The sequence below is a fragment of the Nomascus leucogenys genome, chromosome 7b (genome assembly GCF_006542625.1).
Source record: "Nomascus leucogenys isolate Asia chromosome 7b, Asia_NLE_v1, whole genome shotgun sequence".
Lineage (NCBI taxonomy): Eukaryota > Metazoa > Chordata > Mammalia > Primates > Hylobatidae > Nomascus > Nomascus leucogenys.
Genome location: NC_044387.1, coordinates 11526011 through 11590128, shown reverse-complemented (window position 1 = coordinate 11590128; position 64118 = coordinate 11526011). Strand labels below are relative to the sequence as shown.

Sequence of the window (64118 nt, the reverse complement as noted above, 5' to 3'; positions counted from 1 at the left end):
AGCAGAGTGGAGAGTAGTGAACGTGGGTTGAGATATGGGTTAGTGGTTGAGTCAATGGGCGATGGATTGAACAGATGGGCAAGAGAAAGAGAGAAGTCAATGAGTAACTGGAATTGAGCCTATTTATTTGAGCCTATTTATTGAGAAGGGGGCGAGTGGGGTAGGGAGAGGAAGATCAAGTGCTTAGTTTTGGATGCCTACATTTTGAGACTCCATTTGAGACACCTGGATATGCAAATGTGGAGTTCAGGGAAAAATCTAAGAGGGAGTCAAAGCCATGGGCCTGGATGAGATTTCCTAGGGAGAGCGTCTAGGTAGAAAGAATAAAGAGACCCAGAACCGCGCCCTGGGGTACTGCAGCATTTAGGGACCAGGGAGATGAGGAGGCACCAGAAGGAACCCTAGAAGGAACTGCCAGTGAAATAGAGCAGTAGTTCTCAAAGTGCAGTCCCGGGACCAGCAGCCATAGCATCATCTGGTGCTTGTTAGAGACGCAGACTACTGGGCCCCGCCCCAGATCTACTGCCTCAGAACCTCCAGGGTGGGGCCCAGAGGTCAGCGACCAGTGCTTTAACTCGCTCCAGGCGATTGTAATGCAGGCTACAATTTGAGAACCACTGAGGGGAAAGACAAACCAGGAGAGGGTGTCTTTTGGAAGGCAAGAGGATACATTTTTCAAGAAGGAAGGAGTATGTTAGATGCAGCTGAGAGTGTGGCTAAGACAATGGCAGCGGCCTGGCCTTTGGATTTTGTGACATGGACGGTATTGTTGGCCTGGACAGGTAAGACTTCGGTGCGGTGGGGGTGTGGGGGTGTGGGGGGAACAGCAGCCTCTTGGGAACTGGACAAGGTGTGAATGAAAGTGGGATGAAGTGGCATCAAAACTGTAGACCTGGCTGACTGTGGTGGCTCACGCCTGTAATCCCAGTACTTTGGGAGGCCAAGGCAGGAGGATTATTTTGAGCTCAGGAGTTTGAGACCAGCCTGGCCAACATGGCGAAACCCCATCTCTACTAAAATTATAAAAATTAGCTGGGTGTGGGTGGCACATGCCTGTAATCCCAGCTACTCTGGAGACTGAGGCAGGAGAATCGCTTGAACCCGGGAGGCAGAGGTTGCAGTGAGCCGAGATGGTGCCACTGCACTCCAGCCTGGGTGACAAAGCGAGACTCCATCTCAAAAACAAAAACAAAAAACCCCCAAACCCCCAAAAAACTGTAGACCCACTGTCTAGCAAAGGGTTATCTCAGCAGGCTTGGGCTGATTGAACCCTGTGCATTCCAAAGAAAGGATTGGGCCTGGAGCAGCTCCCCAGCAGGTAACTTCTAAACCCTTGGAAGGTCCTGCCTGATGAGACTATCTTTGTTTACCTTGGGCCATGCCAGATAATTTATGCTGACAAAGTCTTTTATGCCAAATGCCCTTGGTCACACTGTATCAGTTTGACCTCTGGAGGGGGGTCCTGAGACTGGGTAGTTAAGGTCAGTCATACGGGTGCTCCATTACGTAACCATCCCCCAGTATAGACCCTGGACACCAAGACTGGGGTGAGCTTCCCTGATGGACAAGTCTCTCGTGCGTGTGTCACACATCGTTGCTGAGAGAATGAAGTGCTGTCTGTAGGACTTTGAGAAAGAACAACTGGAATCCTGCTCCTGGTCTGTCCTGGATTCCACCCTATATGCCTTTCTCCTTGGCTAATTTGCATCTATATCTTTTCAATGTAATAAGCCATACCATGAGTTTAGTGGCTTTTCTGAGTTCTGTGAGTCCTTCCAGTGAATCATCAAACCTGTGGGTGGTCTTGGGGACCCCTGATAACACCTGATTTTTCAAGAAGTTTTGCAGTGAAAGGAGAAAAGGAATGAGTGACAGCTGCAGGAGGTATTGGCCCAAGATGGGGATTCTATGTAAGAGAGGAGATACTGGGGCAGACTTGGAGGCCCATCAAAATGACAAAGTAGACAAGGATAGGTTGGTAATGCAGGAGAAATGTTCTTGAGAAGATAAAGTGGAAGGGGATCCATTACACAGTGCCTCTGATAGGAGCAGTGACAGTTTATTCAGAGTAACCAAGGGAAGCCAGAAAATCTGGGTACAGTGCGGGTTTGCAGGCAGACTTGGTGGTGGGGTGATGGGGGAAGACTGAACTAATGGTTTTCTCAATGAACTAGGAGGTGAGGCCACCCTTAAGTGTGCAGGACTGGGAGTGGAGGGCTGTAGATTTGAGGAGAGGGGGGATATGATACAGTCACTTTGGAGAGCAAGACCCCAAACAAGGAATGTGTACTAAGATTGCAGGGCAGGGTCGGAGATCTCTGGCCAAGGACTGAAAATGAGAGTCAGGCTGGGCGCGGTGGCTCACACCTGTAATCCCAGCACTTTAGGTGGCTGAGGCGGGTGGATCATTTGAAGTCAGGAGTTCGAGACCAGCCTGACTAACATGGTGAAACCCTATCTCTACTAAAAAAAAAATACAAAAAAATTAGCTGGGCATGGTGGCATGCACCTGTAGTCCCAGCTATTCAGGAGGCTGAGAAAGGAGAAACTTGAACCTGGGAGGTGGAAGTTGTAGTGAGCCGAGATTGAGTCACTGCACTCCAGCCTGGGAGACAGAGTAAGACTCCGTATCATAAATAAATAAATAAATAAATAAATAAATAGAAAAGAAAATGAGAGTCCAACGCACATCAAAATCCTTGCTTTTTCACACCCGCGTTCAATTGTGCAGGTGCTGGCACGAAGCAGGTGGACAGCAGGATTTCACCAGGGTTGGACCTTGCCAGCTGAGTGGGACAGAGGGAGACAGAGTGTTTGCAAGTAAACTGGTGCAAGAGAGGATAAACAAGGCATAGCTGCCTGTAATTTAATTTTGCTCAGTGGTAATTAAAATATTTTTATTTTAAAACAAATCTGGATTCATTCTGGAGTAGAATGAAAAAAGCACATGAATTTTTCAGATAACTTAACAGACTTCAAATGCAGTTTCTCTGTTTTGAAGTGCCACTTCCAGCCATACCTACCCCCTGGTCCTCATGTGGTGAATCTACTCTTGTTGGAAGTTTGGGAAGCTTTGGAAAAGTCTGGAAAGCCCTGTCCTGCCGATGTGATCCCCTGACCCCTGGCTAGCACCCTGACTTTTCACAGGGATCATCTGAGGATGACATCCAACCAAGAACGGTGGCAGTATTGAGAGAGTAGGAGGATGAAGCCTTTGTGCCTCTAAGATGTGTGCAGGGAGGGCTGGGGACTAATCAAGACCCTCTTAAGGATGGGGCAGGTGCTGCAGGGGTGGGGTGGGGTAGCCAACCCTGATGCTGGTCTTAGAGTCCAGTCTAGAGGCCAAACATATCAGAGGAGTCTGGGTAGTGTGGGGAAGGGAGCGGCTGAAATACAACAACCAGGGTCCCTCACCCCGGCACCCCTCCCTAGGACTCCAAGAGATGAAACACTCTGGGGGTCCAGGCAAGTGACTGGGACAGACTAGGTCCCAGGAAACAAGTCAGGGACCCGGATCCCAGAACTAGAGCACGAGATGTGGACGGGGTATTGGGAATGAGGCCGAAGCCCAGTTATCAGAACTGGGACACGTTCCATGTGGGACTTGGGTTCTTTACATCCTTCCTGCATAAATCCTGGGAAATGGGGTGTGTCTAAGCCTGGAACAGGGAGAACTTGTCAGCTGGGGGGCATATTTAGGGGCGTGTGTGGCCCTGGGGCAGTCCAGGATCAGGCGTCTCCTCTGTCCTTCCCTGTGGCCCTGTCCAAAGCAGCCCCCTCCTTCCTGCACAGCACCACCCAGGGCAGCCCCATCCCTGCAAAGAAGAGCCTCAGAGTAAACAGCATGTTTATTTTGAACATTCAAGTTTACAAAAACAAAAAGGTAACAAAACCATGACACAGATCACACACACATACACACACGCACGCACGCACACGCACACATGTTGCAGCTCATGTCAATTTATGTACAAAACAGGGAGAGGAGAAAGGGGCAAGGCTGGGGAGGGGTTGTCAGTAGGGTGCACTAATGTCACAGTGTCAGACAACTTGACATGCTCACTCACACTCAGCCTGGGCCCATGTGAGCCCCTTCCCCACCCAGGGGTCGGGGGTCAGGGTGGGAGGTGGGGGTCTGGGGTGGCAGGCAGCTGGAATAAAGGGGTGAAGAGAGTAATCCCTTCTCTGGGAGGGAGGCCCTTTCCAAGTTTACTCAGGCCAAGGGTGCTGGGACACACAGAGGGGGGACTCAGTGCTGGGGAGAGGCTGCTGTGTCCTAGAGAGGGCTGAACGCAGTCAGAAGGCTGGGCTCAAGTCTCCCGTGTCCAGCTGGGTGGCCTGGAGGGTTGCTCCCCTCCCCGGGCTTCAGCTTCCTCATCTGTAAAACGAGGACTTTGGCCTCCTCTCAGAGCCCTTCCTGCCCAAATCTGTGGTCCCAGGTGATGCAAAGTGGTGGCAAGGGGATCGGTCCCCTTGGGATGTTGGTGGGGGCACCACGTGCCACAAGATGGGAAGATCTGGCAGATAACAGCTGGGAAGCACCTGGTGCAGGGCTTGGCCCCAAGCAAGAGATGGAGGAGCAGCAATTTCCCTCCCCTTCCCTGCCCAGGACTCTTGGGAGATGCTCAGCTTCCTTTTCTTTTTCAGCTCTCCTGTGAACTCTAGCTGAGCTAGAGAAGGGCTGAAGCTCTGGCCCATGGTGGGAGGGACACATTCCCTGAAGCAGCTGAGCCCCCTGGCATGGCTTCACCAAGGGGACCCTGGCTCTGGGGCTGGCCCACCCCCTGCCTCTGTTCCTTCACTTCAAGCCCTGTGGGCTGGGGAAAGGGGTCGGAACACATCTGGAGCAATGGTGCCCAAATGGCACTCTACACAGGTGAGTGGGAACTCAGCCCCTGGACATAGCCCCCTTTGGTTTGAAATCTGGGCTCCACTTGCTAGCTGATTGACACCAGGCAGATGACAGCACCTCTCTGTGCCCCAGTTTCCTCACCTGTCTAACGGAGCCAAGAACGTCCTAACTTAGAACTGTGTTGTGAAGATCAACAGGACGGTGCCTGTGCCACACTCAGTGCAGCGCTGGATGGCACGACAAACACGGGCTCCATAGTGGTTATCAGCCAGGAGCAGCTCAGGATGTGACTGGGCCATGTCTGACTCCTCTTTCCCTGTCTCCTTGGATGTGCTCAGGGGCAGCAGAAGATAGGAAAAGTGGGACCCAAACAGTGGTGCTGGGGAAATTTGTTCCTGTTCCCTTTGGAAGGCTGAGTGGGTGATGCGGCACGGGAACAAGGCTTGGACGTCAGAGGTCTCATCTTCACTGTGACAAAGCATAAAGGACTTGGGGTTGTGCGTGGGGGTGGGCTCAAGTGACCATGCAAGTGCTGTCACCTCCTTCCTAAGACCCCATCCTTCTCCCAAGTCCTCCACAAGAGCTACCTTCTTCAAAACAATAACAGAAACACATCAAGCTTGGCTTCACTGAAATTGAAGTTCTGAATTCTGCCGTCACCCCAGCAACAGTGCCATTATGATGAGACACTTGACCCAGCACTTGGGTTGATGTCATTGGCTGTTACCGTGGCAACCTAGGTCTCAGCAGGTCTGGCTGAAGCCCGCCATCACCTTTTCTTCCAGTGGGATTGTACTGGAGGGGCTGGGCAATCTATTTATGTTCTCGAAATGGAAAGAAGGATCTGGGCGCTGGAGGCAATGCGTCTTGGAGGAGCTTCCATGAGACTGAGCCCCCCGGCCTGCAGCTCTTGCATCATATCTCAGGCTAAGGGGCCTCAGAGAGTGGAGATAGGGAACAAAAAGGCAGGCAAAAGGTACAGTGCCCACTTGAGCCAGGGAGCATGCAGCTGCTCAGACACCTGGTAGGTGACTAGCAGGGGAGGGATGCCTCAGCTCTCCGTTCTGCCGAAGCACCCAGAGATCATAACCTCCTCCCCGCACTTCCTGGGGTGGGGATGCCAAGATGTTTGGGTGTTGCATAAAGGGAGATGTTCAGGTGTCATGTTGGAAAGCATGTGACCTCTCGGATGTCTACCTGCTTAGGTGTAGACTGAACTCAAAGGCCTTCAGGGGCAGGCAACATGGAAGGGGAAGAACACTGAAGAGGGAGTCAGATGCCCTGAGCTCTAGTCCTGGCTCTGCCCCATCGTGTTCTGTGATCCGGTGCAGGTCACGTGTCCTCCCTGAACTCTTCCCCATTTCTCACAAACAAGATGCAGATGTGGTGCCAGATGGGGTGGCTTTTCTCATCTTTAAGATTATTATTATTTTTTTGAGACAGAGTCTTGCTCTGTTGCCCAGGCTGGAGTGCAATGGTGTGATCTCCACTCGCTGCAACCTCCACCTCCTCAGTTCAAGAGATTCTTCTGCCTCAGCCTCCGGAGTAGCTAGGACTACAGGCGTGCACCACCTAACTGGCTAAGTTTTGTATTTTTAGTGAAGATGGGGTTTCACCATGTTGGCCAGGCTGACCTCGAACTCCTGACCTCAAGTGATCTGCCTGTCTCAGCCTCCCAAAGTGTTGGGATTACAGGCGTGAGCCACCGTGCCCAGCCTCTCAGCTCTTAAGATTCTGACACTCTCTTGGGGAAGCTGGTGACGACTCAAGGGGACCAGGAAGCCATCAGCCCTTTGAGACACTCTCAGACAGGCAAGGGTGCCAGGCCGGGGTGATCCAGAGGGTTAGTCCATGCACGAGGTTAGTCTGCCTTGAACCTTGCCCTGGACTCTGAGTCTCTGCTGACCCTAACCCATGACTGGCTTCATCCCATCAACTGCCGAGTCCTGGGATCTACCCCTGCTAAGCCCAGGGTCACCAGGGCTTTCCCCACATATCCACCTGGAATCATAGAGAAGCTCACACCCAATCTGGAGAGCAAATGACCAAAGCGAGGGCCTCAGCTCACCAATGAGGAAGGCCAGGCCCAGAGAGGGCAGGGACTTATAGAAGGCCACACAGCACATTAGCAGGGCTGGCTAGGAACCACGGTCTCCTCCTTCTCACCCAGTGCTCTGCCCACTGCTTCATGCTTCTCCCCACCCTCTCAGCTTCTTCCTTCCTGCCCCAGGACCATGCACAGCGTAGGTAATGTGGCTCTGCCAGAGGCGGGGTCTCCTGGGCCATGAGGCCTCTACCTTAGGGCTGCTCCCAGCCCAGGCTGAAGTGGCCCAGGTCCTGTCCTTGGCATGGAGGGAGAGGGATGACTATACCAGTGGCTATCACTATGGGTGAGCACAAGGGGTGACTGCAGCCTTTTGGCCTCCTGGGGTCTTTGCCCCTTCCCTCCAGGCTGGAGCTGGGAAAGGAATGTCCTGGAGACTGAGGTGGGGCTGGGCCAGGCATGGAACCAACATTCAAACCACTACACACAAAGAGAGGAGGAAAGAGGAGGAAGAGGGAGGCATGGGCGGGGTGGGGGAGGCTCCATCGAGATCCCACTGCCCTTGACTGGCAGCTGGTGGAAAGAGGGAGGAGGGTAAGTCTAACCTCTGATGTCCTCGTCATCCTCTTCTACAGCCTGTTGTGGCCCTGAAGGGGAAGCCACTGGGCCTGTTGCATGGGGGACAAGGGGGCGGGTGGCCACCCCCACCACTGAGATAGTGGGGTCCCCCTCATACGCAACCCTACCCTACTGGGGGTGCTGTCAAAATTAGTGAAATCAGATGCAATTGATGGGCAGGGAGGGGTGGGGTAAGAGACAACTCCAGTGCAGTGCCAGGCGGGCAGGTTCCCACTGTTCACTTGAGATGGGTGGGGACAGGGGACACACTCGCAGGGCGGGGCATTCTGGAATTGTGGGTACAGGTGAGGGGAAATGGGAGGCACAGCCAGGAGTGGGGCAGGAGGGAAGGCCAGTGCGTGGGCAGGCTGAGGAGGGAATATGACCCACCTCAAGTCCCCAAAGTGGCAGGCAAGGGAGGGGCCCTGGATGAGGTGGCCCCTCATGCCTTGGCCCTCCCCTTGCAGACATCGAAGGCAGTCTTTGTTGCGCCCCCAAAGGTCTCCACCAACTTGTCTTCCCATGGAAGGACGTTGCCCAGCAGTGGCGCAGTGCAGTTGGCAATGCCCAGGACCTGGGCTGGTGTCAGGGCGTGGTCCCACAGGTTAAACTGGGCAATGTCACCGACAAAGGCCTGGGTGGCGTCAAACCGGCCGCCCAGGGTATCCTGGGCCAAGACAGCAGCAGAGAAAGGAGAGGCATGGAGTGAGGGAGCAGAAAAAACAGGCAGGCTGGCTCAGTCAGGCTCTTGTCCCCGAGGAAGCCCCACCTTCATCCCCACTGAAGCCCTGCCCCCAAGGCTCTAGCCCCACCTTCAAGATTCTAGTTCCTTGGGCAGGTCTCTGATCTCTCTGGCCCGCAGTCTGCCCATCTGCACAATGAGGAGGTCCAGCCCCAATACCAGCCTGAGCCTTACCTGCTCCTGGCCCAAGATAAGGATCCCATGAGGCTTGATGGGGTGCCAGGCAGCCAGGTTCTCACCGGAGCCCTGTAGCTCCCCGTCCTGATAGGCAGACCATAGGCCATCCCTTGTGGTCCAGGCGATGCAGATGTGGTGCCAGCCATTGTCCTTCAGGCTCAGAGGCAGCTGGGCCACCTGGACACAGGTCCCCCAACCCCAGGTCAGAGGTGCCCCAAGGCCCAAGGCCCATGGCTGAGGCAGTGGGGTGGGGCTGGGGAGACCCATGTCCATCCTTCCAGGGCCCGACCACAGAACTGACCCTCTCCATCCTCCTGCCCAGTGTCTTTCCCTGACTCCTCTCTCCTCTTTCCTCAAAGACCAAACCAGATCACAAGGGACTCTCTGGTTTTGGTTTTCAGTTGTCACAAGGTAGTTCACTCACTCTCCAACAGGCTTATTAAGGTCACTTGGGGAGAGAGGGATGTCTCATAATCCCATCTTCCCCTGAACACCTCACACAGCACTCAGTACACAGCTGGGGCTCAAAGAAGTACTGGCAGGGATAGAATGAGCCTTGGACTCAGAGGCCAGGCTCCAGCATCTGGCCCTGGCTCTGCCACCAACCCCTGTGTGATCTGGGGAGGTTGTTCCTTCCTCCCTGGGCCTCAGTTTCTTTATCTGTAAAGTGAGGTCAGACAAGGGATGGCAAATCTACAGCTGCTGCCTCTTCCTCCACCCAGGGCAGACATAGCCAATCAATCATGAGCCTTGATTTAGCTCAGATCCCTCAGCACAGTGCTCTGGGAAGCCACTGCTGATGGGTTAGAGCTGGCCTGTAAGATGAAAGGTGCTTGCTGTCTGTGGATTTGGTGCTCCCAAAGGGCTCCTTCGTCTGATGAGTTTTCTGAGATCACATTGTTTTTTTGAGATGGAATTTCACTCTGTTGCCCAGGATGGAGTGCAGTGGTGTGACCTCAGCTCACTGCAAACTCCATCTCCTGGTTCAAGCAATTCTCCCTCAGCCTCCCAAGTACCTGGGATTACAGGCATGCACCACCATGCCCAGCTAATTTTTTTTTTTGTATTTTTAGTAGAAACAGGATTTCACCATATTGGCCAGCCTGGTCTTGAACTCCTGACCTCAGGTGGTCCATCTGCCTCGGCCTCTCAGAGTGCTGGGATTACAGGCATGAGCCACCTCGCCTGGCCTGAGATCACAATTTAATGTAACACTCTCTGAGGCGGACGTGGTGCCTGGCCTTGTTGTGGACGCTGGGGATGTGGAGCTGGTCCTCGCCTTAAATGAGCTGAGTCTGCAGGAAGGGAAGGACTTCGGGGCAATGCTATAAGACAAAATAACGGAGGGCATATGGGAGGTACAGAGGCTGCGGGGCCCAGAGGTAGAGGGGATATGGGAACAGAAGCCACGTCGAAACCCGTCTGGAAGGACAATGGATCCACCATTCCATTGCAAGGCAAACCAAGTGGTGGGCACAGTAGGAGTAAAGGCTTAGAGGCTGGAATAAAAAGGGAACAGTGAGCAGTCTGTGAGGTTGGCTCTCAAAAGGACTCTAGAGCGCCCCCAGAAAAGGGCTGCCCGATGCCCTGTCCAGGGTGCTGAATTCCTTCTAATGCGAACTGAGTGCTGAACTTGGGCCAGGCCAAGGACAGCAGCCAGGGGGTGATGAAGGGCACAAGGCAGCAGGATCTAGATGTAGTCCAGCCACCCCGGTGGTCGTAGGGTTTATTGGGCCACAAGGGAAAGTCACTGGTCCCTGGACTCATCTCCTCCCTCCTCCTCCTCCTCCCCCCCCTACAGAATGCCATGAAATGCACCTTCTGCTAAGCTGGGTTCTGATGGGTGTCAATCACTCCTAGTGGCTTTATGTGTTGTGAGCTGGTCACAGGTGGGTACAATATGTGGTATCTGCATTTCCAGGGGGTTCTCAATAGACCACCATGCCTGCAAGGCCCAAAACAAAGTGCCAGGCGGGGGAAGAGCTTTAGGAGTGGATGACAGTGATGAGATGCTCCCCTTCCTCTCCCCTCCATCACCGTGCTCCTGCCACATCATTCTCCCTGCCTTGTCCTTGTCCTGCCTTCCAGCCAGGCTGAAGGAGGGGCATCAGGGAGGGAGGTCTGGGCATGAGGAAGATGGGTGGCCCAAGGGCAGAATAGGGGAGGGGTTAAGAGGTGGTTTCTGGAGCCCAAGACCCTGAATCACATCACACCCCAGCAGCTGTGTGGCCAGGGTGCATTATTTTCCCTCTCTGAGCCTCAGTTTCTCCATCTGCAAAATGGGGATAATGAGGGTACCTACTTCCCAGTGCTGTTGGGAAGGTCAAGGGTAATAATGTGAGTAAACTGCCTATTAGCACAGTGACCAGTATAATAAAAATAGCTCACAGTTATTGATGTCTGCTAAACGCTAGGCTCTGCTCAAAGCCCCCTACATGCATTTAAGCCACTTCTCACTATAACCGTAACAGGCAAGAGTTCTTATCATTCCTGCTTTAGAGATAAGGAAACTGAGGCACAGGGCAGGTAGATGACTAGTCTGAGGTCACACAGTGGTGAAGATGCAGAACCAAGACTCAAACCAGCATTTGGGTCCCAGAGCCTGAGAACAACACCTTTCTACTCTCCATAGTGGGGAGGGCCCGAGGGGATGGCTCCAGGGAAGTAGAAGGAACGAGGAGGCCACGAGCACTCCCTTCCTCTCTCCATCCCCAGGTAGGTCTGTGCACCTCCCTTCTCTCTCTCTCCCTCTCTTTTTTTTTTTTTTTTTTGAGACTGAGTCTTGCTCTGTCGCCCAGACTGGTGTGCAGTGGCGCGATCTTGGCTCACTGCAAGCTATGCCTCCTGGGTTCTGGCCATTCTCCTGCCTCAGCGTCCTGAGTAGCTGGGACTACAGGCACCCGCCACCATGCCCGGCTAATTTTTTTGTATTTTTAGTAGAGACGGGGTTTCACCGTGTTAGCCAGGATGGTCTCAATCTCCTGACCTCGTGATCCGCCCGCCTCAGCGGGATTAAGGCATGAGCCACTGCACCTGGCCACCTCTCTTCTCTTTAAGTCCAGGAAGATGAGCAGGCCCTGGGGCAGACACCTCAGCCCTGTCCCATAGCTGGGTCACTGGGGAAGTCACTGGATCTCTAAGAGCTTCACTTGCCTCCTCTGTAAAATGGAACAACACTTAGAGCCTCTATTAGACACAGCCTCTCTTCCGGCAGCCCCATGTCTGGCTTGTCTTTATATTCCCAGAGCCCAGCCTGGCACACAGTAGGTATTTAGTGTGTGCTGAATATGCAGAGCAGGAGAATGAGCAGGAGAATGAAAAAGCCCAGTGTGGAGTGGGCACTTCTGGAAGGGTGGCTGTCCCCCAGCCAGCCCTCCCCGCCAGCCCTGCCCACCTTGTCGTTGATCAGCAGCTCCATGGGTTCATGGCCCGCCTCTAGCAGTACAATCTCGTTGGCCTGCCCCGGCACCGAGTAGGAGAAGGGGGTGCCCTGGCCGGTGCCGCTGGACCTGGACCGCAGCCACATGCAGGCAGTGAATGCGTAGAGCTCGGGCAGCGCCTTCCGCACGCGGGCGTACATGTAGTTGTTACGGATGGGGATGCTGATCTTGAAGGCGTCTGGGGGACTGTAGGCTGAGGACCCTGAGGGTGGGCAAGGCAGACATGGTGGAGGTCGGTGGACACCGAAAAGGGTGGGGTGGACAGGGCACACTTCAGAAAGAAGGCTAACAGCTCCCAGGCACCTGCTGCATGCCCAGTGCCTTCAGGGCCCTCGCTGCTCTACCTCTGTGTTGAGAGGCATGACTAAGGTGCAGGGGGTCTGGACCTCAGATGTCCTGAGACCAAATCTCGCCTCCCCCACTTCCCAGCCACGTGACCTTCAACAAATTAAACTTGTTCCTGACCCCTTGGGAGACCTGGGGGTAGACGGGCCAGAGGCAGGGCTGAGGAGGGCTGGAGGTTGCTTCTGTCCCTGTGCTCCAGCCAGGATGCTGGCCCTGAGGCACCAGACCTGTCCCTCCCCTGCAGCTGTGCCCCTGCAATGGCCCCTCCATTCTGAAATTTGCTCCCCACCTCTGTTTTCAAGAAGTAGCTTGAGGCCTGCCTCCTCCAGGAAGCAGCTTGGGTTTTCTTTCTTTTCTTTTTCTTTTTTTTTTGTTTTTTTGAGACAGTTTCCCTCTGTTGCCCAGGCTGGAGTGCAGTGGTACAATCTCAGCTCACTGTGACCTCCACCTCCCAGGCTCAAGCAATTCTCCTGTCTCAGCCTCCTGAGTAGCTGGGATTACAGGCATGCACCACCACACCCAGCTAATTTTTGCATTTTTAGTAGAAAGGGGGTTTTGCCATGATGGCCAGGCTGGCCTTGAACTCCTGATCTCAGGTGATCCGCCCACCTCAACCTCCCAAAGTGTTGGGATAACAGGCATGAACCACCATGCCTGGCCCTGGATTTTCTTCTCCTGAAGCCCTGTTCCTCATGTAAGTTGGTCCCCGCTAACTGCTCATCATCTCCCCTGTTCTCCCCAACTTGTCTGTAAGCCTCTTAAGGGTGGTCTTCACAAGATTTCAAAGCTGAAAGGTCCTTGAGAGCTCATGAGTCCTAAATCCCCATTTCTCAGATGAGGAAAACTGAGGCCTGGGGAAGGAAGTGACCTTCTGAGGTCACAGAGCAAGCCAGAGACAGATATGCAACCAGGAGCCAGGTCTCCTTATGCTCATACCTGTACCCTGCCCATTATGTTCCTCTGACCCCTTGGCAGTGCCAGGCACAGGTGTTAAACAAAATCCTGACCAATTAATTGAAAATGCTATTTTGTGGGTGGCTAAATGTATAGCTGTGGAGTCAGACCTTGTCTGAGGTCTAGACCTACCACTTTTGTCTGTGTGACCTTGAGCATGTCACTTGACTTCTCTGACCTTCGGTTTTCTCATCTGTGAAAACTGTGAAGATTAAATCAGCTGATGTATCAAGTACTTAGCCCACTCCCAGGACACAGTAAGTGCCAGAAAATGAGACCCGTTAATAATGTTGATAATGATAATAATATCCCCCAATGATTCTCTCCACTGTGTGTTCCATAGCCTCCTCCCCACCCTCCTGTCTGTCCATGTTAGCCTCTGGGGAGCATGGATACATTTTTTGAGTGGCTCTGTCACCTGGAGGACCTCTCCAATGCCCTCTGCAGGACCCAGGACCCACCGTGCTCCAGCTCAGCCACACGACCCTGCAGGACGTCCAACTCCTTTTCCACTTCCTGCCTCTGCCGGCGGCTGCTGTGGCTGAGGGCCGCACGCTCCTTCTCCAGTGCCAGCACCTGGGCCAGCAGCTGCCCCTCCAGCTGGTCCATCTTGGAGTGCAGGCCGGTGGGCACAGCGGAGACTGGGGCTGGGGCAGCTGAGAGGTTCACACGGGCTGGAAGCTCCTGCTGTTCACAGGGCAGAGAAACAGAAATCAACTGAGGGGAGGAAGGAAAGGCTTGGAACACTCAGATGCCTACCGCCCCTGCTCAGTGACCCCAGGGGAGCCTCAGCTTCCCCAATATGCAAAATGGGAATGACAATGTCAACAGCAGGCAACAGATGCATCCTGGGTCCCTGGCAGGCTCTATTCCTGGTGCTGGCACATGACGGTGAGCAGCAGGCAGAGCTGGCCGCGGCCCTCAAGGACAGCTCAGCCCACGGAGGTGTGGGGCCTGACCATGAGTGCTGTGAAGGTCCCCCAGGTGGTTTCAGGGTGCAGTCGGGGCTGAGTGCCCCGCCCTAGTCCTTCGTAGCAGCAAGGCTAGACACTGATGGGCTGGTAAAGGGGCGAACCGTCTTAGTCTTCATTGCTTCACTCAGCAAGCTTCTCTAGAATGGTCCTTGGCAAAAGGCTCTGTATGGCCACTGGGCCCACCCAGGGCGTGAAACAGGGACTTCTGGAGCAGGACCCCGGTGGCTTGACCATACCAGGGTGACAGGTGGTTAAAATCACATACTTTGGAGTCAGACAGCTCAGGGTTCAAAACCAGCTCGGTAACCAATCTGCTATGTGACTCTGAGAAAACATTTTGACTTCTCTGAACTTGTTTACTCAAAAGAGAGCTGCACCTATTTGGAGAGTTGTGGGGAGGACTAAGGATTAAATATCAATAAACAGAGCCTGCTCATTGCAATTGCTGTTTAGGGCAGAGTGTTCCGGGGTAGGCTCTGACATCCCCCATCCAGCCCAGGATGAGGTCTAAGTGTTAGCGTTCCCCACCACATGCCTGTCTTATCTTAAGACCCCAAGGGCAGCAGAACTGGGGCAGGAGCTGGGAGGGTTTCCTTCCCCCTCTCCTGCTGGAAGAAGGCCCCTCTGGGGTGGAGGAAGGCAGGTGAGGCCGCAGGTCCAGACTCTTCGAGGGGACAGTCTGTGGCAGACATGTCACAGAAATGTCGGTAGGAGATTAATAATTAAATGAGCTGCTAGGAGCTAAATTAAACCTTCACCATCCTCCGCCATCCTCCTGGTTTCCCCCTCCTCCATGGTCCCCGCTACCAGGCCTGATGCTTGCGAACTCCCCAGGGGCCTGGGAAGCTTTTGCTCAGTCAGTTCCTTGCTCCCAGGCTTAGGCCCCAGACACGAACTCATTGCATTCTGTGATTCAGTCACTGAGCAAACATTCAGAGGGCACCCCCATTGTGCTAGGCACTGCCCCAGATGCTGAAGTTGTGGCTGGAGGTAAAACAGAAAACCAAGAACCCCACCTTTCCTCGGTTTCCTAAGCTTCGAGGGGATGGCCTTGCAGCTTGGGACAAGTGTAGAATCCCTTGCCCAGCCTCACTGGCCCAGCCAATGGCCTTGTCAGTCATTTGCTGGGTGACACTGGACACTGCTGGCGGCTGCTGTGACTGAGGGCCACATGTTCCTTCTGAGCTGTGCACTCCTCCTTAACTTCTCTGAGCCTGTTTTCTAGCCATGGGACAAGGGGAGAAGTGCGTCCCCTGTGTCAGAGTGTTGGGGGCAAAGGACCACTGCCATGCTCAGTGCCCAAGACTTGGGAGCTGCCAGTGTGGACAGCAATGTGACCTCATTTTGAGGAGTTGCAGGAACCAGCCTTCAGCTCTGCCACTGCCTGGTGAGAGCAGGGGCAGGTGGGCTAACACTCTGGGATCATTTTTCCCCTTCTATAAGACGGGGACTTGGAATGCTCAGCTTCCAGGGCTGGTCAGCATTAAATGATGGTGTGTAAGGGAAGTGCCCAGAGCCTGGCCCACAGTGGGTGCCGGGGGCATGGTTTTGGGTGCATGGGGTAGGTGGGAAGACTGAATGGGACTCTCTTGCTGCCGGCTAAGCCTTAGCAGACACCATGCAAACATTCCCTCTCTGAATCCACTTAACATGCCAGTGTCCCCATTTCAGGGGCAGGAAAACTGGGGTGAGTTAACCAAGATCACACCAGGAGCAGGAGCAGAGCTGGGATCTGAGCCTAGCAGTCTGGCTCACCCGCCCCCTCTGCATCACTTGCCATGCAGCCTCTCTTGGCATCTGCCAGGCAGCTTCTCCAGAAGCCCTATTCCCTCTCTGTCCCACCTGTCCCTTGACTCCCATGGGAAAGGTGAGGTTGCTTCACAGGGCTGGGGGTCTGATGCCACTCACACTCAGCAACCCCTCTCTTCTGCTGGCAGTGGGGAGGGGCTGAGGATCAACCTCTCCATTCCAGGCTGTAAGATGGGATAACAGACACAAGTCACTGAGGTCATCCAGGCTGGCTCTGGAAAGGGACCCATGAAAGCAGAGGGAGAAGGGGGACTCTGGCCACCATTATGCACCCCCCCACCACCTCTTGTGTAAGAGGTCACGGCCGCCCATCCACGCAGATGCCTACTTGGCCCACGAGGCTGAGGTGGAGGCCAGGTGAAGGCAGGCATGGGATGGGCGTAGGAGCCTTACAGTGCACTCCCTGCTTACATTCATCTTTGCTTTCCCGAGGGCTCCTTCTGCCAAGGTGCCTACAAACCCTGGCTCTGGTGCAGACTAACCACAAAGCCTTGGTTTCCCTTCCTCTAAAATGGGAACAGGCTGGGCATGGTGGCTCATGTGTGTAATCCCAGCACTTTGGGAGGCCAAGACGGGTGCTTGAGCCCTGGAGTTCGAGATCAGCCTGGGCAACATGGCGAAACCCCATCTCTACAAGAAATACAAAGATTAGCCAGGCATGGTGGTGCATGCCTGTAGCCCCAGCTACTTGGGTGGCTGAGGCAGGAGGATTGCTTAAGCCCGGGAGGTTGAGGCTGCGGTGAGTCATGATCATACCACTGCACTCCAGCCTGAGCAACAGAGCGAGACTCAAAAAAAAGTGTGTGTGGAGTGAAACAGGCTTCCTCTTGTCCATTCCCAGGACAGATGGAAGGATGGGAGGACAAGTGACAGGCCCTCATGGACTATAAAAGCATAATGCCAACTGTGGGGCTTGACTACATTAGCTGATGGGTCGCTCATTACCTCCAGAGCCTTCAAGTGACACTGGATGGCCCACAGGGTGACAGGTTCAGCCACCCACTGCATTTGAGATGGCTGGACTTCCAGGAAGCCTTGGACTGAGGCAATCAGCTCAAGGGGTGCATTTCATCTCAGGGCTGGAAGGGCTGGGGCAGGGTGTCCCTGGTCTCAGGCGCTATTCTGTCCTCAGTTCCCCACCTGCTCTGTGCCAAGCTTCAGGCCAGAGGGGCATGCGGGAGTGAGGCTGTGCACCAGGCCCATCATAGGCACCTGGCATGTGTTTACTCATGAATCCTTGCAGCCGCTCGCTGAGGCTGGCACTCTTCGTATCCCCATTTCACAGATGGGAAACCGAGGCAGGAGTCGTTTTGAATTGTCTATAAGCAATGGGGCTGGGCCAAGCTGATACCCCTGGAGCCAGCATCTCCTCTCTCCAGCAAAGGGAGAGAGGGAGGAAGACTTGCCAGGAAGAACAGAGGGAGGAAGGCCTGCCAGCAAGAACAGGGAGTCGAGGCTATTTAAACAGACGCTGTTTGGAGGAGAAAACGTGCGGGCTGAGGGGGTGCGCGCTCAAGCTGTTCTTTTGTCAGAGCCACCGGCTCTGCAGCGGCCAGGAAGGCCACGGAGGAGGTGGGCTCGCCGGATCGTGTGTGAGTCCCTCCCGTCCCAGTGTCTGAATCAGAAGAACACGACTCCCGCACCCCCACTTCCCATCTGCTGTGGGCGCAGGCTGTGCCGCGTGGGCTCCCGGCCTGATGCCAACTGGGCCCCTCACCTAAGATGATGGGGGTAATGATGACGCCAGCACCCCCACTCAGCTCCGGCTGGGGCAGGAAGGTGGAGGCTAGGAACCCATGGCCTGTCCCGCTGGGAGTCCGGGGTGGGGTTTGGCCTAAGTGTGCTGGGCCTAGAGCCAGAGCCCCTTGTTCTAGGCCCAGCTCAGCCATAATGTGCTGGGCTCATTAGCACTCAATCAGAATGCTAACGGCAGCAGCTGTCTCCATCGAGCACTTGCTGCATGCCAGGCCCCGCACTAGGGAAGCTCTGTGCAAACAGTTCTAGGCCGCTCTCAGCAGCCTGGGGAAATAGGGAGGCCCACCTAGAGATGAGGGAACTGAGGCTCAGTGCCTGCCTAAGGTCACAGCAGAACCAGCACTCCAGCCTGGCCTTCCTGATCCTGAAATCTGTGCTCATTCCTCAGGCTCACTCTGACGGTCTGGGTCTGTTGGTTGATCTGCCAAGTGGGCACAGTTCTGGTTGCCCTGCTTAACTCGAAGGCAAGCAGGTGAGGTACTAATGGCCACGGGAAGTCTAGAAGGTCCAGAAGGTTGTGTGAGACTATGGCGCAGGGCAGCTTCACAAAGGGAGACTGATAGGAGGGTCCTGCCAGCGTGGGGTGGCTGAGGCTGGGAGGATTCAGGGAAGCCCCACTACCTTAGTCCCACCCGGGGTCTATTCTCTTGCTGCAGGGAGCAGAAGGCAGGTGCAGGACTCCAGGGCCAGGGTCCCATCCTCTGCACGGCCCACAGACTGTGCTCATTCCTCAGGCCTACACTGCTGGTCTGGGTCTGTTGAGGGTCAGGGTCCCACCCTCTGCACAGCTGCCCCTGCCCAGGATCACCCAGGTAGTGGTACTCTCAGCTGGCGGTGAGGTAGAGGCTGTTCTGGGATGGCCAGACCACCAGGTTTTGCCACGGTGGGAGTTTGGGGTCAGGAAGCTTTCTCAGAGAAACCCCATTCTGCCACCCCACCTCCCTCTCCAGGGGAAGATCGCAAGGGCAGCAGGACCAGGTGGAAAGTGAGCAGCCTTCAGGGGGAGCAGTGTGGACCATGGCCCCTCACCTCCCTCATCCAACCATCCCCTGAGTTCTGAGTCCTGCTGGGGCTCACACCTGGGCTCCACAGTCGAGTGCCTTGTTATGTCAGGGTGTCGTGCCTCAGTTTCCCCATTGGCCCCAAAGGGTAAAATAGTAAATATCATAGCATTGTGGTGGGGATTGACTGAGTTCATAGATAGAAAGCTCTTAGCGTGCAGTAGGCATAAGAAGCATCACAGGCGTGTCTACTATCAATGTCGTGACTAACAATTTATTTATTTATTTATTTATTTATTTATTTATTTATTTATTCATTTTTTTGCGATGGAGTTTCTTTTGCCCAGGCTGGAGTGAAATGGTGTGATCTCGGCTCACTGCAACCTCCACCCCCCCGGTTCAAGTGATTCTCCTGCCTCAGCCTCCAGAATAGCAGGGATTATAGGTGCCTGCCACCATGCCCAGCTAATTTTTGTATTTTTAGTAGAGACAGGATTTCGCCATGTTTGCCAGGCTGGTCTCGAACTCCTGACCTCAGGTAATCTGCCTGTCTTGGCCTTCCAAAGTGCTGAGATTACAGGCGTGAGCCACCACACCTGGCAGTGACTAACATTCTTTAAAGAGTTCTTGAAGGGCTTCACCCTTCTCCATCTCCAGCCCGAAACCTTTTTGTTGAATAATTATATTGGGAGAAAAGCCAAGTTACAGAGCAGCTGGATATCACTGATACAAAGTTGTAAAACATTCAACTCGATGTGTTATGTGGTTAAAAGGCACATGACTAGGTGCTAAATGCATGAGAAATGCGTGGGAGGGATCAACACTGATTCGGGACCGTGGTGGCCATTTAGGGGTGTGTGGTTGTGGCTGGCATTGGGGAGGCTCTGGATGGGGATCAGCTAATTGGAAATGTTTGTTTGGTTCTTGAGCCTGGGCAGGGACCTGGGTAGTAGTATTTATGCCTTTTTGCCCATCTGAAACACTTGACAATGATTTTCTTTTAAAAACAAGAAAACAATCCTAAAGTGGCATCACTAATGGTTGAATCTAACCCTGCATCTTACCCAGAGCTTCATAAAGTGGTGTCTCTAATGGTTGAATCTAACCCTGCATCTCGCCCAGAGCTTCACTCAGCTCCTAGGCTTCTCCCTAGTCCTGGCTACTGTCCGCTGGACTGTGCCACAGCTTCCACTCCCACCCTCCACACAGCCGCCAGAGGCAAATCCAGCCACGTTGCTCTCCTGCTTAAAATCCTTCCACAGCCCCCTCTCCCTGCCAATAAAGTCCCTGTCCTCCTGGCTTCAGCCCTCACCCCGACAGGACATAGGGCACGCCCACTGAAAGTCCTCTGCTGCTCAACTGCCCCAAACTCCTTCTCACCCTAAGGCCTCCACACATGCTGTTCCTTCTCCAAGAACATTCTTCCCACCCCCACCCCTCCTCTGCCCATTGCCTGCTCACCCTCCAGATGGCAGCTTCCCTGATGCCTGAACTGAGATGCTCTATACAGAGAGAAGAGGGCCCTGAGAGCTTCTCTGGTAGGGCTGCAGAGCACTCATCCATCCATCCAGCATCCATCCATCCATCCATCCATCCATCCATCCATCCATCCATGTGTGCCGCAGCAACATGGCGTCGTGGTTGCAGACACGAACTCTCACGTTAGACAGGCCAGCGTCATTTTCAGCTCCTTGCTTACTGGATCCATGGCCTTGGACAAGCTGCTTAACTTCTCTGGCCCTCAGTTACCTTATCTGGAAAATGGGTGTAATAATAGTACCTACATTTGGGGATATAAATAATGATAAAATGAAAGAACAGATATGAAGTGTGGTCAACCATGAGAGGCAGTACGTGGTTGTCACCATTACTATTATTCTTCGCTGTTATTGAGAGGCAGGAGAGCATAGTGCGTCATGGAAATGCCAGCTGAGTGAGCTGGACAAGCTTCTTAACCTTTCTGAGCCTCAGTTTCCTCATCTGTAAAACAGAGATAGTAATAGTCCCATAGTTCTTTGGGATTCAATTGTAAGGCCCTTGACGGGCCTGGTGCAGAGGGTGAGCTCACCCCTGCTGCCTCTTGCCAAGTTCCAGGTGCTGTGGCCCCAAAGGCAAATAGGGCCCCATGGTTCCGCAGGTGGCGGTACTCCCAGCTGGCGGTGAGGCAGAGGCCGTTCTGGGATGGCCAGGTCACCAGGTCTTGCCAAGGTGGAAGTTTGGGGTCAGGAAGCCTTCTCAGAGAAACCCCATGCTGCCACCCCGCCTTCCTCTCCAGGGACAGGCCCAGCAGGTGGCTCTGCCTCCTCCCACCCAGGCTGGGAGCAGGTGAGTGGTGGGCAAAGGACAGGGTGGTTTTGATCCTCCTGGTCTCCTAATGCCACTTTGGAGCTGAAGGAAAGAAGATGAACGGGGAGGAGGGTGAGGAAAAGGGAGCAGGGATGGGGTTGGCCGTGTACCTCCCGGGTCCGAGACCCCAGACCATGTCTAAAGACCCCTCTGGCCCCAGGCCCCTTGCTCCTCCCTTCAAAAGTCCCTCCTGTCAGGCTGCTGCTTCCAGAAGCCCAGCTGGGAGTTTTGCTGAGGTCCTGCCTGCCCACACGCCTTCTGGGCCCCAGCCAAAATCCTCAGCAGATGGAGGTCCGCCACCCCTAGCCCACTTCAGTGAGAAATCCCGGCGTGGTCTTGACTCAGCCTGTGTGGCTGTGGGCAGGTCCCTCAGCCTCTCTGAGCCTCAGCTTCCCCTGGAGTGAAACAAGGGCTGTGGAAGCACATAAGTGCTCCCACCTTGGGTTGGTTGCTTCTATCCCTGTCTCCAGAGTTCCACGGGGATGATGTGCCCAAGACTGTCCTGGGGAGATGCCCCCCCGCCCCAGCACCCCACATTCTTCACTCTGTGAGGAGCACCGACCTCTGAGTTCATTCCACCTCCTACAGGTAAAGATTTACAAAATGGCCAATAAACATAAGAAAAGGTGCTCAACATCATGAATCATCGGAGCAATACAAATTAAAACCACAGTGAGTGCACTACACGCCCACCGAAACGGAATGTTTTTTAAATGACCATACTGAGTTTGGCGAGGTTTACACGCGGGCGGGCTTGTAAACCCTCTCAGCTACTGTGGGGAAATGTTTGGCTGTACCTTCCGACACTAAATATATGCCCCTCTTGCAACCCACTCCTGTGGCTCGATCCAGGGAGAAATGAGGGCTGACAGCCGCCAACAGATATCCCAAGAATGTTTACAGCAGCCTTATTTGTCAATCAGAAACAACCCACAGATCCATCCACAGAAGAACGGGTAAATGAATTAAGGCTCGTCCCCGCAACGGAACACCACACGGCAATGAAAACGGCAATCCTCCGTGGGTACACACAACAAGCCAGGATGCCACAGACGTGACACTGAGTGAAAAATCACCAGACGCAAGGGTGCACAGCTGTCTGTGTCCATTTGTACGAAGTCCAAACACAGGCAAAACTGACTATGGTGACAGGAGCCAGAATAGCCATTGCCTTTGGAAGGCTACTGTCTTTGGGGGCACCAGGGAGCCTTCCGGGGGTGCTGGAAGTGTTCCAGTTCCTGATCTGGCTGGCCCTTTCACAGGGGTATCCATCCATAAATTTTCATCGAGCTGTCCGCTTACGATTTGTGTCTGTTTAAGTGAGATCTGTGACCTCTTACATATCTTGAATGTAAGATAAACCTCAAAATAAACAAGTCACACAGGCTTTTTAATTTTATTTATTTTTTGAGACGGAGTCTTGCTCTGTTGCCCAGGCTATAGTGTAGTGGTTCACTGCAACCTCAGCCTCCCGGGTTCAAGCGATTCTCCTGCCTCAGCCTCCCAAGTAGCTGGGACTATAGGCGCCTGCCACCATGCCCGGCTAATTTTTTGTATTTTTAGTAGAGATGGGGTTTCACCTTGTTAGCCAGGATGATCTTGATCTCCTGACCTCGTGATCTGCCCGCCTCAGCTTCCCAAAGTGCTGGGATTACAGGCGTGAGCCACCACGCCCGGCACCCACAGGCTTTCAAATCTCCATTTTGGACAGGAAACTGAGGCTGAGAAAGTTAAGCACCTTGCCTGAGGTCACAGAACCCTCAAGTGACAGAGCTGGAATTTGCACCCAGGTGATCTGGCCCTGGAGTCTGTACCAGGAACGTGTTCCACACTGCAGCTTTCTCAGGGCTGGAGGGGGCACTGTGGGGGAGGGAGGACACTGTGGGTCCATATCCTCCAACCAAAGCCCAATAGCAGAAGCCCTCTCTCCAAATTCCACAGCCCCCAGCCATTCCCTTCTCCCAAACCCTCCTCACTGCCAAATAGGCAGGGTCAGGGGAACCAGTGCCCACTGGGCAGAAGCTTCTAGAATGGGCAGCAAAGTCAGAGAAAAGCAAAGACAACCAATGGAATTTAGAGAAGACGCCAAGAGATCCTCGAAGCTGCTGTTTATCTGCAGATTTCCCAGAGAAACATAGTGCTGGGAATGGGTGGAAGGGGCTCGAGGGCGGTACACACATGTAACCCCCATAAACACACCTACACCCCACACAATCCCTATTTGGAAGCCTTCTGCCCAAGAACTCAGAATGTAGAGCCTAAAGGGACTGGGACTTAGCTCCTCTTCCCGCCTGTTTTACAGAGAAGAAAACCAAGGCGCCAAGAGGGAAAGTAATTAGTCTAAAGTCACGAGCAAGAACCCGAACCTGTGCCTCCCAGCCTTTCTATTTCAGAGACTTATTTATTTTTATTTTTTATTTTATTTTTATTTTTTTTGAGACAGAGTTTCGCTCTGTTGCCCAGGCTGGAGTGCAGTGGCACAATCTCGGCTCACTGCAACCTCTGCCTCCTGGGTTCAAGTGACTCTTCTGCCTCAGCTTCCCAAGCATCTGGGACCACAGGCACGCGCCACCATACTTGGCTAATTTTTGTATTTTTAAGTAGAGACAGGGTTTTGCCATGTTGGCCAGGCTGGTCCTGAACTCCTGACCTCAAGTGAGCTGCTGGCCTCGGCCTCCCAAAGTGCTGGGATTACAGGGTTAGCCACCGCGCCTGACCTATTTCAGAGACTTTTTAGAGCTGGAAGCATGTTTAGGGAGTATCTGGCCTGCTGTATCATTCATCGTATGGAGGGGAAAACCGAAGCTGGTGGGGGCGGGGCAGGGATTTGCCTGGGTCTGTGTCCTTCACTGTCTCTGAGCTTCTATTTGCTCATCTGTAAGATGGGAATGCGTTCAGCCTCTATCATAGGACTGAAGACTGAATAAGCTAATATGTATCCAGTAAGTGTCTAATAAGTGTTAGTTATGATCAGCAGCAGCAGCAGCAGCAGTGAAGGTCTTGCAGCAAGTCTCCTGGCTATCTAGCCAGTCAGCAGGACAAGCCTTGAGGACTGGCCTCCACCCCTCTCACTCTGGGCTCCGAGGCAGAAATGGTCCAGGACAGTGACTAGCACAGGCACCGCCCTCACCTGTCTATTTTTTTTCTTTTTTTTTTGAAACGGAGTCTCGCTCTGTCGCTCAGGCTGGAGTGCAGTGGCACGATCTCGGCTCACTGCAAGCTCCGCCTCCCGGGTTCACGCCATTCTCCTGCCTCAGCCTCCCGAGTAGCTGGGATTACAGGTGCCCACCACCACACCCGGCTAATTTTTTGTATTTTTAGTAGAGACGGGGTTTCACCGTGTTAGCCAGGATGGTCTCAATCTCCTGACCTCGTGATCTGCCCACCTCCGCCTCCCAAAGTGCTAGGATTACAGCTGTGAGCCGCTGTACCCAGCTCACCTGTCTTTCTCATGCTCCCAAAGGTGAGTGACGTCTGACCCCTCCAGATGGGTCTAGAGTTGATGATGAAGAACGAGGGCTCTACAGCCAGACAGTGGGCTCCACTGCTGACTTGGGGCCAGTTCCTTAACCTCTCTGAACCTTGGTTTCTTTGTACCTCCCTCATAGCGATTTTACAAGGATTAAATAAGATAATGCACTGTGCCTGCCGCATAGTAAGTGCTCAGTAAGTGTTCGCTATAATGGTTATTTAGCTCCCACTCCAGGATGGGAGGAGGCAATCAGCTTGCCGGGCTGGGTTAAGGATGTGGTTTATGCCAAAGAAATGCTGTTGAAATTAATCTTGAAGTTCCGTAGTATACATACATTAAATTAGCACAAAAATGGAACAGGGGAACATGCACGCATGGCCTGTAGACGCATCAATGGGCCAACTCTTGGAAAGTGGCTCCTGGCCTCAGCCATAAAAAGTCAATATTGGCCAGGCACAGTGGCTCACGCCTGTAATCCCAGCACTTTGGGAGGCTGAGGTGGGCGGATCACCTGAGGTCAGGAGTTTGAGACCAGCCTGGCCAACATGGCAAAACCCCATCTCTATTTAAAAAACAAGAATTAGCTGGGCGTGGTGGCACATGCCTGTAGACCCAGCTACGCAGGAGGCTGAGGCAAGAGAATCGCTTGAACCTAGAAGGCAGAGGTTGCAATGAGCCAAGATTGCGCCACTGCACTCCAGCCTGGACGACAGAGCTAGACTCTGTCTCAAAAGCAAAAAAAAAAAAAAGTCAATATCCTCTGACCCAGTACCCAGTAATACCACTCCTGGGAATTCAGCCTAAAAAAATCAACAGACTTAAAAACAAACAAACAAACAAACAGCTCTCTGCATGAAATGGATCCTGCAATGAACATCTGGGAGAAAAATAATTAGAAACAGCCTACATCTCCAGTAACAGGAGGCGGTCAAGTGACTGATGGATGGGGAGCTGCAGATGAATCCCAGGATATTATGGCATCATTAAAATGGTAATTACACAGCAGCTCTCAAACAATGGCTGCATATGGATAAGGACTGAAAGAGGGTTGCAAAAAGGGAGAAAATGACGCAATCGAATGCAGTATTTTCCCCAAAACCTTCTGATTTATTTCAATGAACAACAATAACAACACAAATAAAAATGGAAAAGAAGACACTTTCCCCTAAGCCCTTAAATGTGGATCCCACTCGAGGCTTTGGGGAGAGGACAGGCCAATCAGACCTTCCCTTCCCTTTTGTAGGAGGGGTGGTGATGCAAGGATGTGCCTGGTGGGGATCAGCAGGGAAGTGTGACGATTATGGAAGCCCAGGTGGGGATAGGAAGGGGACAGGGTGTGAACGGGGATGGCTCCTGAGAGGAGGTGTCCTTGGAGCAGACTCTAAGATAAGGAGCAGGGATGTGCTGGGGGTGATCCAGGCAGAGGCAGGAATGAACTGAGAGAGGGGTCAGGAGCGGGGGCCAGATCCGAAGTGGTAGCCTAGGAGCAGGCCGAGGAGTTAGGAGAGCCCCATGGTGAGCTTAAGGAAGACCGTTGGGGCTGCCTGGAGGAGGATGGAGGGAAGGGTGTGCCTGGAGTCATAAGACCAGAGACGAGCCTGCTGCAAGCGTGTACAGAGATGAGGCCAATCAGAACTGGCGGGAGAGGGAGGGGCCAAGGATGGTTTCTCAGGGCACGTGGAGGTACCCGGTTCAAGCTGAAACACAGTGTGGTTAGGGGGCTGATGGGACAACCAGAGGGAGATGCTCAGGAGGCTGATGTGTTGATGGGTCTGGAGCTTGGAAAGGAAACCTGGGCTGGACACTGAGTTTGGTTTGGGGCCCCTCCGTGGAATGGGTGTGGGAAGCCTCAGGGCATGGCTGAGTGCACCCAGGGAAAGTGAGGGCCAAGACGGGCACACCCCTTAAAGGAGGAGGACCCTGCAAGGAGACAGAGGCAGCAGACAGAGGGAGGAGGAGGGCTGCTGTGAGAGGCGGCTGGAAGCCCAGGGCATGGAGACCTGCAAGAGGGGATGATCAGCAGGGTCAGGTGTCAGAGAGGGTTCCCCCAAGATAAGGACTGAGAAGTCCTCATTTATCATCTTGGGGACATTAGCAAGAACACTTTCAGTGTATCCTGGGAGGGAAGGGAGACCCTGAAAATCTGGGCACTCTGAGGCTACTGAATGAGAAGATAGGGGAGAGATTGGACAGTGGCTAACGGGTGCATGGGACTCCGCTGAGACAAGTGGTCTCACCCTGTGTCTGCTGGGCTCCAGCTCCAGCCCCGGCCCCTCCCAGAGGCCCCCAAATGACTAGCTGCGGCTGTTGCCACGCTCAGAAAGCAGACCTGGTAGCCAAGCAGGCCCCCGCCCTTCTCTGTCTGTGGCTGCTACACTCAGAAAAGAGGAGAAGGTATACATGGGGAAGCCAGGGCTCCCCCAGCCTGGAAGGCTGACCTGTTGCCAAATTCCAGCTGCCAGGATCCCCCCAACCTCAGCGGGCTAACTGGAAGGGAGGCCACCCTGCCAAGTGCTGCAGGTGCTGGGGGCACAGGTCCAAGGCAGGTCCAAGCCTGCCAGCCCCAGACGTGGGAGGAGCCACCTGTGCCATCTGGGCGTGGGGGCAGGGGCTATGGCAGGCACGAGGAAGTTTATTTAATGAAAGTCAAAAATTGTTTTTTACATGACTAAAACCTGTTGCCTAAAACCTGTTTGTTCCTATTTTGACTTTCGGCTGTATTTTAAAAATGAGTAATATTATAGCTTAATGATAAAAATAGCAATCTCTCAAATTGACTGAACATACCTGTGTGCCAGGCACTATTCTTGGCCTTTTATATAAAGTACTTAATCCTCCTCACATTCCAGTGAGGTAGGTGCTATTACTATCCCCATTTTACAGGTGAGAAAACTAAGACTTCCCTTCATTGCATACTTTCAGCTTTTTCCTGATTATTTTCCTGCTCTTGGTTCTCTCATTCTAGAAATCCCCCAGAGCTGGAGTCGGGGAAGAGGTGGGTATGGGCCCGGCTTTTCTCCTGCCTCTGCCGCCTCTCTTAGGACGTTTCTGAGCTGAGTTTTCTCATCTGTAAGGTGCGGGGTTGGCTACAATGGCTGCCTGGCTGCACTCTGACACCCTGTGGGGAGGGTGCTGACACCAGTACAGACGTCCTGGAGGGCTGTCAGACCACGACATCCTCAGCCTTGCGAGTGGGCCAGTGCTGCTTGCCCAGGATTTAACTTAAACAGCCCCGGGAGTAAGGGGTCCCTGCATTTACTCCCCGCCCCTCTCCTCCCTCCAACTTGCCTGCTGCACTCCACCTGGGTGGAGGTAGCAGAGAGGGCAGTGCGGGCTTTGGCCTCTTTCTCCCTCTTCCTTCCACAGATCTGATTTTGTTGCTTAACCCCCTTCCTTGTGGTCTGGAAGTCAGTCCATGGCTGGGGTAGTGAATATGTCCCGGATGTTTGTCCTGCCCAGTCTGTCTGCCTTGCACTTCTGGGAGCCCAAATTCATTCTTACAGGGAGGAAGGTGGCCATGGGACTCCAGGGGGGAAATGACTGGCCCAGGGTCACATGAGAGCCAAGAGTGGGTTCCCCCATGCTGGACCCCTTGTGTCTCACCCCAAGCCTGAGTCAGGAAATCCTAGAAAAGGTGCGTGGAGGAGGAGGAGCTCGGGGGCCCCTGTTCTCCATTCAGCCCCCACCCAAGAGCTGTGGGCTTCCAGGTGTGTGAGGCTGGGTGCCTGGCACCTGAGCTCCTGTGGTTTGGGTCATAGTCTGAGCCAGAGAGGGAGATTCAGGGTAGGGAGGTGGTGAGGGGCACCCAGGTTTGTCTTATGGGGCACTCTGTTCCCGGCTCTGTGTAATGAGGGGAGGACCCCGAGTCCCTTGGACGGCGCATCCATCTCCCGGCCATAAAGTGTGAGCGTGGAGCTGGTGCTGATTTGGGGGTGTCTGGAAGAAGGAAATGAAAGGAACATTTAATGAGGTCCTAGCACGTGCCAAGCATTTTCACACACCTACATTTGATTCAATTTCTACTTCAAGTGGACACTGTTATACCTATTTTACAGACACAGAAACTGAGGCTCAGAGAGGTGCCTGGAGAGGGAAAAGGGTGGGGAGCGAATCTTTCTGGCGCGCCCCCTGTGCCTCAGTCACCGTGCCAGACGCCTGCCCGCGTTCCCTATCGAAATCCCCCCGCCTCGCCAGCGAGGAAGGCGCGATCGTCCCCGGAACACAGACGGGAGACCGGAGGCTCGGGGACCGCGGGGCGACCGCGGCCGGGCGGCCCCTCACACCACCCGGGCCGCTCCCCCGACGGCGCGCGGCGCTCACCTCCAGGCGGTCGATGCGGTCCCGCAGGGTGCGCACGGCGTCCTCCAGCTCCAGAATGAGCGCAGGCGAGTCCCAGGGCCCGTCGGCCATGGTGTCGCGGCGGGGCCCGGCGCCCTGGAGGCCGCGCGGCAGGCCGCTCTCGCAGCGGCCCAGCTTGCCGGTGAGCTCACGGATGGTGTCCTGGTCCGCGCGGATGCGCGCCTCCTGCTGCAGCGCCGTCTGGCGCAGCTGCTCGGCCGTGCTCTGCAGCAGCAGCAGCTCTTCGCGCTCGCCCGGCGCAGCGCCCGCCGCGTCTCCCTGCTGGGCCCCCGACGGGCAGGCAGCCGCCAGCGGCGTGCACAGGAAGCGGCTGAACAGGGGCCCGGGCGGCAGCGGGTGCGCGCTGGCCGCGGGTGCCCCGGGCAGCGCGGGGGGCCCGGCTGAACCGCCCGCGCCGTGCAGCGCGCTCAGGCTCCGCTGCGGGCCCGGGGACGCGGCGGCGCCCGAGGCGACCGAGGCGTTGTCGGCGCCGCCGGGCAGCGCCCGCGCCGGGCTGGCCGCCAGGGGCACGCTGGCGATGATGCAGATGACGGCACCGAGGAACGCCAGCATGCCCGCGGCCAGCAGCACGGCCAGGAACTTCAGCGTGAGGCGGGCGGCGGGGGCGCCCGAGGCCCCCGGCAGGCGCGGCGGCGGGGTCGGGGCGCGGAGCCCGGGCGCGCTGGGCCGAGCGGGGCAGGCGCGGGAGCCGGAGCCGGAGCCTGAGCCGGAGCTGTCGCCGCGGCCGCTGCTGCCGCCGCTCTGAGCCCGGGCGGCGGGAGGAGGAGAAGGCGGCAGGCGGCGGGGAGGGGGAGCGGGCGCGGCGGCCCCGCCCCACTCGCTCCCCCGGGCCGGCCCTGGCCCTGGCCCAGCCCCGCACCCGTTCAGTGCCGGGCGCCGGGCTGGGGGCGCCGCCGGGGATGCGGCGAGGAGCGAGGGCAGCGCCTGGGACCTTATCTCGCCGCGGTCACAGCGCAGGGGGCGGCGACCCGAGGGCCGCGCGGCGGGGCTCCTGGGTGACCCCCATCCCAGTCCTCCCGTGCTCGGGCCCCCTCCCCAAGCCGGTTATGCTCACAGCCACCCGGGGGGAGCTTTCCTCCGGGTGGGGCTCTGCGCTGGGCGCGCCACAAGCTCGGTCGCAATTGAGCCTCGCCCTGGACAGGCTCACCATAGAAATGAGGAAACTGAGGCACCGGGGGTCAGGCCGCTGTCCAAGGTCACCAGGTGGCTGCGTTGGAGCCGCCTGCGAGCTTAGGCACGTTTCACTGGACCAGACTGTGGATGGGGCTGGAGTGTGAGCGGTTAGAGGAGAAGAGGCTCAGTGTTGGGGGTTGGGGGGGGCGCGGATTTTGACCTAACTTCTGTTTATACTGTGGCCACCTGCCCGTCACCCCCACCTCCAACCTTCTGAAGGAGCAGAGTTCACTCCCCACCACCCTCATTACAAAATCTTCCTGTGATCTCAGAGGATGATGGAAATTCTCTCCTCTGAATCCTTGGGGGCTTAGAGCATCACGGGTCCAGAGAAATCCCCCCACCCCCACTGCAGTCTGCCTTCGTTGGCAAGCAGTGCCACGTGCCTGCTGGGCATGTGGACCAGGCCCAGAAGGAACAGCAGGAATGGGAGTGGGCTGTGCTGTGGGGGTGGCGGAGGAGCGTTTTACTTTCTCCTGTCAAAAATGTCTATATATATTTTGTTGAAAATTAACTTTGCAATTAAAAACTTAAAAACAATCCTACTATCCTCCACACTTTATCCCCAGCTCCAATTTTCCATGAGGTCTTTCCTGACCAATATGGATTCCCAGGGCTGGAAGGGCGCTGGGAGGGCTGTGGTTATTCCCAGCCCTGTCTCCCTTCCAAGCCTGCATTTTTGACTTGAAGGGAAGGCGCAAACCAGGATCTCTGGACCAGCACGGCTACCACTGTGGTTTCGAGTGGACTTCACATAGCGCTGGTGGTGGGGAGATACCGGAATGTTTCCCAGGAGGCACAGCCCTGGGGGACGCTCTCCAGCCTCTGGGATTTTGTCCAGTGTTCCCAGGCACATGTGCTCCACCTCCCTCCCTCCACACACGTTAGGATGATGTCCATCCTGCTCATCCATCTCTAGGAGCCAGGGATTTTCATCCATACCTGAGTTGTGAAAGAGGAGAGAAGCAAACACAAGTGCTGTATGCCAGGAACCCAAGTGCTGTGTGTGCGTGGATGTGTGCTGGCGCTCACTGAAGCCGTGACCTCAAAACCCAGGGCAGGCAGCTGGGCTTGGAGGAAGCATCCCATGGACAGAGAGATGGGCTGGGCTCTTGGAAGGCAAAGGCCAGCGGTAGGCCCTGCTAAAGTCCTGGGGATGCATGAGACATTGGGACTCCTGGTACATCTACACGTGTGCCGTGAAGACAGAAACACAGAGATAGCATCCCCTGGAGGAACTGTCATAGGAAGTCCAGGGAAGGACAGGAGATAACAAGAGAGAGGGCTGCTGCCAAGAGCAGCAGAGCCACTGTGACTTGGGCACCAAATGGTGCCACCTTTTCCTGAGCTGCCCCCTGAGACTTTGGGGACAGTTTGGATAAATGGGTCCAGAGCCTGGAGTCAAATAGTGTTTAAACTGGTCTGTTGATCTCCTAGAATGACTTTATTTTTTATTTTATTTCATTTTTGAGAGAGAGTCTTGCTCTGTCACCCAGGCTGCAGTGCAGTGGTGTGATCTCGGCTCACTGGAACCTCTGCCTTGCAGGTTCAAGCGATTCTCCTGCCTCAGCCTCCCAAGTAGCTGGGATTACATGCGCACGCCACCACGCCCAGCTAATTTTTGTATTTTTAGTAGAGATGGAGTTTCAACATGTTGGCCCGGCTGGTCTTGAACTCCTGACCTCAGGTGATCCACCTGCCTCGGCCTCCCAAAGTGTTGGGATTACGGGCGTGAGCCGTGGCACCGGCCTCTCCCTTCTTCCTTGACCCATCTCTATCCCCAGCATTCAGCATGAAGCCTGCCCAGGGAAGCTTCTCAGTGAATGTTTGCTGAACTAGTTTCCTAATGTCGCTGCTGGAGGCAGAGGAAGGAGGAGAGGACAGAGAGGTCCCAAAGCTCGTCTCTCCTGGGTCCTGGGAGAGACCCCCCTTAATCCTAACACAGGATTCCTCAAGGGATGGGCAGAGAAGTATTCTCGGGGGAACTTCCCTAAAACTGGAATAGCTCCTATATTTTCCTTCTGAATTGTCATGACTCCTAGTTTTTTTTTTTTTAATTTCTTCACTTTCATTCCATTCTTAGGCCAAGGGAATTCTGCCATATATAACAAATATAGGAATTCATTTTAGAAAATATGTTTTGAGACCTACATTGTGCCAGGCATACTGCCAAGCATTGGAGAGAGCTGGGAACAAGATAAGCTCACACAGTTTACATTTCAGTGGGGAGGCAGGCAGTAAACAAATGAATAACTAAGTAAACAAATTAATTTCCAATAATGATGAGAATGACAAAGAAAAGTCTTCAAGTGATGTTATTGAAAGTTACAGGAAGTAGGAAGGGGGGGATTGGGAGGTGGGCAGTATTTATAAGGTGATCAGAAAAGGCCTGCATTGGAGCTCAGACCTAAATGACCTGGGAAACCAGCCATACAGAAGTCTGGGGAAAGATGGTGTGTTCTAGGCAGAGGGAACAGCTCGTGCAAAGGCCCTGGGGCAGAAAGGAGCATGGTATTTTTCAGGAACAGAAGGAACAGAGTGGGGCTAGAGCACAGTGAGCTGTAGGGGAGGGAGGAAGCTGGACAGGAAGGTGGGGGCCATGTAGAGATTTACAGGCTCCGGGAAGGGAGTGGGTCTGATTCGAAGCCCAACTGGAGGGCTGAAGCAGGGAAGTGATATCACCTGGTTTGTGTTTTTAAAAGACCACTCTGGCAGTTGTCTGGAGACTGGGTTACAACGAGATAAGAGAGGGCCGGAAGCGGTGGCTCATGCCTGTAATCCCAGCACTTTGGGAGGCCAAGGCGGGTGGATCATTTGAGGTCAGGAGTTCTAGACCAGCCTGGCCAACATGGTGAAACCCCGTCTCTACTAAAAATGCAAAAATTAGCCAGGTGGTAGTGGTGCGCGCCTGTAATCCCAGCTACTCGGGAGCCTGGGGCAAGAGAATCACTCGAACCTGGGAGGCGGAGGTTGCGGTGAGCCGAGATCACGCCACTGCACTCCAGTCTGGGCGACAGAGACCCTGTCTCAAAAACAAAAACAAAAACAAAAGAGGAAGTTGGAGCAGGGGGGTACAATTGGAGGGCTATGCCTCTATCCAGGTGCTTCTCCAAGTAATGGCGACTTGGAATTGGTGGTGGTGGAGAGACCTGGATGGATTGCAGATTTGTTTTACAGGTGGTGTTTGTCAGTTGGGTCCTCCAAGAAGCGGACACTGGGCCGGGAGCGGTGGCTCACGCCTGTAATCCCAGCACTTTGGGAGGCCGAGGCGGATGGATCATGAGGTCAGGAGATCGAGACCATCCTGGCTAACACGGTGAAATCCCGTCTCTACTAAAAATACAAAAAATTAGCCGGGCGCGGTGGCACGCGCCTGTAATCCCAGCTACTCGGGAGGCTGAGGCAGGAGAATGGTGTGAACCCGGGAAGCGGAGCTTGCAGTGAGCCGAGATCACGCCACTGCACTCCAGCCTGGGCGACAGAGCGAAACTCCGTCTCAAAAAAAAAAAAAAAAGCGGACACTGAGATGGGATTGGAAGTGCAAGTGCTTTATTGAGGGTGATGTCCTGTGAAAGATAAGAGGGCCAGAAACAGAATCCAGCAGGGAGAACCTCCGACTTCAGTGCTGATCTAACAAAAGTGTTGGCCACCCCAATAGGGAGCTCTGGGGCCGAGACTGCCCATGAGGGAGTTTTTGCATCAGGCACAAGTGGCCTGTCTCTATGGTACCCTTTTCACCCTGAGTCATTGGCTGGGAGTTGTCCCAGAAGAGCAAGCCTTCAGCTCAGAAGCTGAGGTGGATCACGAAGTTGGAGAGCATCTGCTAACTGCCTCACCTGCTGCTGAGTGGCAAAGTTGTTGCTGAATGGAGACCTGAGGGGGCCCCTCCCTGGCTGCCACGGTCCATTCCTTACACCAAGATCCAGTTCTCCATACATGGTCAGGAGTAGTCCCTCCAAGGTGCCCGTGGCCTCTCTTCCTGAGGGACACCTGGAAGGGGGAGGTTAGCGGGAAGAACATCAGCCTCCGCTACTGCAGTTGGTCACAGGCTGCAAGACGTGTCATGGATTCTTCCCCTGTCCATCTAACCATTTTCCCAGTCATTGTCTCTGCTGGTAAAAGGGGGAAGAACATTCTTTCATTCCCTGGAGCCTAGGAAAGCCTGTGGTACAACGTATTTTCTCAATAAATGGTTTTTGAGGCCAGGCACGGTGGCTCATGCCTGTAATCCCAGCACTTTGGGAGGCGAAGACAGGAGAATGTCTTGAGCCCAGGAGTTCAAGACCAGCCCGGGCAACATGGTGAAACCCCGTCTCTGCAAAAAATACAAAAATTACCCAGGCGTGGTGGCACGCACCTGTAGTCCCAGCTACTTGAAAGGCTGAGGCAAGAGGATCTCTAGTCCAAGAGGTCGGGGCTGCAGTAAGCTGTGATTGTGCCACTGCACTCCAGCCTGGGTGACAGAGCGAGATGCTGTCTCAATACAAAAATAAAAATAAAAGTTTTTTGAACTGAGATACACTTTTAAAAGGGGGGAGGAGGAGAAAGAGGAATTGCACAGGGAAGGCCTTTAGACTGTAATAAAGTCATTTCTAAAAGATGGGTGATTGGATGCTAATTAGGTAACGGGTGGTTTCACCAGGCACATGGCAGAGCCAGGATTTGAACACAGGCTTAGGGTGACAAACTCATCCCATCTGGCCTGGAATTTTCCCAGTGTCAGCACTGAAATGCTTGCATCCTGGGAAACCTCTCAGTCCTGGGCAAACACGGACAGTTGGTCATCTTGGCTATCCTCAAACCCGTTCTCCCACCACACTGTCTCACTGCTGGTATATGTCACATAGCAATGAAACACACATGTCTTTCTCTTCCCTCGACCTCCATCCTTCCCTCTCCTCTAGCATCTCCTTCTTTCCTTGCTGCCGGCACACTGTGAGCTCCTCGAGGGCAGGGACCAGCTGCAGCACCTTCCTCTCTGTGACTCCAGGGCTGGCACTCGTGGGTGCTCAAACTCCCAGTGAAGGAGTTCGGGGAGATGGGTGGGATTACAGATGTAAGCCACCGCGCCTGGCCTCAAAAAACATTTATTGAGAAAACATGTTGTACCTTTTGGGGTGTGCTTGTGAACAAAGGGTTCTTTTCCCCAGAGGGGGGTGGTAAAGAGGTTGGGGACAAAGACAGTGTCTGTGTCCATCCTGAAGTCTCCATCTAGGTCCAGTCTCAAGACCTGAACTGCCTCAGTCTCCTCATCTGTAAGGTAGAGCCAGTGGTACCTATGTATAGGATTGTAATGGGAAGGAAATGAGGCCAGGTGAGATGTGTGTAAAATCTCTCCCAGGGACTCAAGGCAGGGACTATTTCCTACCATGCTACTGTGTATTATCAGGGCAAGGCTCAGTACTTGCTATACCTTCCTTATTTATTCCTAGCATATATTAGGTGCTCAATGAATGTCCATTCCCTTCTGGACGTCTTTGCCTTTGATTCCCCAGGTGCCTACCGTGCTTACTCCCTAGTTGCTCTGCCCTTTCTTGGTTCCCCTCCCGCCCCCGTTCTGAGCAGAGTTGGGGAATCAGTCAGATGAAGGATCATACGTGTATTCAATCAACACACGCCAGTCTGAGGGCTTCCAAGTGGGGTGCAGGGCTCAGCTGGGGTCCAGAAGCGTTCACACATCAGTAGTGGATGCTGGGATTGGGAGCCCAGACCAGAGAGGAGGGCAGAAGCCAGAGAAAAGAGAGCTTTCCTCTCAGGGGAAGCCCAGAGATTTCCATCCAGAGTTTCTGCCTCCCTGGAAGCAGCAAAAGCAGCCAACCCAGCTTGCAGATTTGGGCAGGAAGCAAGGACATCTGTTCCTGCACAGGCTCAGGAGGGGCCGAGAACCAAGGAGGAAACGTGTGTCCACCTTGTGGGGGGCCCTTGGAGTTGGCTGGAAAGTGAGTGCCTGAGTCCAAGCCCAGGAAAGAAAGACCAGAAGGAGTGGCCGGCCAAGGATGCTGTAGGGGCGGGGTGGGGGTGCCCTCACTGTCTCAAGGGCCTCCTGCAGCCCCTGTTTACTGGCCTGTTCCTCCTGCCACTTCTTACCGTACTGGGCTCTCACTTTGGCAGCCCTGGAACTCTACAGTATAGTCTTTCCATGTCACAGATGAGAAAATCAAAGCCCAGAGACATTCGGTCATTTGCCTTGAAGCCCCTGGTCTGTGGGGGTACCTCTGGCATCTGAACCCAGAAGTTGCCAGACTCAGGTTCCCCAGCTCACATACTGACACTGCCCTTCAAAGGGTGTGTGGACTGGCCCCTGCTGGGTGAGGAGGCAGCCAAGTCCGTCCTGGGAAGCCCCCTCCTCCCTGTACTCTCCCCCTCCACCTCTAGAGTGCGTCTCAAAACTGCCACCATGGCCCCCTCCTTGGCTCACCAGTGGTCCTAGCACCAGTTTCTGTTGCACTATCTGTAACTTGTGTTTCCCCAATGAGGCTGTGGACTCCTCAAGGCCTCAAACCTTATGTTCTTCATATGTGGTCACTGGCACCCAGGGCATGTCCAGGGTACATTTGATTCCTGCCCAGTGGACCCTAAGGAATGGTGGCCACCTCTGCAGCTCCTCTAGGAAAGGCATTTTCAGGTGGCTCCCAGGGTTCTGCAGCCACTGCACTTGGAGGCAGGGAAGCTGAGTCCTAGGGCTCGGGGAAACTTCCTTTCCTCATCTGTAAAATGGGTACGCATAAGCCTAACCTGCCCATGGTGAGGTAGGGGCAACTGAGATCTCACCTGGGTGGCCATTCATGTATGTCCAGCGAGGAACCAAGGGTGCCTGGCAGCTGCTCCTCAAATACCATCTGTCTCCCGATCTAGCTCAAGTACCCAAGGTGAGCCCTAGAAGTGGGGGGCAGGTTGAGAGATTCTGCACGCTGGAAGAAGGGACTACACATGAAGCCAGGGTGGGGTGGGCAGCGCTGCCCGCTGGGCCCCTCCCTGCTCCTGCCCGTCAAGCTTGCCAGCCCATAGGCCCACCTTGGGCTGGGTCCAGGCTTGGCTCTTTCTCTTTTCTGAGGTTTGCCTGCCACCAGCACTAGCCACAGCCACTTAAGAAGACACCTCCCTCTCCAGCCTCCCACCACGCACGTGGCTCCCTAGCCACTCGGCCTTGAAGGGATGAGGGACCAGGAGCATTTCTTTTCTCAGCCCCTTTGCAACACTACACTTTGGCATGGGTACTTGATCTCCATTGTCCTCAGCTTTGGGGGTCTGGGGTGCAGGGGAACAGCAGGGCTGGAGAGGAAGGAACAGATCCAAGTGACATTTCCATTAAGGGGTCAGTTAGTCACAAACGCTGGTGGCTGGCTGGAAAGGAATGAGTCAAACACAAGGCCTGGGGTTCAGGCCCCATCGGGGAAGCAGATGAGTCAGGCAGCCTGTTGGGGGGCGCACTTTTCAGTCGGGAGATTGGTTTTAAACGTGGAGTTTGAGGGCATTGCATCAAGGTGGAGTGGAGTAATTGAAATATGGACTTTGAAGTCAAGGAGTTGGATTTTAATCCCAGCTGCACAACTTACTAATAGAGTCACCTGAAGCAAGTGACTCAGCCACTCTCTCCGGTTTCTTTGGCTGCACCATGGGAGGATTTATGCAAGAGTGAAATGCGAGTGTGCAGCTCAGAGCCTGGCTCGTGGAGTGCTCAGCAGAGCTCCCTGTGATTCCAACAGGAAGGGGGTGTTACGATCCTTTCCTATTTCATAGATGGGGAGACTAAGGCACGGAACAGATACGCACGTATTCCCAGGGCCCTGTACAGCCAGGCTGTCCAGCTCCAGTGACTGTGCCCTTAACCATGGTGCTATGCACAGAACGGTGCTGGCGTGGTGGTGAAGGATGATCACATGGGGTCACATCCTGGCTCTCTACCACTCCAGAATTTCTAAGCAAGTAATCACATTTCTGAGCCTCAGTTCCCTTATCTGTATATTGTGGGTACTGTGCTCTCTGGTGCTATGGTTAGAATATTTGTCCCATCCAACACTCATGTTGAAGTTTAATCCCCAGTGTGGGGGCACTGAGAAATGGGGCTCTTAAGAGATGATTGGGTCATGAGGGCTCCGCTTTCATGAATGGGTTAATCCATTCGTAGATTAATGGATTAATAGGTGATCATGGGAATGGGGCTGTGGTTTTATAAGAAGTAGGAGGGAGACATGAGGTAGCACTCTCAGCCCCCTCACCCTGTGATGCCCTGTGCCACCTCAGGACTCTGTAGAGTCCCCACCAGCAAGAAGGCCCTCACCAGACACAGCCTCCTTGACCTTGAGCTTCTTAGCTTCCATAACTGTAAGAAATAAGTTCCTTTCCTTTACAAATTACGCAGTATCAGGTATTCTGTTATAAGCAACAGAAAACAAAGACATCTGGATTGTGGGTATTTAATGAACTGGTTAGTGTAAAGTCCACTCTGTACGTGTTAGCTATCCTTAGAGTAATTCTGAGTTGGAAAGGATAATTAGAGGGAGCCCCCTCCCCCATTTTACAGGAGATGATACAGAGACCAGAGAGGGTGATTGACCAGGCTGAGGTCACACAGCTGGAAGAGCTGGGACTCAAGCCACTGTTTTCCTACTTGCCTCAAGCTGTTACATGGAAGGGGGACATCAAGAATTGGTGAGCAGATAGCTGGGATGCCAGACTGGAAGTCAGAGTTGTGGTCACATCTGGACACAGAGATCTAAAAGGTGTTTCTTCTTACTCACCACCTCATTTAATCCAAATAAGCCTGCCAAATAGGGGGTCCTAGTCTCCTTCCCAGCTGAGGAGCACTGAGGCCTGGAGAAGTGACCGAGAGGCTTCAAACCAGGCCGCCTGTCTCATGGACAAGGGTCTCTTTATGGTGCCTGAGTTTGAAAGGCAGGCAGGCAGGCAGGCAGGCAGGCAGGCAGATGAGCCCCACAGAGGGAACCAGAGATGATAAGAGCAGAAGCCTTCCACGAGGGCACCACTGCACAGAGACCAAGCCGTGTGTGCCGGCAGAGACTTCCAAGGGAGCTAGCGAGTGACGATCATTTTAATGAGTCCCCTTGGGGGACAGTGTCCACATTTGCCTTTTCCAAAGTGTGCCCTGTTTCCTTGCTCACGGCTGGGAGTATCTGAGCCTTTACTGAGAGCTCCTAGGGATATCCAGATCTCCTCTGAAAGAGCCTGTTGCTGGCGCTGCAGTTTCAGACCCTGAGGCGTGGTGGGCAGGATAAGCTAGTGGGGGGGCTTGTTCTTATTTCACAGGACTGAGGACCCCTGCCACCCGGCTTTGTTCTGTTTCCATCAGCCCACCCTGGCTCCGCGCCGATGTTTCCCAGGCCCTTGTGTTCATAAAGGCTGATTGCTGGCGGCCGTCATTTAAATGGAGGCTCATGTCTTTGTCAAGCTCTGAGCTCACTCATCCTTTGGAAAAGACAGAAAAGACTTTGGTACCAATTTGCTCTAATGAAGGCCACATCCCTTCTAGATGGATCAGAGGGGGACCTGTTCCCATCCAGCTTTAAGTCAGATTGGCTGTGCGCCCCCTGCGTGTCTGCTCGCTATTAGGAATGTTCACATTCATCTTTGAATCTCATTGTCCTAAAGATTTCAGAAGGTTGGGGAGGGAGCAAGATGCAGGGGAAACAGAGCTCTGGGTTACTGTCTGCATAGATGAAGTTTTGGGTTTTAGTTATCTTTTTGCTATTGATTTTGTTTTGATTTTCAATTTTTTAATCATAGTAAAATAGTTACAATAACAAAATTTACCATCTTAACCATTTTAAAAAAAATTTTTTAGAGGCAGGGTCTTGCTCTGTCACCCAGGCTGGAGTGCAGTGTTAGGATCATGACTCATTGCAGCCTTGACCTCCCAGGGTCAAGTGATCCTCCCACTTCAGCCTCCTGAGTAGCTGGGACTACAGGCACGCACCACTATGCCCAGCTAATTTTTCCATTTTTTGTAGAGATGGGGTTTTGCCATGTCGCCCAGGGTGGTCTCAGCCTCCGGGCCTCAAGCGATCCACCCCTCAACCTCCCAAAGTGCTGGGATTACAGGGATGAGCTACTGCGCTCAGCTCCATCTTAACTATTATTTTTTAAATTTTATTTTAAGTTCTGGGATACGTGTACCGAATGTGCAGGCTTGTTATATAGGTATACATGTGCCATGGTGGTTTGCTGCATCTATCAACCCCTCATCTAGGTTTTAAGCCCCGCATGCATTAGCTATTTGTCCTGATGCTCTCCCTTCCCTCCACCACTTGAGGGGCCCTGGTGTGTGTTGCTCCCCTCCCTGTGTCCATGTGTTCTCATTGTTCAATTCCCACTTATAAGTAAGAACATAAAGTGTTTGGTTTTCTGTTCCTGTGTTAGTTTGCTGAGGATGATGGCTTCCAGCTTCATCCATGTCCCTGCAAAGGACATGATCTCATTCCTTTTTATGGCTGCGTTACCCATTCTTAAGTGTACAGTGGAGTGGCATTACATACATTCACATTGTTGTGCAACCATCACCACCATCCATCCCAGAAGTCTCTTTGCCCTGTAAAACTGAAATTTCAGGCCAGGCACGGTGGCTCACGTCTGTAATCCTAGCACTTTGGGAGGCCGAGGCGAGCGGATCACGAGGTCAGGAGTTCGAGACCAGCCTGGCCAACATGGTGAAACCCCGTCCCTACTAAAAATACAAAAATTAGCCAGGCATGGTGGCGTGCACCTGTAATCCCTGCTATTCAGGAGGCTGAGGCAGGAGAATCATTTGAACCTGGGAGGCGGAGGTTGCAGTGAGCCGAGATCATGCTATTGCACTCAAGCCTGGGCGACAGAGCGAGACTCCGTCCATCTCAAAAATAAATAAATAAGTAAATAATTGGCCAGGTGCGGTGGCTCATGCCTGTAATTCCAGCACTTTGGGAGGCCAAGGCGGGCGGATCGTGAGGTCAGGAGATCAAGACCATCCTGGCAAACACGGTGAAACCCTATCTCTACTAAAAATACAAAATAATTAGCTGGGCATGGTGGCGGGTGCCTGTAGTCTCAGCTACTAGGGAGGCTGAGGCCAGAGAATGGCATGAGGCTGGGAGGCAGAGCTTGTAGCGAGTCAAGATTGTGCCACTGCACTCCAGCCTGAGCAACAGAGCGAGACTCCATCTCAAAAAAAAAAAGTAATAATTAATTTAAAAATAAATAAAACTGAAACTTCATACCCATTAAACACTAACTCCACATCCTTCCTCCTCCTAAGCTCCTGACAACCACCATTCTACTGTCTCTGTGTGATTTTGGCTACTCTAAATATCTCATGTAAGTGGAATCATACACTATATGTCTTTCTTATGACTGGCTTACTTGACTTAGCATCATAGCCTCAAGGTTTGTTCATGTTGTAGCATATGTCAGAATTGCCTTTCTTTTATATGTGTATGGCCTTTCTTGTATGTGTATGTCACCTTTTGCTTCTCCATTCTTCCACTGATGGACACTTGAGTTGCTTCCACATTTAGCTATTGTGAGTAACGCTTCTATGAACATGGGTATACAAATATCTTCTCCAGACTCTGCATTCAATGCTTTTGAGTATATATCCAGGAGTGGAATTGCTGGATCACATGGCATTTTTAATTTTTTGAGGAACCGCCATACCACAGCAGCTATTCTATTTTATATTCCTACCAACAGTGCACAAGGGTTCCGAGTTCTCCGCATTCTTGCCAACATTTATTTTTTTAAATAGTAGCCATCTTAATAGGTATGAGTTGGCATTTCATTGTAGTTTTGATGTACATTTCCCTAATGGTTAGTGATGTTGAGTATCTTTTCATGTGACCTTTGACTATTTGTATATCCTATTTGGAGAACTGTCCTTCTCAAAAGTTTTTTAAAGTCTTACATACATTTCAGTCTTTGATTCATTTTAATTTTTTTTATATGGCACTAGGTAAGAATATAACTTCCTTCTTTTGTATGTGGATATTCAGTTTTCCCAGCACTGAAAAGACTGTCCTTTCACCGTTGAATGGCTTGGCACCCTTGTCAAAAATCATTTGACCATACACGTGAAGGTTTATGGTGGGGTCTCCTTTCTACTCCTTTGGTCTATAAGCCCATCTTTATGCCATTACAACACTATTTTCATCACTGTTTGCTATTGATTTTTAACTAATTACACATGATCTGAGATGCCAATTCCTTGAAATTTATTGAGACTTGCTTTATCTCCTGCTACATGATATACATGATAATTTTAGGAAATCCTTTTTTTCCCCCCCTGAGATGGAGTCTCTCTCTGTCTTCCAGGCTGGAGTACAGTGGCGCGATCTCGGCTCACTGCAACCTCTGCCTCCTGAGTTCAAGTGACTCTCCTGCCTCAGCCTCCCGAGTAGCTGGGATTACAGGCATATGCCACCATGCCCGGCTAATTTTTGTATTTTTAGTAGAGATGGGGTTTCATCATGTTGGCCAGGCTGGTCTCGAACTCCTGACCTCAGGTGATCTGCCAACCTCGGCCTCCCAAAGTGCTGGGATTGCAGGCATGAGCCACTGCACCTGGCAGTTTTAGGAAATCTTCAATGCATGTTTGAAAATAATGTATTGGGTGCAGGATTCTGTATGTACTGTTGGTTGTTTTGCTATTCGTCTTTGTGGCTTGCATGTTTTGTAATTTTGGATAGTGAGCTCACATTTACAATGGTTTTATCTGTGAGAATCCTGTGTGGCCTTTACTGTGGGTAGGGCCATCCACAGAGGCTTGCATTTGCTATAGTAGCCACATGTCTGTGGTGTAACTTGCCCCAGGTTTTTTTCTTATATTAATTTCTATACTTGGGAGTCCTGGGACCATGTGGGTCATACAAATTCAAACCTCAAATTTGTGTTAGTGAAGGTCTAGAGTTAAAATTTCTCAAGAGATCATTCTTTTTACATTTTTTCCAGCCGAGCCAGAAATAAGACTACAACGTTTTTGTCTTCTCCCTTTGTGAAAGGGTGGATTTTTCCCCACCATTTGCTTTTTTCATTGAGGATATGGGTCCAGTTTTATTCTGGTTCCAAATTTCTGTTGGCAAGCGTCCCAGGCCTTGTCTCCTATCCCTCCCTCCACAGGTATAAAATCCAAGCTCCTTTGGTTACCAACATTAGCAAAAGCCACCACGTCCCACGCCCATATCCTGCCTCCCTTTGCCACCCATACGCCCACCCTGCAGGACAGTCAAAGAATAAATACCTGCTTGTCACTCTGATTTTTGGCTTTTCTCTGTGTTTTTGGTCCCTGGGAATTTTTTTTTTTTTTAATCTTGGAAACTCAGTTGGGTATTTGAAAGAATGTTTGTGTTTTACCCAGTCTTTAAGTATAGACAGAAGGTTAGCAGGACAGAAGGTTCTATCTTTTCATGCCTCAGACCTGGGTTCCCTTCTCTCTGCCTCTGAGTGATTTTGCAGAGCATCCCCACCCTACAACTCTCAGGCCTCGCCTTACACCTATCCAATGGGGTTAATCATTCCCCAGCCTCACCTCATGGGGGCTGCTCATGGAGATAAAAGGCATGAGATTGAGAGGGTAGAGGCGGGTGGCAAGGGGCTGGACATTAACCCCTGGAATTTCCAGTGGCCTCCAGAGCTAAGCACCTATGTCCCTGGTGGTGCTTCCAGGATGGCTGGTGACCAGTCATCTCAGAGATGAGGTGCACTAAGGGACAAGGACCCTTCAACAGATTTGTCCAGCAGTGCCTGGGTGGGCAGGAGCTCGCTCTGAGCCTCAAATCCGTAGATGAAAATCCCTCCAGGACCCTATGGCTGATTTACTCCCAACGTGTCCCAAGCTGAACTCACCTTCTCTGCAAGCTGTGTCCTCCACCAGGTTCTCCACCTGAGAAGAGTGCACTCACTCACTCCTCTGCCTATACCACATACCCAGGTGCTTCTTCAAAAAGGCTTTTTTTCACAAGCTCTCAAAGGCAGTCCCTCACCAAATTCTAAATATTCCAAACATCCCTCCACTCTGGCCACTTCCTGTTGTCCCCACTGCCTCAGGCCTCATTATCCTCACGAGGGTCATTTCGAGTCTCGCCCTGGAGTGGCCTCTGTCCCTCCTGGGACTCCCTCCTGAGCTCACAGCTTCCCTGGCTGATGCTCAGAGTGTGTAGATGTCTGGAGGCCAGGATGAGGCCTCTCCCCTGCTGCTTCCTTTGAGACCCCACCGCTGTGGATCAGGTGTCCTTGTGCTTGGCCTCTGCAGGCCACCAGACCTTTTTGAAGTCTGTCCTCTCAGAAGCCAGCAGCCTGAACAAAGAGGGCACAGAATCAGCTCGCAGGCCTGTTAGCTGGCTTGGGAGGGGGCTGGGCAATTTGATGTGGCCTCTGTCACCTCCCTATTCACTCCAGGCATGGCTTGACATGGACCAAAAAATTTCAACTTTTAGCTTTTAAAAAACAACCAAAGGCCGGGCACGGCTGTTCATGCCTGTAATCCCAGCACTTTGGGAGGCTAAGGCAGGTGGATCACGAGGTCAGGAGTTCAAGACCAGCCTGGCCAACATGGTGAAACCCCGTCTCTACTAAAAATACAAAAATTAGCTGGGCGTGGTGGCGTGTGCCTGTAATACCAGCTCCTCAGGAGACTGAGGCAGGAGAATTGCTTGAACCCAGACCCGGGAGGTGGAGGTTTCAGTGAGCCAAGATTGCGCCACTGCACTCCAGTCTGGACTACAGAGCAAGACTCTGTCACAAACAAACAAACAAACAAACGTAACCAGGTAATTTTGCAAAAATAGTCATCCTCATCCCATCCCATCCCCCACTCCTTGGCTTGCCCCACCCCTGAGCTTCACCCCACCTCTGACCCTTAACCCTGGGAAGAGGCCCAGGAATAGGACAAGGAGGGGGTGGGGGCCAGGCAGGCACCCCCTCCTCTAAGCCGAGTCAGCTCGCTCTCGGGCAATTGCTTGGTCTTGCCCAGTCCTCATCACAAACTGTTCAATTCCTCGAGAAGTTGCCACAGCCTCCTCACTCATTAACCCTCAACTAATAAGGAGACTTACCTGCTTAGCAATGGCAGGACTTGTGATCAGGAACACGGTGACCAATTTCGGCATGCACTTGCCTCGCATGGGCTGCCCCACGTCCTCATTCCCAAGAGCTTGGGGTTCGGGGGCAAACAGATGGGGCTGGGGTGAATGCTGACTCCCCTGCTCTGGCCTCCTCTTCCCCATGACATCTGCTCATAACTTGTGGGCTCGCTGGGCACGGGTGAGGGACATGGGCTAGGGCCAGTGACGTGCTCACCAGGGCTTGGCCGATAGTAGGTGCACTGATAATTTGGGGTCCAAAAAAATAAGTACGAATGAGGGCTTTCTGGGAGTAGAACACCAAGGCAGGTGCTCAAGATGACAAAGAGGTGGCCGTGAGATACAGCAGTGGCACTGAGCAGGACCAGCCCTGGCTTACTGGCTGGCCTCCCCTGCCCTGTCGGTGCTTCACTGTGGGTCCCTTCCCACCCGCCTGCCCAGTGGCAGCCCCGTATCCAGGACAGGGACACACTCCCATTTGTCCTGCTGCTCCCTGCCTGGCCCGGGCCAGGCCCACTGGTAATGCTCAGAGGCAGTTGGTTGATTGCACTGAGCCCCGGGTCTACCTCTCAGCCACTCCCAAGCCTCACTGGCCCCGCCAGTATAGGAAGAGGACTGAGCTTGGTGATGGAGATGATCTGGGCCTACCATGTGCCAGACACTGAGGTGTGGGCAGAGAGGGATGAAGACCCAGCCCTGTCCTTAGGAAGGGGGACGGACAAAACTGCAGGTCAATACCGAGGGAGGAGACAGGGCAGGGCCCGGGAGCGCAGGTGGCAGGGGAGGGGCTTCAGGCAGAGGGAGGCAAGGAGGAGGGGGGCGGGGAGGTGGAGGCTGGGGGAGACTTTGCACCTCAGCCATTTGCAGATGGCACACGGGCTGTGTTCAGCTGTGGGGCCTCTGGGCATTGCAGCCTGGAAATTAACAGCAGTGTCTGTCTGCATTGAATATCCCCAGCGCTGGGACCAGGCGTGACAAGGAACTAGATCACACTCCTGCCTGCCTAGAGGCCCTGGTGCCAGGGCATGATCCTGAAGGCGGTAGGCTCCCTGACCCCTATGGCACTTGTGTGGAAGACACAGGGGGCAGGTGCAGGCCAGGACGGAGACCGGTGGACCAGGCCAGAGCTGCTGCCAAAGCAGAAGCGCTCAGGACCCCAGGGTGCAGGGCAGGAAGACACTAGAGAGGCCAGACAGGAGGTGGGGTGGTGAGGAAGGGGAGACCAGAGCGCTACCTGTCCGAGGCCTGGCAACAGGTGGCCACAGGAGTCATCGGGAGCTTGCAGGTGGAACGCCAGGCACCTGGGGAAGGCATGGAAGTTTGCCTGGGGCTGCTGCTTTTAAGCCCACCTATGTGGGGAGAGGGTGTGTCATCTCATGAGAGAAGGCACATGGCGCCCAGAAAACAAACGCGAAGACCACCATTCTCATTATCTCAACGTGATATCGGACTTTATGGCACAGTTGGGTGCCAAACCGTAAGACCCAATGGCAAGAGCAGCTGGTGCCCCATTCTGGCCTGCTCTCTCCTGGGCTCTGGGGCCACAACCCCAGAGGCCCCTTCCTCTCTGCGGGTGCTGTGATTCCCGCTGAGGGACAGGCAGTGATGAGACCTCCATCCTCCCACTCTCACCTACCCGTTATTCTCAAGGGTCCAAGAAGCAGCAGGCATCTCTTTCTCCCACTGAGGCACATGTGAGCTGGGGGAGTGTGGGAGATAGGAACCGGGAAGCAAGTGAGTGCCAGCGGTGGGACAGGGCTTCCCCCTCTTCACCTGTCACTGGAGGGACATGGGCCTGCTGCTTTTGAAAAGCCAGTCACAGCTGGAAGAAGACACAGACACACCCCAACCTAGGGGCTAGGCCTCAGCTTCGGAATGTGACAATTTATTTGGGGGGTAAAAGAGGCTTTTCACCCCCCTTTCCTGGCGTTGATACAATATTGAAGAGCAGCAGAACAAACGTACAAGACAGAGTAATCGGCACAGACCCACCCCTCCCCCGGAACCGCCGAATCCAGAATGGAGCCCAAACCCACAACCCCAACTAAGCGTCTTCTCCACAGGGGGAGGGGCAGGGTGGACTGGGGGACCTGCCCCCCATGCTGGGGCGGCACCTCCGTTTTCCATCTCCTGCCAACCCCACTATTTTCCCATCTTTGACCACTGGAGGCAAAGTTTAGCCAGCTGGGAGCTGGATGGTTGAACCACATACAAAGGCAACAACACTTCATTTTAAAAATGAGAGAGAAAAAAGAGACAGTGCCCCTCCCCAAATATAGAGCTATATATGTATATTTTATATATATAGAATTCATTCGTGCACAATTCATTAAATGAACTTCTCAAAAATTAAAAAAATTATAAGATACGTATTTCTTTAGGCCTTTGTGTTTTTAAATTAAAACCAACGAAAAGAAGTCTCTCTCTCCACTCCACCCAGCAGCAAGGGCAGCCGGAACGCTTCGCTCCAGCTACCTGGCCTCCTGCAAGGGGGTTCCCCCATGAGACCGTTAGTCTCCCTTTGCCTGGCTGACTACCTGCATACAGTAGGCACTCACTGCTGGAGTGAGGCACTGACTCCTCCAAAGATTGCAGGGGGCAGAGGAGGGAACCACGAAGGCCTGGGAGGGGGCATCTTTGGCCCCCACTAACTATCTCCCTGTTTCTGCATCCTGGTGACTGCCAGCAAGAGATGAGTCGGGGAGACCCTCTCCTGGAGTTCTAGCCCCTAATTCTGGGCTTTCTATATGAGAGGACATGCAGATAGGGAAGAAACTAAAACCTTTCAATGTCTTCCTTTTTTCTTTAAAAGTGATTCTCAAACCATCCCCGTCCCAAAGAGGCCGCCTTGGGCAAGTGCATGGGAGCCCGGAAGTGGAACTGACCAGGTGGGGCTCCACTGTCCCGTGTGGGCGAAGTGCAAAAAAAAAAAAAAAAAAAAAAAAAAAAAGAAAAACAAAAGAAAAAAGAAAAACCACCACAAACCCAAACAACAAAACGACACAGAAAAGTGGGCAAAAAGGGGATGTGTCCTCTTGGGTCCCCATAGGCCAGAGAGGCTGGTAGCAGCCCAGCCCCCTAGCCCACCCAGCTCCATGTTGGGGCTGACCCTCCAGCCTTGGGCAGGCCCACCGGCCTGGCTCTCCTCCAGGACCTCCTGGCTCAGGGGCTCGCTGCCAGTCTTGTGCTGGCTCCAGGGCCTGGGCCCTGCCTTTTAAAGGGCTTTTCCCCATAGGCCAAAGCATCCTGGGCCCCAGTCCCTGCCGCATTCCCCCAGTGAAGCAGCTGCGCTTCTCCAAAACCATTTTCACCTCTTCGAAAAGGGGCCATCCCCCCAACTCTGTCCGCCTCACACTGAAGTTGGGGACTTGATCATCACCTCTTCCCAGATCATAGGAAGGATGAGGCTCATTTTGACCTTAACCCCTTTGCAGGGTGAGAACAAAGAGGGTTGTGGGCAGCTGGGGGTCCCAGTACCAGCAACCTTGACCCCCACCTGGTACTGGGCAGCTGCTCTGACACCAGCAGCACTTTCTGAAGAGGCCTTGCTGCCCAGTGTACCCATTTCACAGAAGAGCAAACTAAAGGTCAGGGTGGGGACCGAGACAGGGATGGGTCCCAACTTACCGTCTCAAACCAGAGACATCAGACCTCACCTGTTTCCTATGATACTTGGGTGGGGAGGGGGTGCACTTAAGGGGAGATGACGGATGCCCCAACCAATATTGAACGTAGGAGGAGATCGGGCTTTGGGGGTTATTTCACATACAAAAATAAAGCAAACCAGATTGCAACTTCTGCTTGGTAATTAGGCAAATGGAAAGCAGCAAGGGTGGAGGAGGGGCCCATGGAGGCTGATCTCCCAAGGGAGGCTGATCCGTGCAAGTGTGTGGGGGGTGGGGGTACTAGAGAGGGGAGGAAGGAGGCCTCTGCTCACCCTCGGTCCCATCCACTCGGGCCCCCATGGGCACTGCTCACCTCAAGGCGGTGTGCCTGGTGCCTCTTCATGCACCAAGGCTGGCCCGGGCTGCTCCGCTTGGAGCTCAGGCCAGCAGAAGCAGACCACCTGCGGCAAGGGAAATGCATTCCCTCTCCCCAGCCACCCCCAGGGCCCAGCTTCTTGCCTCCTGAAGCCTGCATCCCCTTTCAGGCCACAGAGGCTCAGAGAGGTTGTGGGCTTTAGGGTGACCCGTGGGGAGGGAGGTCTCCCCCATAGGGTGGCGGTGGTAGGGACCAGATGGCCCAACAACTGGCAAAGGAACAGAAGGAGGCAAGAAACCAAACTGCCCACTCACCAGCCCCCTGGAGAAAATCACCAGTGACAACCTCCACCCTCCCAAACCTCAGCTTGCCGGGACCTGCAGCTTGGGTTAGCTCCCCCGGGACCCGCTGTTGCCCTTCCCTTTGAGCAAGCATGGGTGTGGAGATCTGGATCCAGGCCCTCTCCACAGTGCCTGCGACGCCAGGGGACCTGCCAGCTGGGCCCAGGACTCCGCCCCATCCTGACATTGCCACCTCACCTGTGCAATCACTGCGTTACTATTTTTTCTTAAATATCTCTTTCTCCCCCCCACCCCCCCATAGGAATCCCACAATATTTTTTTCTATTTCTTTTTTTTCCTCTTTTTTTGTTTTTGTTTTTTTGCAAAACTAATTCTTTCACTTTCCTGTCATAAAATCACCTCTGAAAACACAACTTCTTTACAAAAAAGTCACGAATGACACGAACTCTCAGGAAAACACATTTCTATGGTCTCTGGAAACACCTGTAACTGGCACCCAGGTGGTCACTCACCTGGGGGAGGGGGTCAGGGGGAAATCACCTCCAAGGACAGAGGAGAAATACCAGCCCTTATTTGGGGGAAAAGCCAATTGGCACTTGGACGGCCACAAAGCCAACACAAAGGGCAGGGTAGGGAGGGGCCGAGGAGTATCAGCCCCTGCCCCGACCCTGCGAGGGTCCCCGTTCTACATCCCGGGGAGGGGAGGGCTAGGGCCACGCTGTGGGCCCTGGCAGGGAGATTGGGAAGGAAGGCAGCCTCCCATTCTTAGGACCAAAGGCGCTAGGGTTCTAATCAGCCTCCTGCCAACGTGCTTCTGAGGGAGGGGCCCATGGCAGCACAGCCAGGAAGCCAGCTCCAGCCACGCCTGGAACACGCCACCCACGCACAACGGAGACCCGGGAAGTGGCCCAGGACTGGCCAGTGGGGCCCCACTCCCAATCCTGGGACCAACACCCTCATTCTCCTGGAGAACACAGCCCCTCTGGTCTCACCTTTGCCTGCCTGCCCTCCCAGGGCCTGGCCTAAGGCTGGTGCTGTGGCCTCTGCCACTGGCATGGGTGCCTCAGGTCTCCGGCAGCAGAGGGAAACAGAAGCTGCCCAGGACACGGGAGGCTCCTTTGCTTCAGACAGGCTGGGCTGTGAGAAAGCCTCCATGGTCAGAAGCAAAAGAGGGGCTGGGACAAGCCGGGAGGCCCTCGGGAATGGATTCTTCGGCGTCCTCCCCAAACACCGGGAGGAACGGGGAGCTTGGAACGGGGTCTCCCTCTCTATCTCGGTTCCCAACATGATGTGAAGTGAAGGTCCGACAGGTTGGGCTGACCACCCCGAGGAGGGCAGGGGGGTGGGGGGCATGGTGCCTCCACACCTGGGCCAGGAGGGGAGGCCTGGTGACTTCCACAGCAAACCTCCAGACCCAAGCCTGGTCCCCAGGCCTACTGAGGCGAGAGGCGGTCCAGGCCTTCAATGCCCCTGTTCAAAGGAACTGTAAAGGGTGCCACCCGGCAGCCTGGGGCCTAGCACCCAATGCACGTATGAACCCACGGACAAACACAGCAAGTGGGGCAGACGCACAACTGGAAGTTTCCACGGCAGGTTCTCGTAGCACCTTTGGTCAAGAAGTGAAGGGGCCTTTAGATGCGGGGAGGCTGTGGCCAGGTGCACCCTCTGCCCGTTCCTCCCACTGTTGAGGGGGTTTGGAAAGAGACAGGGCTGGGGCAGGGCATAGGGGGTCTACTTAGGCCTCATCCAAAATCGAGCAGGGAAGACCCCGCCCTGGCCCAACTTCTGATGCCCTGGCTGATGTGGAGGGAGGAGCCGAGTCTGGCCTCATCCTTGGCCTCTGCCTGGGACTTTGCCAAACAGGCAGGATGCCCTCCTCCTGCCTAGGCATCTGCAGGAAGGAAAGGGACTGTGTCCACCCTCAGTGGGGGTCTCCTAAGGGCCCCACAGCTGCCAGGTTAGCACCGAGAAATCAGACGCCGCACAGGAGAGCAGGAAGCAAGCTAGAGAGACGGGTGGGATGTGGAAGGGGCAGAGGAACCCTAGGTTCTAGGGCTTTCCAGAAACCACCCAGTGGGCCCTACCATGCATGGGCAGGGGGTGTGCCCTTCCCCTGCCCCATTCCAGGGTGGCCCCTACCCCCTGGCTTTCTGGGACCCCAACTACCCAGCCCCATCCCTGGGTCAACACCGAGCCATTTGAGACAAGCAAAGCACAGGGAGAGAGGGCTGGGGGCAAGGGCGGGGTGGGAGCAAGAGTATGACTTCGGGCAGGAGGGCCCCCCCAAGCCCCCCTCCTTGGTGGAGCCCCCTCACTTGCTCGCCCCAATGCCGCCACCGCCCCCAGCGGCGCCTGCTACCCCAGCAGCCACCTTCTCGAAATCCTCAGGGTTGCAGAATTCCTTGATTGTGACCGTCAGGAGGTTGCTGGTGACATCGGTGACGACCACATTGGAGCAGGGTGACATCTCGGGGCGCCAGTCCCCAGCCTCGGGCTCGGAGGAGGCACTGGCGGGCTCAGGGGCCGTGGGAGGTGCCGGGCCGGCAGCAGCTGTGACCTCCGGCGGTGCCCGCTTGCTGGTGGCTGCCGAGTCGGAAGGGAGGGACAGGTCGAGCACCTCCGGCTCGCGCCAGCTGGGGGCGGATGGGCTCACCGTCTCGGGTAGGAGCTTGGGGGGCGTGTCGTCGGGGTCAGAGGACTGTGGTGTAGGCGAGGGGCAGCCGGAGGAACCAGAGCTGCGGGCGTCGTAGGGGGCGGCGGGGGCGGCCAGAAGCAGCCCAGGGCCCGGGGCTGAGGCATCAGCCTTGCCGGGGGACGGGGCAGCCAGGGGGGCGGGCGGAGGCTTGTACAGCGCAAAGGCGCCGAACTTCATGTGGCGGATCTGGGTGCGCAGGACGCTCTCGCTGAACTTCTTGCTCTTGCCTATAACGCGGTTCCGCGAGGGGACTTTGGGGCGGGCCAGCGCCCCGGCCCCCTGCCCGGCGCCCCCGCCGCCAGCGCCCTTGTCGATCACCTTCAGGTTCAGGATGATGCGGTTCCGCTTGGGCTCCCGCGGCTTCACCTTGCGGTTGATGATGCGCACCGTCTCCGAGAAGGGCGAGATGGGCGGGCGCAGTCCGGGGCTGCCCCCCTGCGGGTCCGGGCGGGGCAGGGGACGGCGGGACATACGGTGGCAGCGGCGGATGTCCTTCTTGAGCCGGTGCACGGCTGCGCTGGAATGCAGCTTGGGCGAGGAGGCACTGGCGCTCGGCTTGACAGAGAAATGCACATCACTGATGCGGAGGGCCTCGGCCTGGGCCCGCGCCTGCGGGCAAAGGGAGGGGTGGGTGGGACCTCAGGGCTGCCCGCTGACCTCCCCTGGATGTCCCTGCGCCAGCCAGCCCTAAGTAGAGCCTCTCAGCCAGCGATCCCGAAAGCACTTAAGAGAATCACTGGTCTTTATGACCTCGCCTTAGAAAAGGAAACAGAGGTTCAGAGATGAAGCAATTTGCCTCTGACTCCAAGGTCAGAGTCAGGACACCCTTGTCCAGGCCCAATTCCAAAACTGTGTTTTTCCCACCACCCACCACCTCTGCTAGCTCCACGGAGGGCCCTGGGCCACTCCACGGCTGCCCTTGTTGACACGGAGGAGTGTCGACAATTGGGACACAGTGTGGGGAGGGCAGCCCTTTGCTCAGAAGCCCCTGCCAAACCCCTGCTCTGTGGCAGATCCAGCCCAAGCGGGGACTCCTCCACGGGCTCATTCGTGGTGACAGAAAGGAGGAGGTGGGTCCTCCCTGCTCCCCCGCACCCAGTCCCGCTGAGCCACCATGTCCCCGATGCCCCGTACTTTCTCGCCTTTGAGCAGGCTGACCTCCGGCTCCAGTCTGCCTCCTCAGCTGGCCAGCACCTCAGCCACCATACTTCCCTGGATGGGTCTCATTTACTTGTCTGCCCAGTGCCTGGCTCAGAGTGAACTGGTACCTATGCATCCCAAAGCCTGCACCCCAAAGCCTGGGCTGGAACCCAACCCGGTCAGACATGAATTTGGTGGGGATAGGCCTAAAGGTGGGCCCGACCACTCCCTATTTTCTGGGGCAGGATGGTGGTGCAGAGGTTGTGGGCAGCCAGGAATACGGCCCCAGGCTCCTAGGCCTGTCCTTCCAGCTGTCCTTCCAGGCATGACATCTCTCTAAAGCCGCAGGGCTCTCAAGAGACCCCAGGTTCCAGTCCAACCCACCCGTTGTCAGATGCCACTAAATGGAGAGAGGCTAAGGGACTCGTAAGGCAACGTAAGCTGTCTGCATGGCCAGTCCTTTCTTTGCTAAGGAAGGTACTGAGGCGCCAGGCACCAGTTGTTTGGGGTTACAGCTGCACACACACAGACTCTCCCCTGGAGAGCTGCCCTATTACAGGGAGGACGGTGGGCAGCGGGAACATGAAGTGATTTCGTGCAGCGAAAGAACCACAGAGCCCAGAGAAGCATAGACCCCAGGCTTGGAGAATGAAACATCGAAGCCTGGCCCGGACACCTAAGTAGGAGAAAATCCTGGTCCTTACTGAGCCCTGACAGCACCCCAGACAGTTCCAGAGGCCGCGGAGCCTGCTAAGACAGACAAATGGTAGAGGCAGAGAGTCCTCTGGGCAAGATCCCAGTGGTGTGAGAAGATGGTGAGGAGTCACAGGACTGAAAGCAAGGGCTGGGGACAGAGGCTGGGGTGTATGTGGGGTGCCACAAGGGGCATGGGTTTTACAGATCCTACTGGGGCGGGAGGCTTGTTAGGTCATGGCTGCCCTCAATCTAGGTGGGAGATGGCTGGGACCGAGAGGAAGGCCATGTCCTCATGGTTGGTCTGTGAGGTCCTTGAGGGTGGGATCTGTTGTGAGGTCTCTCTACCTCCCACTCCCCAAAGCACTGGATGCTTAACTAGTACCTGGAGGTAGCCCACATGCCCCTCAGACAAGACTAGATTACATTTGACCACAACTCCCAGGAGAGGTGTTTGCTGGCCTGTTTGTTGGCTAAGCGAGGATGTCTTCATTTAGAAGGTGGCCTTCAGCCCCGTGGGAGAAGGGACTGTAACTCCACATGGTCCTCCCAGCAGGGCCTCCTGGGGCAGCTTGGTTAACGATCCCTTCCGCCACTAGGTGGCAGCACATGAAGCCGGGCCTGCCCATGCCAATGCTGCCAGCCCAGCTCCCAGGGATTGGGCCCCTCAGACCCCTTCCCACACAAAGGCAGGGAAAAGCCCAGGCTTTTTTGGCGTGGTAAGCAGACATTCTGCAGGTGCATCCCCACACTTTCTGACTCTCAGAAAGTTAAGTGTTTACTCCCTCTGCAAACTACCTGAGCTTCCTGACTTCTGCAATTATGCTTCCAAGAGTCCAGTGGTGACGGACTGTTCCTGGGGGAGGGGCAGAGTGTGGGCAAATGGCAGGCCCGGAAAGAAACCCTGGCTCAGTGAGTCTCCTTTCCTTATCTGCTCGACCATCACAGAGCCTACTACGGGCACTCCTGTGATGATCAGAGAGTACATGGCACCTGCTCAGCACAGTGCCTGGCATGCAGCAAATAACCGAACAGACCTACCCATGGGTGGTGGACTTACAAGCAGTGATCTTTTTCCAATGTATGCTTGGCATACATTGACATTTCTTACTTTATACTTCCTATATATTATTACTTTTTAAAGGGTTCACTCTTCCTCTTCCTCCCCACATGGAGAACTCTTTGAAAGTGGGACCTGGGTCTGCCTGATGAATTAAAAATAACTGTAGCCACATGCTTATTGCACCCTGACCAGGTGACAGGCATAGCTCTGTGGGCTTGGCATGCACTGCAGATGGTGTGAAGGTTCAAGCACCTGAACTCTACCATGGCCTCTCCCCATGTCTGTGGGCAAGTTACTGGACACCTCTGGCCCTGTTTCCCCATGCATAAAACAGGGAGGATGGAAGCTATCTCATGGGCTCCTGTTTGCTTCAGAGTAGTTCCTGGCAGAAAGCGCTGAGTGTAATTTGCTGACTCTGCCATACTGCCTCTCAGGGAGCCCCAGAGCAATGTGTTCGGCCCAAGCTAATCTCCATGGCCCCCTCACAAATATCCACACCACTCTCAGGCTACCTGTTTCTTAGGGTCCAGAGAAAAAAGTCCTACTATCTGCATCTCTATCCCCTGCCATGCCAACTCTGCAGCCTTCATAGTTTCCTGTGTGTGTCTGCCTTCCCCCTTTAACCTGACATGGACTCCTCAAGGCACAAGATGAAGAAAAGGAGACAGGATGAAGCCAGGAAGCTGAACCTCGGGTAAGTCACTTTCCCTTCCTGGGCCTTGATTTTTTATCTGTGAAATGGGGATAATACTCCCTACTTCTTGGAACTGTTGAGAGAATTAAAGGAGATAATCCATGTGGAGGCTCAGCCCTGTATTAGGCCCACAGCCAGCTCAGGAACCAAAAGAACTATCAAGAAAAACCGGCGTTCTGTGTGTCAACGCTCATGGTCATACTCGCTTCGCCGCTAGAGGGTGCCCCAGCTGCACTGAGAGGCTGTCACACAGCCCACCAGCCTTCCAGCTGCTCCGCCCATCCCTCCCCAAGAGGAGCATCAGGGTTAAGGTTACTCCCCGGATCCCCTAGGATGCGCGTCGCTTGAGGGTGGGGGTTATAAAAATATGAAATTCTGGAAACCAACATTTCTTTCACTTCTGCTTCTCTTCTCCGAAAAAGAGTCCTCCCATAAAGTCACTGGCTGTCGGGTGGGAGGGGGCCCTGAGGCATCCGTAGCACTACAGGAAGACAGGTGGTCCAGTGAGTCCCACCTGCAGCCGTGCCTGCCACCTAGGGCCATCTTGCCCTTCCTTTCCCAGACTCTGTTTTTCCTTGTCAAAATAAAATAAAAACCCAAATCCTCCAAGATGGCTTCCTCTGGAAGTTCTTCCCTCCCTAGCAGAGGCTAATATGCTATGCTCTCACTCCCACATCCCCATCCCCCAGAAATGGCCGGGACTGGGGGGAAACTGAGGCTCAGAGCCCTAAAGTTAGTGGCCCAGCCTGGGCGATAAATTCAAAGTGAAATGATTTGAGGTCAAATTCAAGTTGGATCCCCAAGAAAGGAGGGGAGCCATGAAGAACAAATCCTGAAAGGCAGGGAACGGGGGAAGCTGGGGGCAGGGAGGCAGGTGGTCCCCCAAATCCTCTCCTTGTGCCCTGCCAGGAGGTGGGACCCCACTCACTCTCCCTCTGGGTTCCAACTCCCAGCACAGTCATAACAGCTCAAACAAATGCCCCCTTCCCATGGGCATCCCCCACCTGCCTCAGCCACCCCCTTTCCTGGAGCCCTAAAGGCATCCCCAGCCCCTGGTTTCAACAGGGAGGATTATCCCCAGTCCCAGGACCCTCTTGTTGAAGCTGAAGCTGGCTGAGGCCTGCCATCAGGGGCTTCTGGGGGGGCTCACAACCACCCCCTGCCCAGCTGGGGCCCCTCTGAAAAGGCCCGCCCGCTTGGGCGGCCGCGTATCTGTCCCTCCCTTCCAGGCCCCGTGCTGTGCCGTGGCTGGGGGCCCGAGAGGGGGATGCTGCTGGGGCTGGGCCAGGTTACCTTCAGGAGGAAAGTTTTGGGTTTGGGTCCCCTCTTCTTGGGCCCATACAGCTCACGCTCCCTCTCCCTGCGGCCGAAAAACACCAGAGGTTAAAAAGAGCCCCTTCCCGGGCCCCACTCCGCACCCTCCCCGGCTCTCCCGTTTCCCCGCGCGGCGCCCCAGCCGAGCCTCGGCCTCGCAGCCCCTGCCAGCTTCCCCAACAACTCACTTTTGCTCGAAGGCTGCAATGAGCCGCGAGTCCAGGATGTTCTCCTCGGGCTCCCAAGTGCTGTACCTGCCGAGTCACAAACGCACAAAATCAGGATGAAGACCAGAGAGGGACAGGCACGCGGCGAGAGCAAGCGCGCGCACCCCCACCCCAGGCCCCGGTGCCCGCTGCCTCCCCTCCCGCGACGCCCCCGGACCTCGCGACACTCACTTGATTGCCCACCCCTTCCATTTCACCAGGTACTCGATGCGTCCCTGAAAAACAGAGGGGAGAAAACGGGGGTGGGGGTGGGGAGGATGCGGGGACGCGAGGAGGCGGCGGCGCGGGGCTGGGCGAGGGAGCCGGGCTAGCGGGACCGCTTCGCCCCGAGGGCCCCCGGCCCCGGCCCCGGCTGCGGACAGCGGCGGCCCGCCCCGGGCGGCGGCTCACCTTTCGGATCCGCCGTTTGATGATGGATTCGGCCGCGAAGACCCGCTCGCCCACTGCAGACAGCTCCATCTTGCTCAGCGGCACCCACAGCCCATAATACTCCCTGCGCCCGCGGCCGGTGCGGCACCGCTCGCGCACGCGCCGCAGCGCCCAGGCCCCGGCGGGCGGGAGCGCGGCGGGGCGCGCGCTCGCGTTCCAGCTGCGGGCCGTCACGTGATCCTCGCGGCTGGCGCGCGGTTGCCAGGACCTCCCCCTCCCCCGGGGCGGTTGCTAGGGAAAGTCGGCGCTCGCGGGGCGGGGGCGCGCGCTGGCTCTTAAAGGGGCCGCGCCGGCGGAGGGAGCAATTGCCGGCCGACCCGATGGGTGCCCGGCTTGTGGGCACGCTGCGGCCTTACGCTTATCACCCCTCCCCCCACATCTTGCCGGCGCCCGATCGCTGACACCCTCTCCTCGCCTCTTAATCCCCACGCGAGTCTCGCCAGGCCCCGGGCGGAGAAGGGCTGGGGAGCCCGAGTCTCGCCGCCACCGCGCATCTCCCGCAGCAGCCTGCAAACAGTTAAATATGATGCAGCAGAAATGCAGTTGCTGTTGCCTTGCCAGGCCTTGCAGGAATTTCTTTAAAACATCGCCCCCCACCCATTATTTATGTATTCGTGGGAGTGTGGTTTTGTAACCAGTTCAGAAGAGTTAAAACAAAAACGCCACCGCAGGAAGGGGGTGTGCAGCGAATGGGGCCGAGGAAGGCCGGAGTGACCGTGGGCATCTGTCTGCGGTCGGGGTCTCGGGCAGCACCTGCCCTCGCCCAGGAGACCGGGGAGGACTCGGCGGGGCCGGTGTGGCAGTGGGGGAGGGAGAGGGACCGCGGGCAGGGACGGGCTCCCCGCACCCCGCCTTGGGCCCACAGCGGGTCATCATCCGGTCATTCGGCAGAAGCCGCCTTCGCGGTCATGTCTGTGTTTTCCGATTCCCAGCACCCCTCCCGGCCCCCCGACCCGGCCGCGTCCCTCTCCCCGCCCGCAGCTGCGCGAAGCTTCCGCCATTGCTCTGGGGAGCCCAGATCCCAGCTTCCCACTTGAGGAGGGGCGGGGGATCGAGCTGGGGCTGTCCAGGAACGGAGACACAAAAAATAGCCCTGCCGCGCAAAACGCTCCACTTTTTAAATGTTGAAATTACTTGAACTTTATTTCCCATTATGTTAGTAGTCTTGTTCTTTGTAAAACCATTTTAAAAATACAGACAAAACAACTGTCCATAACCCCCATAAAACCATTGTTAACATCTTCACCAATCTTCCAGCCTCTGCTCTATGCCTACATAAACTCACGTACACCTATGTATGTATGTATGTATGTATATACATATACATACACATTGTCTGTAGATGTAATTTTTTAACAAAATGAGATCGCGCTATTCACACTGTTCTGGAATCTGCTTTTCTCCCTTAATGCTATAAAGTGGACACCTTTCAGTGTCATTAAATACAGATTTCACCATCCTTCCAGTGACCACCTTGGGGCTGAGATGGGGTGGGGAGGAATGGGGATTGTGAAGAGTCAGGGTTGTGTCTTGCGAACATCAATGGCTCATTAGGAAAGATTTTTACGTTTCTGTGCTACAATGCCAATTCTTGTGTTTCAAATCCACCATAGCAAAATGTTAGTCTTTTTCTCCCCGCAGATTTGTCCAATTATTACCTTGAGAGAAATCCCTCTCCTCACTTAAAATCAGTATGTTCCAGGGAAACAGCTATTTGCTGGCCAGCCCATGGTGAGCTGCTGTGGCAAAAATAGAAATGTCCTCCTGGGAGACGTGGGTGATAGTGGGTGGGCAGGTGAGAGGAGTGGGTATGAGAGTGTGTGTGTTCGGGCTGAGGGAGACAGGCGGGGGACGAAGCAGGTGAGTCCACTTGTTGATTCATTCAGCAGTGTTTGTGAGCCCTTGTGAAGCACCAGGCTTTGTGTTAAACCATCAGGAAACAAAGGTGCCCCAGGCTGAGGAGCTCTCAGTGGAGTGAGAAAGGCACCTGTCACACAGTGTGACTAATGCTAGAATAAAGGTGTAGGAGTTTCGTGTTGTTGCTCTCACAAATTAACACAAGCTCAGTGGCTTAAAATGACTCAAATTTGTTATCTGATGACTCTGGAGGCAGGAAGTCCCAATCAGTGTTACTGGGCCCAAGTGAAGGTATCCTCAGGGCTGGTCCCTTTTTGGAGGGTCAAGGAGAGTATCTGTTCCGTGCCTCATCCAGCTTCTAAATGTTGCTGGCATTTCTTGGCTCATGGCTTCCTCACTCAAATCTCTGTTTCCACGATCCCTTTGCTCACTTCCTGCCTCTTTCTTTCTTTTTTGTTTTTGAGATGGAGTCTTGCTCAGTCACTCAGGTGGGAGTGCAGTGGCACAATCTTGGCTCACCGCAACCTCTGCCTCCCGGGTTCAAACAATTCTCCCTGTCTCAGCCTCCCAAGTAGCTGGGATTACAGGCATGTGCCACCACACCCGGCTAATTTTTGTATTTAGTAGAGATGGGGGTTTCACCATGTTAGCCAGGCTGGTCTCGAACTCCTGACCTCAAGTAATCCGCCCCCCTCGGCCTCCCAAAGTACTGGGATTACAGGCGTGAGCCACCGTGTCTGGCTTTGCCTCTTTCTCATAAGGACACTTGTGATTACATTGGGTCTGCCCAAATAATTGAAAATGATCTTTCTGTCTCAACCTCCTTAACTTAATCAGATCTGCAAAGACCCTCTTACCATAGGGTAACATGGATGGTAAGTAAGGTATCCTATCCACAGGTTCTGGGGGCTAGGGCATGGACGTCTTTGGGGGAGGCATTATAAGCCTGCCACAAGAGTCTGTACAGGATGTCTTGGGAGTGGACATAGGGGAGCAACCTACCTCCTGGAGGTGAGGCTGGGAGGGCTTCTCAGAGGTGGAGACCTCTGATTTGGGGCCAGAAAGACAAATGGGAATTGGCCTACCAGTGAAGAATGGGAAGGGTGTCCCGGGTGGAGGTGTCAATTGAACAAGCACATCAGAGCCTCAGAGTGTGTTTTGGGGATGGGAAAGAAGTCTGCTGTGGCATGGGTTGGGACAGTACGGCAAAGGATGGCAGTGGAAAGATGGGTTGGACCAAACTTGGGAAGGGCCTTGAATGCTGGGTAGGTTTGGACTTTGTCTCAGGCAGTGGGAAGCGTGAGGGAGTTTTGAGTAGAGGAGGGATGTGATGAGATGAAGTGGGAATGCAGGCAGCCAGGCATGGGTCCCTTTTATTTTGGTAACCATGTGATGTTGTATAAGTCCTTTTCTACTCTCTGGATCTTAGTTTTTCAACTTCAAAAATGGGGGAGGAACTGGCCCTTTTTAGTACTCTATGACATTTTTTGGCAGGCGGCTCTTTTTTTTTTTTTTTTTGAGATGGAGTCTCGCTTTGTTGCCCAGGCTGGAGTGCAGTGGTGCAATCTTGGCTCACTACAACCTCCACCTCCCAGGTTCAAGTGATTCTCCTGCCTTGGCCTCCTGAGTAGCTGGGATTACAGGCGCGCCACCTTGCCAGGCTAATTTTGTATTTTTAGTAGAGACGGGATTTCACTATGTTGGCCAGGCTGGTCTCAAACTCCTGACCTCGTGATCCGCCCGCCTTGGACTCTCAAAGTGCTGGGATTATAGGCGTGAGCCACTGCAACCAGCTGCAGGTGACTCTTTTGAAAATCTGTTATTTCCAAGTCATTCCAAAATTTTGGAGAGATTTATGGACTTCTCACATGCTCTTCCCTTGTTTATGAGCCCCTGGAGAAGATAGTCTCTATTCTATGAGAAAAAATCCCCTCCACCTCTGACAGTCTATAGTTCTGAGGTTTGGTGTAACATCACAAAGGAAAAAAATTGATCTCTTAGCCTGTGTGAGTTGTTGCCCAGACAGAGGGCAAATCAGTTTCCTATGAAACTGTGAACCAAAACTATCTGAGACAAGTCTCAATCAATGTAGAAAGTTTATTATGGCAAGGTTAAGGGCACGCCCGTGACATAGCCTCAGGAGGTCCTGATGACTTGTACCCAAGTGATAGAGGTATAGCTTGGTTTTATACATTGTAGGGAGATATGAGACATCAATCGGTACATTTAAGATGTACATTGGTTCAGTCTGGAAAGGTGGGACAACTGGAAGTGGGGGCTTCCAGGTGATAGGTAGATAAGAGACAAAAGGTTGTATTATTTTGAGTCTGATCAACCTTTCACTGAGTACACAATTTACATATGAGGAGGGTGGAGGAAGAGTCACTTATGCCTCAGTCTGTCTCAGTGAATCTGCGTTTTTACATAAGCAACAGGCCAGAGGAAGCAATCAGATATGCATTTGTCTCAGGTGAGAAGAGGGATGACTTTGAGTTCTGTCCTTGTCCCGCATCTGTGAAGATAAACTATCAATTTACATTGCCAAGGTGAAATTCAACAGAACTGTTTTAGGGTAAAGATCTTGAGGCCCACATGGAAATTCCTTGGGGGCAAGCTGTGAAGGAGATATGGAGTTTTTAAATCTTTGTAGCTATCTTACTTGGGGAAAAAATGGGAGCCAAGTTTGCCTGACGCAGTCCCCAGCTTGACTTAGTGATTTTTTGGGTTCAACTTTCAACCCCCAAAAAGGCAACAACTTTCTTTTTTTTTTTCTTTTCTTTTTTTGAAATGGAGTCTCACTCTCTTGCCTAGGCTGGAGTGCAGTGGCATGATCTCGGCTCCTGGGTTCACGCCATTCTCCTGCCTCAGCCTCCAGAGTAGCTGGGACTACAGGTGCCCGCCACCACACCCGGCTAATTTTTTGTATTTTTAGTAGAGACGGGGTTTCACTATGTTAGCCAGGATGGTCTCGATCTCCTGACCTCGTGATCTGCCCGCCTCGGCGTCCCAAAGTGCTGGGATTACAGATGTGAGCCACCGCACCCGGCCAACAACTTTCTTTTTGGCTTAGTGATTTGGGGGTCCTGAGACTTAGCTTCCTTTCACCAAAAAAACCTGTAGTACAACAAACAAAAATTTAATGGCTTAAAACACAAGAATCTATTATCTCTCATGATTCTGTGTTTGATGGGCACTTTGGATGGTCCTCTTTCCTGCTCTTGTATAGGGTAACTGGTGTGGCCACAGTCAGAGACAAGGCCAAGGCTTGACGCATACATCTGGAGTCATAGTACTGGATGCTGGCTGGGCCTCTCTCTCCTTGTGGTCTCTCATCATTCATAGTCTAGTTCAAGCTCGCTTATGTGGTTCCGGGAGTCACACAAGAAGGTGAGAGACACAAAGCTTCTTGAGGTCTTGCCTTGGAAGTTACACAACATTGCTCCCACCGCATTCTATTGGTCAAAGCAAGTCACAAGGTATGGTGAGCAGATTTCAAGGCCACTAAGGTTCCTGCCTCCCCCAATCCAGTGTACATGTCCTGTATAATCCCCTCCCTTTGAGCATGAGAGGGACCTAAGGAACGTGCTGGGATTTTGCTCCCGTGATTAGGTTATATTGAAAAAACAGGCCAGGCGTGGTGGCTCCTGCCTGTAATCCCAGCACTTTGGGAGGCTGAGGTGGGTGGATCACCTGAGGTCGGGAGTTTGAGACCAGCCCGGCTGATATGGTGAAACCCCATCTCTACTAAAAATACAAAAATTAGCCGGGCGTGGTGGTGGACACCTGTAATCTCAGCTATTTGGGAAGCTGAGGCAGGAGAATCACTTGAACCTGGGAGACAGAGGTTGCAGTGAGCCAAGATTGTGCCACTGCACTCCAGCCTGGGCGACAGAGCAAGACTCTGTCTCAAAAACAAACAAACAAACAAGGTTTTGTAGACATAATTAAGGTCCGTTAAGTTGACTTTGACTTATTCAAAAGGGAGTTTATCTTGGTCTGACCTAATCAGGTGAGCTCTTTGAAAGACAATCCAGGCCTCTCCCAAGGGGAAAGGTTGGAAGCAGCAGAATCGCTCTCCTGTTGACCTTGAAGAGGCAAGATGCCATGTTGTGGAGAGGGCCATGTGGCAGGAATGGTGGTGGGTGGTTTCCAGGAGCTGAGGACCTCAGTCCTACAATCACGAGGATCTGAATTCTGTGACTAGCCACTGAGCTTGGAGGAGAACCCTGAGTTTTCAGATGGGTATGTGGTGCCAGGTGACACCTGGATTGCAGCCTGTGAGACCCTAAGCTTTGCCTGGACTTCTGACCCACAGAAATTGAAATGATAAAGGGGTATTGCTTTAAGCAATTAGTGGTAGAGCGTAGCAAACTAATATATCAGGCCAGCCCAGATTCAGGAACAGGGAAAGAGACTTTATGCCTGGGTGGGAGGAGTGGCAAGGTCACACTGAAAAGGGGATGCAGAGCTATTATTGTAATAATTTACCTCAAGGGTCCCTAGTTGGGACACAGCTCATGCTTAAAGCTGATGGGATCCCTGGGGCCAGACACTCCTTTCACAAAGGCACCTGCAGAATTCTGGGCATCTTACCTTT

The 64118-nt window shown here is 54.0% G+C and overlaps 2 protein-coding genes across 3 annotated transcripts; both read right to left on the bottom strand.

Annotated features, from left to right (window-relative positions):
* Positions 1-3830: 3830 nt before the first annotated feature.
* NPTXR (neuronal pentraxin receptor) lies at positions 3831-49635 on the bottom strand. The gene is made up of 9 exons (XM_030815155.1): positions 49422-49635; positions 46192-46305; positions 45100-45197; positions 39184-39274; positions 28850-29919; positions 13634-13859; positions 11828-12075; positions 8431-8610; positions 3831-8181 (listed from the first exon to the last, which is right to left on the bottom strand). Exons 1-9 carry the CDS (start codon positions 49633-49635, stop codon positions 7957-7959), a joined length of 2466 nt encoding a protein of 821 aa, XP_030671015.1. The 3' UTR covers positions 3831-7956.
* Positions 46991-57832, bottom strand: CBX6 (chromobox 6). 2 transcript variants are annotated; one of them, XM_030815533.1, is made up of 5 exons: positions 57626-57832; positions 57407-57450; positions 57197-57262; positions 56988-57054; positions 46991-52713 (listed from the first exon to the last, which is right to left on the bottom strand). In XM_030815533.1, the coding sequence occupies exons 1-5, from the start codon at positions 57692-57694 to the stop codon at positions 51721-51723; spliced, it is 1239 nt and encodes a 412-aa protein (XP_030671393.1). In that variant the 5' UTR covers positions 57695-57832; the 3' UTR covers positions 46991-51720. The 2 variants fall into 2 exon arrangements, with proteins under 2 accessions (XP_030671393.1, XP_030671394.1); XM_030815534.1 differs by having other exon boundaries at positions 46991-52659; positions 57626-57828.
* Between the last annotated feature and the right edge of the window lie 6286 nt (positions 57833-64118).

Bases quoted from the DNA above. Each gene is read 5' to 3' on its own strand.
- NPTXR (XM_030815155.1), bottom strand. From the start codon at position 49,635: ATGTCAGGATGGGGCGGAGTCCTGGGCCCAGCTGGCAGGTCCCCTGGC. The intron at 45,198-46,191 runs GTGCCATAGGGG...CCGAACCCCAAG, and splicing joins CCCCTGTGTCTTCCACACAA to CTCTTGGGAATGAGGACGTG. The intron at 13,860-28,849 runs GTGAGCGCCGCG...CCCTGTGAACAG, and splicing joins ACCGCATCGACCGCCTGGAG to CAGGAGCTTCCAGCCCGTGT.
- CBX6 (XM_030815533.1), bottom strand. From the start codon at position 57,694: ATGGAGCTGTCTGCAGTGGGCGAGCGGGTCTTCGCGGCCGAATCCATC. The intron at 57,451-57,625 runs GTGAGCCGCCGC...TCTGTTTTTCAG, and splicing joins TCAAACGGCGGATCCGAAAG to GGACGCATCGAGTACCTGGT. The intron at 52,714-56,987 runs GTAACCTGGCCC...CTTTGCCCGCAG, and splicing joins CCAAAACTTTCCTCCTGAAG to GCGCGGGCCCAGGCCGAGGC.